This window comes from Tachysurus vachellii, chromosome 1 (genome assembly GCF_030014155.1).
Source record: "Tachysurus vachellii isolate PV-2020 chromosome 1, HZAU_Pvac_v1, whole genome shotgun sequence".
NCBI classification, from domain to species: Eukaryota; Metazoa; Chordata; class Actinopteri; order Siluriformes; family Bagridae; genus Tachysurus; species Tachysurus vachellii.
Window position 1 is genome coordinate 2,638,880 of NC_083460.1, and position 72,089 is coordinate 2,710,968.

At 38.7% G+C, this 72,089-nt stretch overlaps 3 protein-coding genes across 4 annotated transcripts in view; 1 reads left to right on the top strand and 2 right to left on the bottom strand.

Annotated features, from left to right (window-relative positions):
- gnb4a (guanine nucleotide binding protein (G protein), beta polypeptide 4a) overlaps positions 1 to 1,091 on the bottom strand; it is an 8,775-nt gene extending 7,684 nt beyond the window's left edge. The window contains exon 1 of one of the 2 annotated variants that reach the window (XM_060867752.1): positions 893 to 1,091. The gene's annotated coding sequence lies outside the window, so the exon portion shown is untranslated. Of the gene's footprint in view, positions 1 to 888 lie in introns of both variants that reach the window. The other variant, XM_060867762.1, reaches the window with a different exon arrangement.
- A 4,826-nt stretch (positions 1,092 to 5,917) lies between these two features.
- Positions 5,918 to 42,646, bottom strand: pex5lb (peroxisomal biogenesis factor 5-like b). The gene is made up of 14 exons (XM_060890784.1): positions 42,623 to 42,646; positions 28,494 to 28,586; positions 25,168 to 25,279; positions 23,985 to 24,182; positions 22,190 to 22,319; positions 21,757 to 21,844; positions 20,272 to 20,358; positions 11,804 to 11,923; positions 9,616 to 9,759; positions 8,371 to 8,441; positions 8,048 to 8,266; positions 7,464 to 7,629; positions 6,771 to 6,928; positions 5,918 to 6,107 (listed from the first exon to the last, which is right to left on the bottom strand). Exons 1-14 carry the CDS (start codon positions 42,641 to 42,643, stop codon positions 5,918 to 5,920), a joined length of 1,797 nt encoding a protein of 598 aa, XP_060746767.1. The 5' UTR covers positions 42,644 to 42,646.
- Positions 42,647 to 57,502: 14,856 nt separating this feature from the next.
- phb2a (prohibitin 2a) lies at positions 57,503 to 67,662 on the top strand. The gene is made up of 10 exons (XM_060867775.1): positions 57,503 to 57,618; positions 61,247 to 61,379; positions 61,575 to 61,659; positions 61,845 to 61,924; positions 63,990 to 64,174; positions 64,293 to 64,422; positions 65,339 to 65,442; positions 66,077 to 66,154; positions 66,266 to 66,342; positions 67,084 to 67,662. Exons 1-10 carry the CDS (start codon positions 57,598 to 57,600, stop codon positions 67,100 to 67,102), a joined length of 912 nt encoding a protein of 303 aa, XP_060723758.1. The 5' UTR covers positions 57,503 to 57,597; the 3' UTR covers positions 67,103 to 67,662.
- The last annotated feature ends 4,427 nt before the right edge of the window (positions 67,663 to 72,089 follow it).

Consider the following 72,089-nt stretch of genomic DNA (forward strand, 5'->3'; position numbering starts at 1 on the left):
ATCAGTACTGGTTTGATATGCAGGAATCATCTTCCTGTAGTTCTCATGAAATCGTGCTAAAGTTTTTTTTTATAGCGCCACCTGTAGTATCGGAGAGCCATTGTGTGTGACCCCCTTATGTAAAACTCCAACCATTGTGCATCTTACAAGCTCATGAAGGTGGTTTTGTTGTTCATCTACCCTCACAGTCTCTGACATCGACTCCATCTCTGTAGAAAGCACAATTTTTTGGCCTTGGTGCACTTTAGCCTGAGCTTCTAAGAACCACAGAGCTGAAGTGCTTCAAAAACAGGAAGGAAGGAAAGAAAGCTGCTCCTTCCTCAGCAAGCATTTCACAGGACGAATCATACAAGCAGATCAAAGCTCAATTAAATTCACTAAATCCTAATCTTAATGTTTTGAAAATCAGACCCCCTATTAAATCATGCACATAATCTAACTCCAAAAAAAGAAAACAAAACAAAACAAATAAGGAAGAAAGACGACATTTTTGATCGAGTCCAGCCAACGTTAATAAAACATCCACGATTTGATCAACAGATGGTTTATAATGATGAAATGATAACAAGACTGATAACAAAGCTTCGCTAATATAAACACTGTATGTGTTTCTTTTTTCTCTCACTTATTAAAACTAGCTCACTATCCGAGTCATAAAGATACAGCTACAATTTCAAACCACATGTTGCTTTACAAAACAAAACGTCGACCTGACGAACCACAAAAGATTTTTTTTTTATTTTCCTCTTCTAAAAAAAAAAAAACACTCGACAATTTATTTAATCACTTTAAATTCTGAGCTCGTGCTTTTATTAGCAACATTGCTAGCAGGTTGCAGCTTGCTAACGTTATCTTAGCTGCTAACGGTTTAGCCTCTGAAGGGTTTACCTACTGTTGATAGCTCTAAGGATCCCGCAGACCTTCCGTCAGTTCCTAGTCATGCTTTTGTAGGTCGATTTAAAAAAGTAACTCGGTCATTGTTCGTGTCTGCGTGTCGTTTGTTATGTCCGGAAAAAACAACAAGGCCTCAGGCGCCAAATTTTCACGCGAATCTGACCAATTCATACCGGGATTACCACCACACCCATACTGATATTGGAGCATGGCAACAATCAGACGGAGGGGGAGTCGACAAAACCAAACAAAACATTTTTATCATGAAAGCGTTAAAATTGCAAATGGATCGAAAACTGTAAAAAAGAATAATGTATTTAATACACATCAGTGCATTTTTTTGCTAAAAAATCGAGTTCCACAACCAGTTATGCACTATGATTTAGTTATTAACCCCCTTTTTTGACAATGGTATAGTCCATCAGCTTCCTCAATTATCAAAATGACTGAACATTCGACTCCGATTCGGAATTAAAATTTTAGGTACTGGAAAATGAATGAGTCGATTCTATGAGTCGATTCGACCAAATAAATGGGTGTATAGAGAGATAATGTTTTCTGAATGTTTAAGTACTGATATCATTGCTTTATTGTAACAGAATAATTTTCCTGTCATATGTTTTACTGCAAAGCTTTGGAATGGACCAGCACCTCCCAAAGCCTTGGCAGAAAGAATCGATTCTTTCTATAATTGGCTCACAGCCCTTGTGTTCTGTGTTTGGATTTTAGCATCAGACTAAGTTTGACGTATACATAAATAGGATTACTTCTACATGATATGATAAACTATAATCAGGAAAGTTGCATGGTGCATAGAAAAAGTCCTGAACTTTATACTTACATGGGGCCATTTTTTCTCAGTGTTCATTATAACTGAATCCAAATCAAGACATTTACAACACCTAACAGTTTACTAGGGAGGTGCCTGTGCAGAACTGTATGACAGCAGCGTGTGACAGGGTTCTGTGGGTTTTTGCTGGATCTCTGAGCTACAGTTATGGTTATAATTGTATTTTCAAAGCCACATCCTTTTGGGTGGGAGCTTTATTACCACACTCATGTTTAAAAAAGACATTTATTTACACCTCACCATGATCAGACTCCAGATTAAGAAGAAAATATTAATCATAAAATCAGTCTTTAACAAAGTATTAAAGAGTATTACAGAAATCCTAGAAAAATCTGACTCTTAAGGAGTAGAGCATGTTTCAGTCACCTGTTCAGACACAGGACACTTCATCAAGACTAGTTTCACCCTCTGCACCCCATACATAAGATATACCCAACTCTGTGTTCATTAATCATATGAAAACGGTTTATTAGTCTTACCTAAAGATGCTCGTCTATGTGCTGGTCCCTAGTGGAGTGTGTCCTTCTCGGCGAAGTGTGTGTTTCCTGTATGGATCAGAGTGCTGGCACCGTGGAGGACTAACGGGTCCACAGCGGGTTTAACTCCAGCCTAGGTGGAGGGGTGTGAGCTCCTGGAGAGCCTTAAAGAGACAAAACCCCCAGTAACAGGACACAAGAGTAAAAATGTGGATATAAGACATAAGACTTTAAAGTTTATCGTTTAATCCTGATCTTACCTGTCGGATGAAAGGAAGAAGATTAAAGAAGGTTATAATTGTGTATTATCATATTATCAGTATATGATCAAATACACACTGTTAGTTACACACATAAATTAAGGAACAAATTTAGTCATGACTAATAATAATAATGACTTGTGTCTTTCTGCGGTGCATATCAGGGCGTGTTAAGATGTAATATCACAGTGACTAAACTGAACAACACACACACACACACACAAACACAAACACACACACACACACACAGACTATAGACGAGAGATAAAAAATACCTGTAATTATTTGGAATAGTAAATACTTTTTGAGTAAATAAATAAATACAATTCACAACATCTATGTAAGAATTATATTGTCTGAATATCTGAACATAAATGAAAGAGAATGTTTTATTTAACTAAACTTGCTGATTGCAACATTATGAAAAAAAAAAACAGATATTTTCTACATAGATTTCTAAAAGGAATTATTTACTTATTCATGGAAGGAGTCTCCAGTGCAAACGCTTCAGGATAGAGCAGTTTCTATTCTGGAAAAGACAAGACAAGCTGCATCTTTTTTTATTTATATATTTTTTTTATCAACTCAGAGAAAAAGACTCTGAGATTGTGAAGGACAGACTGCGATATAGTTGATGCAGTATAAATGAGAACAGGAACTAGGCTATTAAACGTGACTGTAAATGGTTAAAAAAATGAGTAAAACTATTTCATTAATAATGTAAATGGTGCCAATTGTTGATGAATTGCTGTGGTTGTAAAAACAGGAAGTAACACATCAAGATGTGGCTTTTGTTGGTAAATAAACAACTTTTGGAGAAGCAGCATTGAGCATCTGAGGTATTATATGTGCAGTATATTATATATAAGTAATGCAGATTACTTTTAATTTTAAATTTGATTTCATAGACATTTTCTATAAGTTTTTTTAAGAATTCATCTAATAATAGATTTCCCTAATAATAATAATAATAATAATAATAATAATAATAATAAACACACACGAGTCATTATGAAACCTTCTAAAATATCATTTTAATATCTTTTATAAATACATGATCATATCTCACCTCTTTAAAGTACATGACTTATTTACAAAATAGTCCCAGAGGTTATAGGAAGTCTTCTAACATGCTGAATGCTCATTTTATACATCCTTTAATATTCCAAATCTACCGTAATCATCTGATTCTTCTAGTTGTTACAATCAGTGTGAGCTGTGGATGATGGCGTCATTAATGCAGAGGTGATATGACACGTAACATTCGGGTTATTACAGCGAGAAAGCAGACTGAGCAGTTAGACGTTAGATTTAAATCTGTAGGTTCAGGAGTCAGATGCGTTGCAGTCGATTATACATGCGCAGGCAGGTGATATCATTTCATATGGATTAAACATATAAGAAATGACACATTCAGCATTATAATGCAGTGTAGAATTTTTTTTTTTGGATTATGCTTCATACAAAGCTGTTATAAAGAGGTTTAATAATAAAAAAAATCATATACAAACAAACATGGCTTGCATAGTTGTATCTTAAATGAAAACTTTCACGCTAGTAACCCTTATCAAAATTTTATTTTTTAGACATTTCTGTTTAGTTTCACTTGGAAATGAATCAAAATTCAATTTGAGAAATATATTTCAACATGTGATTTTCTTTTTGCCATTTCTTTCCATTTAAAATTCACCAATTAACCTTTTTTTTTTTAAATAAATTTTTTATTTTTCCACATGATTATTTTTATTGGTCACATTTTAAGGTAGATTTAAATTTTTCAGCATGAACACTATTTTATCGAATCATGTTTAGATTTTATGACCTTTTATGATTAGAATTTTATTTTTACACTTTTAGATATTTACATTTTATCATGAATCGTTTATTTTCGAATGTATTTTTTTTTAATACAAATGTAGTTTTTTTTTTTGTTTTCAATGTGAAAATGTGGAAAATCTCAGGCTACTCAGAAGCATATAACTGTTCACATGTCCCTGCTTGATCACTTTTGCTTTATATAAAAATGATTATTATAGGATCTTATTAAATATTTGCCCCTAAAATAGTCTGCAAATGACCTTTGAACTTTTAAAGCCCAACCGCTGCAGGTGATGCAGCTCGTTTTTGTCGCCTGCATGTATCTGGGAACAGGTTTAGTATCAGCTTGGCCTTTTGTGCTATTGCTCTTTCATACATTTCCCCACTTTCAACATGATGCTGTAGTTTTTTTTAGTTTTTTTTGCTGTGACCTTTCATGCGAGGCGTTTGAAGTCGGGGCCCTGTGGAGTCCCCGAGCTCTGCACAGTCAAAGGGGAGTGCTGGAACACAGATGGCTCGGGGCAGCACATCCTGCTGGCACACCTGGGCACATGACATGCCTCAGAGGGACTGCTGTTTCCCGAGGAGAGAAGCACTTAATGTCATTCATCACCCTGGGGTCATTATGGCGACTTGGTGTATCAACAGTGCTATCGTGTGGCGGACAAACGGAACTGCGGCACTAATGAGCATGCTTTATTTAACGTTTCTGGGCTAATGTAGCTAACAAGTAGTGGAAGCTTATAGTTTAGTTTCAGCACAAAATATTTCACACAATTGAGTGCAAAAATTTGTATTCTGCTTAGTTTCCACTTTCAATATAAATAATAAATAGAATATTCTATGTATATAAACCTGTACATACATTCTGAATATTTAATCATGCTTTAACTGTGCCTAGCATAAGTATTTGCACCTTGATGAGACCAAATTTACTGAATTTGTACTTATATATTTTGTGTTTATATATATATATAAACACAAAAGTTGTCCACTACAAAATGCTAAGTTCAAGGGGTAAATACTTATGCAAGGCACTGTATATTTGCTACTAACATCTGAAATGGAAACCTGGATTAATCATATTAACTCTCTTTGGGAAATACAGCTTGGTGTATCGAACATAGTTGAAGAAACATACGTCTAAAAGCTGCTGGACTTCATAAAAAATAAAAATAAAAATGATGTTGTATGTTTTGAATGGATGTGAGGTTATTAAAGGTCATGTGCTAACTGTTACTGCGTTTTCGCCGTGCGATAATTTGGTTCATATTCAAAGATATAAACAGCTTGTACATTTTACAATGCAATAGGAATATAAGACTATATAAGGAATTAGTGTTCTCTAAAATGTGCTTGTCTCTCTCTCTCTCTCTCTCTCTCTCTCTCTCGCTCTCTCTCGCTTTCTTTCGCTCTCAGACACACACTTCAGTATCTCTTAAACCCTCTTCTGTGAAATTGCAAATCCATAGCAACACCAGCAGAAATACAAATAAATAAATCACACCAAAAGCTCTTGGTGTGTGTCGAACATCTTTTCTCAGAATTTTCTTTCGTGGCCCAACGTTGTTGCTGTGCTCATTACTTTAGTGGACATCTGTGGATTTATACATCCAGGATTACATGTCTATATTGAAAGCCTGCATGAGGAGATCGAGATCACCGATGCTGGCGGCATGGAAAAGCTCAGGGAGGTCCATGAGTGACAGAGCGATGCGGAGAGCCCCCCAGATGCTGCTGGACATCACCTGATGACTTCTGCTTTTCCTCTGCTGGTTTAGAGCTGTCAGGAAATTACTCACCGCTTCCCTGTAACATGAGACAGTGACATTAGATTTATGTTTAGATGACAAATACAGCCCTGTGAATTCATTTATTCAAAAAAATCCTTATGATAATCCAAGGCACATCCTATATTGTGAGATTTAAAGGAGCAGATACTTATACTGCCATCTGCTGGCTGTGAAGTGAATTGTTTTTATACACAACAAAAAAAATGATATTTCTCAGCTAGTGAAAATATCTTCGATAAAGGAATAAATATACAGCATTAATAAAGCCTATTAAATGTCTACAGATATTTACATATATGATTGTTTATCTTTTATCTATTAATAAAACAAGACATTTTCAATAAAAACAAGACATTTTCAAGCATGCTAGAAGGCCTATAAAAATATTAGATGACTAAATGCCTATATTCAAGATATTTTCACCTCTAAGGATTGCTATCCTCTGTGCACATTTGACCTATCTGAGTCGTCATTTAACGAAATTGCAGCTTTCTTCCTGTGGGTGGGGTTAATTTCTATGCCAGAAAAACATCAACAGAAATGCATTATTATGACCTGAAAATGAAACCAGAAATTCATCCTGCGAAACAGTGTGCATCCTGTATCAGTGTACGTCCGGTGTAACACACTGCTGTTCTGTATAAGATGAAGGGAGATGGTTCTCTCAGCTCTGTGTTACCTGTGTGCTCCCAGGTTGATGCAGCTGATCCCAAGGTTGTATCTGGAACGGATAAAGCCAGGCTGCAGCTCCAGAGCTCGGGTGTAAGCCTCAACAGCCTCCTCGCTGCGGTCTCCGTTAGCCAGAGTTGCCCCCAGCCGGTTCCACAGCAGATAGTCCTGAGAGACACGGAGCCCTGATATTAGTAAAATCTAAAGAGAATAAGTTCTACATTTGCATTGGAGCAATGTCATAATCTCCTGGTATAATAATCATCTGAACCATACATTTACAGTTGCTGTGGCTTACAGCCATAGAGTGAAGCATAGTGGTGAAGATGATAGCATGATGATAACGAGCTACCCTTGAACTCTTGGTTGCTATCTATCTATCTATCTATCTATCTATCTATCTATCTATCTATCTATCTATCTATCTATCTATCTATCTATCTATCAAAAAATACATTTACTGTGACAGTGTCTTGTATCCACAGAGTGAAGCATGGTGGTGGTAGCATGATGATAAAGAGCTATCCTGGATCTTTTGGTTGCTATCTATCTATAGTTCTTTCTATCTGTCTTTAATATACATATACACACATATATATTAACCATTTGGTCTCTTAACTGAGATATGAGTGAGACCCAATAGCTTGTCCATATTAGAGGGACGGTGTAGACTTCACAGAAACACATACTTCTGTTTTCTCACCTCAGGTCGTACAGACAGAGCTGCATTAAAGGAATCCACAGCCTTATCAAATTCAGAGCTGAGGTTAAACAGCACACCGAGGCCCGTCTGCAGGTCAGGGTCCACACATCCAGGGTTTTGATGCACAGCTTCCTGATAAAGCTCCAACACCTCCACCAGCTGAGAGCTACAGTACACACACACAATGTGGAATACTCAACCAAGCCGGTTAGCCTCTGGCCATTATATTACACCATCACCTGCTTACAGAACATGTCTGAGACCACAAAAATGAGCAGGAGGATCTGTTGGTGCTATGCAGACCGTGGTTGTGTCTCTGAGTTAAACAAATGTCCTTGTCTTTAAACTCAGATCTATCAATTCATAGACAAAGCTCCATAGTGTCCATATCTGAACATGATACACGACATGCCCACATTTCCATATATGGACTCACCTTCTGTGGTTTGTGATCTTCAGGTAAACCATATAACCACACTTCCATTATCACAGCATATTTTATGCATGTGTATGTATTTAGCTACCATCATTGCTCCTTCACAATGTTTTTAAGACATGTTGTTTAGTGTGAAACTGGACCGTACCATCCGAGAGCGGGGGTGGGGGAGACGTTGGAGCCCCTACGTTGGGGCAGTGGTGAGCCGTCCAGAGCACTGCGGTCCTGTAGGAGGTGTGTGTAGGTAGGGTTGTGTGTGATCCAGCGGTGCAGAGCCTCACATGCCTCTTGCTGCCGTCCCGCGTTAGTCAAACTCACCGCCAGCGCCATGAGAGCGCTCAGGTTATTCGGCTGCAGCTCCAGACACCTGAAGACGAGAGAGAGAGAGAGAGAGTGAGAGAGAGAGATTAAAATGGTGAATATGTGTGAGGATGTGTTCTATGGGTCTGGCTTTTTCTGGTCTTCACTCACCTCTGAAGGCAGACGATGGCGGCCTGCTCGTTCTCGTTCTCCGCCTGCGTGGTGCCCAGCACTTGCCAAGCCTTCACAGAGAATAAATAGACAGACAGACAGTCAGACAGAGAGAAGGACAGATTTAGTATTTAATTCATGATGTTAACCGTTAAAGATCCAGATTTGTTAAAATCCTGAACTTGAAACAATGGATTATGCAAAAGTTTGTGCAATCCTTCAAAACCCTGTCCTATAAATGAACACAATCTTTCCACAGAAGAAGTCCCTTTTCTACAGAACATACCTCTGCAATTTTTAAATTTATTTATTACTGACTGGATCCTATAAACAATTAAAATGACCTTTGAATGATTTACAGCATTATGATGATATAATATCAAAACTGTAAACAATCAGACATAATTTGAAAAACATGAAAATTTTTCATTCATTTTCTACCTGGAGCCTGTGCTTATCTCAGGCGGAGTGCCAACCCATCACAGGGCACACACACACTCATTCACTCACGCAATCACACACTAGGGACAATTTTCCAGAGATGCCAATCAACCTACCATGCATGTCTTTGGACCGGGGGAGGAAACCGGAGTACCCGGAGGAAACCCCCGAGGCACGGGGAGAACATGCAAACTCCACACACACAAAGGTGGAGGCGGGAATCGAACACCAACCCTGGAGGTGTGAGGCGAACGTGCTAACCACTAAGCTACCGTGCCCCCTACATGAACATTTTTAAATTGCAAAATGTTTAATGCATTTTCAAATACATGATTAAAGCTAATCACGCATAGAAGAAAAGTCTAATGTATTTCGCTCTATTCATCTAATTATTATCTAATTAAAGAACATGTGTATATTAGTTACAAACAATATGAGACAGACTATTATTACCTTATTATTACAAACACCAGAAATTTGCCTTTCAATAACAGAGTCCAGTCTTTTAATACGAGTCCTGTCGAAAAAATATTCCACTTTAAATAGAATCTAAAATGAGTCATTTTTCATTTTTTTTCGACCCTACTGGAAAAGCACTGCAGTGTTAAAACACAGAAGCAGGATCGAATCCAGCAGATAGAACCTATCTCATGGAAGGAGTTGAGAAAAAGATTACGAGCTCGATATTTAATTAAACGGCATATTTGAGGATTTGTATTCACAGCCGGAAGCGAATGCAGAAAGATCAGAATGAGTAATACAGTAGTTTCAGGGCCTCTGAAAGAACAGATTAGATGAGCGTACCTCGGAGTCCTGAGGGTCCTGTAAGATGGCTGCCTCCAGCAGCTGGACGGCACTGTTTAGGTCGCCCTCTCTGGATTTCTGCAGTCCTTCTTCAAATGCATTTGGCCAGTCTTTAAACGGGTTGTTCGTGTGGAAAAAGTAACCCTGAAATCCAACACAGATGAATTAGGCACCTTTCAATCGAGGGTCCAGAACATTCGGTGTGACTAAAACATATAACAATAATAATATATTGTCGCTGTCGGGCGGAAACCTCGTATGTCCAAATTTGGTCAATTTCATATTTTTTCACATATCGATGCTATTGGTCAGTCCCCACGTGGGTCTGTTATTTTTACAAGTTATTAACCAATCTAAAGTCTTGAAAATAGCTTGAGCGCAAATCTCATAACTCCATTGGACACTTCAACTGTCCACCTCTTCCTCACTCCGGAGAGCTTCACGGCATATTTCTCCTCAAGAAGAGTCGCAACGAATCAACACGTCTTCTGAGGTAAATGTCTTCAAAACACTGGGCTCAAAGAAAAAAACTAGTTCTCCCCCGCTAGTTCTGGTGCTCGTCTGAGGACAGGAATTTAGCGCAAGACAATCCACTGCAACGCGGACTAAACCCTGTGCACTGCAGATAAGGTACGGCGTTTTTTTAATTTCCTGAAAAGGAACGGTTTTGGAGATATGAGGATTCCGCCTGACAGCGGAATATTCAATTCAATTCAAGGACATACTTTACAGAACATAAGAAATATAATACAAAAAGTTTCATATTATACAAAGTTTAAAGATTAATATTTAAATGTGTTTGTATTTATCCCCAATGAACAAGCCTGAGGTGACTGAGGTGAGGAAAAACCTCAGTTAGATGGAAGAGGAAGAAACCTTGAGAGGAACCAGACTCAAAAGTGACCTCATTCTCATTTGGGTGACACTCTAGGGTGTGATTATAAACTGTTATAAACACCAGAGAGTGTTATTATGAATAATGTCCTTTCTACAGTGCGACAATTGTGTATCTCCTGATTGAACTCTTGCTATAGAAACAATGGATGTGTTCCTCAGACTGCCTTAATATAAACCTCTGATTTGTCATGAAATAAAGAAATAAAGAGCTGGAAAACGAATAAACACTTTCTGAACAAATCATAGCTCAACAGCACTGTGGTGTCTGACCTCATGGTTTTTTTTTTTAATATTTGGTAGGTAATATTAGTTCATCATGGTCTGTGACGTCTGCCATGTTGAATTTACGCTCCGAAATAAATCCACAGAGCCGACAAAGATTCGTTTGACAGAGCTATCATGTTGTAAACGTTTACGCCGGAGCGCTAATTTGTATCGGTGAGGCTTTACATTTGTAGTAAAACAGAGTTTGCGACTGATATTCCACACCCATGACTGAAGAGCCGGGTCTGTTTTTACTCTTTTAATAGAGGCGCTGTGGCAGTGGGCTGATAATTGGATCACGCTGGGCTCTTTAATATTGCAGGGAAACTGGAATCATGCTCAGACAGAGCATGCGGTGAAGAAAAGGGCATCGAGCTCATAGAACTGAAGAAGGACAATCTATGCATTTGGTAAATGCTTACTCATTACAAGTCTATTATCAACACTGTAAAAAGACAAATGATTTAAATCCTTTAAGAAAAGTAAAGCAAATGTTTTTGGGATGGATTTAAAACTCAACAGAGAAGGATAAAATTTTTTGTTTGATAAAACCGTAACCGCAGCTGTCTTAGTTTAAGCTTGCGATTGCTTTGTGTTTCACATTTGCTGCCATCTGCTCTCTTTCACACACTCACACGATGATGAGAGAGAATATTAGATAAGCGGAAGCATTAGCTGACATCTGCAGTCTATATCTTTTGAAGTGATAATGGAGTATCAGTTGTTTTGTTTTATCTGACTTTGTGTTATTCTGCTTACACATAAAGCATTGTGCACACAAGATATATATATATATATATATATATATATATATATATATATATATATATATATATATATATATACAGTATATAACGATATACTGTATGGTGATATACTGTATAAAGACGATTATCCTGCGTCCCAGCTGGACGTATGCGTCTGTACATATCATGTTACTGTATATGAGAAGATCGATCTTGCTGGTCTACAGCTCCCTCTGATGGAGCTACATGGCATGCCGCAGCTGCTGATTGGCTGATCGTACCGTTTCGTTGGCTGTAAGGTTGGGTGGAATGTTGCCTTTGCTCTCCAAATCCTCCAGCCAGTTTCGTCGAGCAAGTTCTTCCAGTTCGGCCTGCATCTTGTCCCAGAACTCGGTGTCTGACTGGAAAATCAAATAAAGAAAAGAAGGTTGTTGTTTTTTGTTTTTTTTCTGCTATACAGAGTTGACTTTCCTCAACTGAACCACAAGTGGATTCTGGCTCATTTATTATTTCTCAAAATCTCCAGTTTAATCCGGTTTATTTGTTATTTCTCCAATGTTTGATTTAATGTTCATTAAGTTTCTATGTAATAAAAAAATTCATTAATGGGGGGGGGCACGGTGGCTTAGTGGTTAGCACGTTCGCCTCACACCTCCAGGGTTGGGGGTTTGATTCCCGCCTCCGCCTTGTGTGTGTGGAGTTTGCATGTTCTCCCCGTGCCTCGGGTGTTTCCTCCGGGTACTCCGGTTTCCTCCCCCGGTCCAAAGACATGCATGGTAGGTTGATTGGCATCTCTGGAAAATTGTCCGTAGTGTGTGATTGCGTGAGTGAATGAGAGTGTGTGTGTGTGTGCCCTGTGATGGGTTGGCACTCCGTCCAGGGTGTATCCTGCCTTGATGCCCGATGACGCCTGAGATAGGCACAGGCTCCCCGTGACCCGAGGTAGTTCGGATAAGCGGTAGAAAATGAGAGTGAGAGAGAGTAAATATAAACCTCACTGTGGCTTTTCCATGACCACCACCCAAACAAAGAAATGTCTATTTTGTAAGTTTATCTTAATTTGATGCAGATTGTAACCCTACTGTAATTGACTTATCGACTGAGACGAATACTTGTGCGTCTGCTCCATTAATGTTGTCTTTTAACGGCACACAAAATTGAAAACATTTCAGGAGTTTCTAAGTCATCTAATTGGTTAATTGGATTTCTGCGAGACGTGTGTCTTTTGTTTTTTGATGGTCCAACTGGAAACAAAGCCGCCGTGATGCTCTACTTCCCTGATGGAAGAAAGAAGCCATTGTGTTTCCAACGTTTTATTTTCCAAATGACGTCAACCTCACATTCATTCATTTGCCTGACTTTGTTAAATGAACAATCAATGGTTGTTCGCATATCTGTTGTAGTAGTGACTTCACATTTCCACCCCTAAACATGACGCTGAACAAAAAACGAACTGTGGTTGCCTTACGTGTCATTCAGACGCTCTCTCGAGCGGTCCTTTGAGGAAAAAAGCTGCTATGGAGTCCAGACCTTCTGCCGTCAGTCTGAAGCTCTGGCTAGGCGAGACTACAGCTGTGGTAATGCAGGAACATCAGATATTAGCACCGTGTTTAAGCTGCAAAGTCAAAAGGTCTTTCTTTCTTTTCATGTTACACAGCCGACAGAATCCTATATCAAGTTTATGGATGGATTGCAAAACTAATACTCAGATTTCATACTGTCTTTGTGTTGGTGTGTGTGTGTGTGTGTGTATAATGGCTCAGTCTAGATTCATTATAGTTCATAACCTGAGCTATTTACAGTCATTTACTGACTATAGATAGTCTTCAAGCTGAGCAAAGGGGATTATCATTACCACTGACCCTGCATGACAAGTGTGTGTGTGTGTGTGTGTGTGTGTGTGTGTGTGTGTGTGTGTGTGTGTACATATTTAGCACTTTCTGAGGACCAAAACGGCCCAAATGTCCTCATAATAATACAACACTATGCAAACACTAAAATTCTGATACAGCTTAAATATTTCTCTCCACACCTTCCGCAAAAGAGATTGTTAGAGCACTCAAAATGCTGCCGCATAGAATGTCAAGCCCTTTTTATAAAAAAAATGTATCACGGACAGAAGAAGACAGATGACCTATGAGGAAAAGGATGTCAAAATGCGACAGAGAAATGAGCACAACCTGGCCTCCAAACTCCGGTTGTTACACCAGCATCTTAAAGCAGACGTGACGTTCGTCTCAAAAGCTATGATTTCACAAAAAGTGTGTAAAACCGTACAAAAAAATGTGTGGACTTTGCATTATGTCTGGGTTCTCACAGTTCCTAGAGGGTTCATAATGGGTGCCAATGATTCTGACATTCACGCTAAGGATTTTGTGGGCTGCAGATCTGCAAATGTCTTCATGTGGCTTTGGCTCGAACTAAATTAACATCAGCTTCCCACTTTCACGTCATGCTGAGTGCCAAAGGATGAGAGAAGATGAAAGGAAATAGGAGATGGAGAAGAAGGAAGATAACCTGGACGTGAATATAGCAACCATCAAAGAGACTTTGTGTGTGTCTTTGTGTGTGTGTTAAGATCAAATTTTAGAGAGCAGAGAGCAGAAATGGGTTTGATATCAGCATTTACTTTGAAGATAGAAACATTTGTGTTGAAAAACACAAACGTTTTGGGACTTTTTTATAAATATATTTTCCCTAGTAAGCTAAAGAAAAAATATTGAACACTACAAATGAATTCAAATAAAGTCCTGAGTGTCTATTTTTATACGAGCTTCATATTAAGCACCACTGTGGACTGAGTCATGACAAAGATATTCAATGCTGAACATGGACACAACACAAACAGGAGTAAACTCCATTTTCTGTCCTCTGGGGAAAAACTTCATTTGTCTTTTTGACCCGATGAACAGAGTCAGCTGTTGCTCTATTAAGTGAAAGTAAAGCTCAGTCCTCAGGCACATCTGTCATCACTTTATCAGACCGGTGCCACGGCTCTGCTACCTAAACCACCCACTTCTGCCATCTCTGACTGGTCAATTTAATCCAGTGGGTTTATTTCAAAAGCTCCAAAAAACGTACATAAGCTTCAACAAGATCATGAGCGTTATGAAAACAATAACACTGGTGTTTTGACTCCTTCAACCAGCAGCTGTGGTGCTAACGTCTGCTCAAAAAGTCGCTAAAGTTGTCACTAGGCTCTTTGTTATTCACTAAAAGGGCTTAAACTGTCTTTAAATCTGGCTTTAGGACTTTTTCTGCAGACCAGTTGTTTTATCATATCAACACGGATATCTGTTAAGATATAATAAAGAAAAAACACAAAATATTTTGCTAATTGATTAAATACAAAATTTATTTCTGTCTGAATTGTAGCTTAGATGGACACTGAAGGCTTTGATTCAAGCTAAAAAATCTCACTCACTCACTCACTCACTCACTCACTCACTCACTCACTCACTCACTCACTCACTCACTCACTCACTCACTCACTCACTCACTCACTCACTCACTCACTCACTCACTCACTCACACCCTCTTATCCGAACTACCTCGGGTCACGGGGAGCCTGTGCCTATCTCAGGCGTCATTGGGCATCAAGGCAGGATACACCCTGGACGGAGTGCCAACCCATCCCAGGGCACACACACACTCTCATTCACTCACACAATCACACACTACGGGCAATTTTCCAGAGATGCCAATCAACCTACCATGCATGTCTTTGGACCGGGGGAGGAAACCGGAGTACCCGGAGGAAACCCCCGAGGCACGGGGAGAATATGCAAACGCCACACACACAAGGTGGAGGTGGGAATCGACCCCCCAACCCTGGAGGTGTGAGGCGAACGTGCTAACCACTAAGCCGCGTGCCCCCCCGCTAAAAAATCTTAAAACTCTAAATCTAAACAAAGCCCGCAGGAGTCGAAGCCCAATAGGTTTAGTTGTTGGCAGATCTGCTTTAAGAATTTTAACGTTTTAACAGAAAGTATAAATGAGCGCAGAACCTTAGAGATACAGTATGTACAAAATAAAAACAAACAGACTTGCACGTCCAAAGCCTGTTTTAAGGTAACATGTTTTAACGCGATCTGCGATGAGAAATCTTATTTAATCACATTAAAACATCCAGAATTTTGTCTTCTGTCTCTCTGAGAGTTTCTCTGTCTTCTTCACGCACCACTAGCATTTTTTAAACCAGTGATAAGCGAGACTTTACTGAAGCTAAATGGTTTCCGTCCTACAGCGAACGGATGATTGGGCTTCTGTCTTTTTTGATGAAAAGGCCGTTTGAAGCAGCACCGGCACAACCGTCCTCCGTCAGAGTCATTCGTCTACACTCGAGTGCTCTCAGGCTGCCGTCATGGACGTTTAACCTTCACTACATGTTCAGTTCAGCGCTCAGAGCAGGATTTCCAATCAATCCAAATCCTCTCAGTGATGATCGATAAAACCTGCAGCGTGTTCGGGAATCCTCCTGATGTCAGACGTGTGTGTGTGTGTGTGTGTGTGTTTGATCAGACATGTAGCAGGTACTAGAAGCTGCATCAAATAACCGAAACATGCAATGATCTCTGTTGATATTTTGACTTTCATCTCAAAGCGATTGTCCGTATTCGTCATGCTAATTATGTCGCTTTGTAGAAGCCAACATTCTGTTTTCCTATTTAAGCTTAGACAAAAATTTATCAAGAGTAACTTCCTCCTAGGGCTTTCGAGCCACATGCACCAAATTTGGATATGTTGTAGACGCTGGTCTAAAGTTTGTTGCTACGACTTACTATACTAAGCGATCCGAGTACCGGTACTTCCGGTACCGAGTCTCAAAATGGCCTTTTTTTCCCATAGACTCCCATTATAAACTTTGGAGGTTTATAACTCGGCAAGCTTTCAAACTATCTACACCAAACTCGGCCAGCTCCTTTAGGGTGATACTCTGAACAAAGTTTTAGATTGGTGTACCGACTGACCTTCCGGTTGTCCCACAGCGCCGCCCCCAAAATATGCAAAATCAAAAAACCTTTTACAACATTGACATGTGTCAAATCAAAACACTCAGAACAATGAGGGGAACTTCCTCACGGGTATTCTGATGACATCATGTGACGACACATGATGTCACGTGAAAATACAAAATTGCACAACATGGCCATGTGGCATATCAAAACACTCAGCCCAAGGAGAGGAATTTTGTCACAGGTTTTCGGATGACGTCACATGCTCGTCTCCACTTGCCACTAGAATGTTTTGGCATCCTAGCGCTCCACTAGATTCCACAAGTTTTATGTCCACTTGCCTCCAAAAGTAACACTGACCCTTATGTCCACTCGCCTCCAAAAAGCACCGGCCTTTGCGAATACTCACTCTCACTCACTCATTTTCTACCGCTTATCCAAACTACCTCGGGTCACGGGGCGCCTGTGCCTATCTCAGGCGTCATCGGGCATCAAGGCAGGATACACCCTGGACGGAGTGCCAACCCATCGCCTTTGCGAATACTTGCCTCGTCAAAGCCAACATCAGAGTTTGTCGCGACTAACTTTACAAATCTAGATTCTTCCTGAAGTGACTTTTACTGGATATTTTATTAATCCTGTCGGTTATATGCAAAATAAACTGATTTGCATTAACTCCGCCCTATACCTAAAAACACAAAAAACTACATGAGCATGCAAAACAGAACAACTTGCTATTAACAAGCTCTTCGGTCCATCCTGTTAAAAAAACAACAACGTGTACATTTCAGTGTCAGATTTTTGCTGTGGGCTTATATATTTTTATTAGAAGAATTACGAATGATAAATGCTAATGACCTGAACAACGAGCCCCATCACAGAGAGATCAATCTTCTCCCTCGAACCGTCTAGGCCTACTACTATTATTAATTATTATTACCATTATAATTACAATATTATTTTCTCTCAGGTTTACTATAATATGACTCAATAAGCAGCATAACTTGGACTTAAAAAAGCAAAAAATGGGACTGGATATTATTATGTTGTTCCAAGGTTCGAATGAATCAGCTGGAAAAACAATAGCCAGAGGAAAAGAAAGCTGAGTCTGAGGAAAACGTGTACAGGATATCGACTGTTCCTTTTGTGCTTCAGTTAAATATAGCTACAGAGTCGCGTCCAACAGCTCGGCTCAGCTACATATAGCTCTGGACATCTTAAAGACAGATGTAATACAAGACTCCGGTGCAGTAAGCAGCGAGAATAATGCTAGTGAGGACGAGGAGCTGACGTCGCCTCAAACTAACATCCTGCAGACACGCTGCGGATAAAAATACTGTAATTATGCAGGTGTCACTTCCTCTATGGGTGGCGACCGTATGGATATCAGCACACGACGAGTGGCCGGTTATCACATACACATACTTCGTAGGTGGCTAGTCTGTAATGTGCATTGGAGAAAGTTTTTTGCACCCCTCTGTCGAGGTAAAGCACAACAACAAGACATTATTGTAGATAATATACAGAAAACATTCAGTTGTGCTCAGAAGTTTGCATACCTTGGGAGAACCTGCAAGATGTGCACCACTTTTAAAGAAAACATGAGGGAGAAGGCAAAACAAATTTATTTGATTTCTTCTAGGAGACAAGTTAACCTGTAAGGCACAACAGAATGTCACAATTAAACAAATCAACAACAAAAAAAAAGGAAATAAGGAAATAAAATAATCCCTGTTCAAAAGTTTGCATACCTTTAGTTTTGAATATGGTGTAGTTCCCCCTTTAGCATCAATGATGACGTATTTTGTAATAATTGTGCTTGAGGTCCTTAATTCTCTCAGGTGGTAGAGCTGCTTATTCTTCGTTGCAAAATGCTTCTGTAAATTATTTGGTCGTCTTGCACAAACTGCACGTTTGAGATCTCACCAAAGTGGCTGAACAATATTGAGGTCAGGAGACTGCGATGACCTCCAGAACCTTCACCTTTTTCTGCTGTATCCACTGAAGGGACAACCTCGCCTTGTGCTTTGGATCATTGTCATGTTGGGACATCTGAGATCATCCCATGTGCAGCTTTCCTGCTGTAGAATGCAAATTGTCTGCTAGAATTTCCTGATAACATGCTGCATTTATCTAGCCATTAAACTTCCCTGGGCCACTGGAGCTCACACAGCCTCAAAACATCAGAGATCCACCACCATGCTTTACAGCGGAGATGGTGTATTTTTCACCGTAGGTCTTGTTGACTCCTCTCCAAACATAGTGTTTATGGTTGTGACTATAAAGTTCAGTTCTGGTCTCATCACACCACATGACTCAGCTCCAGAAGCTGTGAGTCTTGTCTAGGTTCTGTCTGGTGGTTCCTTTTTGTGGCATGGGTGCAGTAACAGCTTTAGCCTGGCAACTCCAACACCATTCAGGTCATTTGTGTTCAAATCCCTCCTTATTGTGCTCCTTCAATCAACAACACCACTTTTTTTCTCTCTTAGTTGTTTGTAGGTTTTTCTTTGTGTCCTGAACAATTCTTCTGACAGTAGTAGGTGAAATCTTTCTTTGTCTACCTGACCGTGGCTTAGTATCAACAGAACCTCTTATTTTTCACCTCTATCAGAGTTTGAACAGCAGTGACTGGCATTTTCAAGTGTTGAGATCTTTTTATATCCTTTTCCTGCTTTATAAAGTTCCGCCACTGCCAGTTCTTTTGTCTTCCCCATGGTGCAGTATCCAGCCAAGTCAGTGCATCACCTCATGAGCTGAGAAACTAACTATCTATTTATACACAGACATTAATTACAATTACAATGAGTCACAGGTGTGGAAACTTCCCTTTAATAGACATTTAAAGCTCTGTCTGTCAACCTTTGTGTTTATAATGTGGCCAAACATTCAAGGATGTGTAAACTTTTGATCAGGATTGTTTAGGTGAGTTAGTTATCATAAGACTTTAAAAAGGAGTCAAACAACTATGTGATAACTAATGACTTCACGTGACCACGATCATTCATTCATTTTCTACCGCTTATCTGAACTACCTCGGGTCACGGGGAGCCTGTGCCTATCTCAGGCGTCATCAGGCATCAAGGCAGGATACACCCTGGACGGAGTGCCAACCCATCACAGGGCACACACACACTCACTCATTCACTCACGCAATCACACACTACGGACAATTTTCCAGAGATGCCAATCAACCTACCATGCATGTCTTTGGACCGGGGGAGGAAACCAGAGTACCCGGAGGAAACCCCCGAGGCACGGGGAGAACATGCAAACTCCACACACACAAGGCGGAGGCGGGAATCGAACCCCAACCCTGGAGGTGTGAGGCGAACGTGCTAACCCCTTGACCACGATCCTTAAATATAATTTTTTTTGCATTAGTAATATTTTTACCAAATAAATGGAAATGTTTAACAATTTCATTCAGGGTATGCAAACTTTTGAGCACAACTGTAAATATATACATTTTAAGGGCTTAAGAGGATTATTCCTAGCTTGCTTGATAAATCGTGTTAACCTTGGTGAGTGCTTCTACACGTATTAAACATATCCAGGTCTGACAGCACAGAAGCGAATATCCACGCTTATTTGCATTACACAGGATACACACAAAATACCCATAATGCACCTGTAGGGAGTGAAGAGATATTCCATGGTCACGATATGTTTGGGTGTGTAAGGTTTCCATTCATTAGCGGGTTTGTGAGGGAAATGTGGCTGGACGCCATAAAGAAAGTCATTTTTTTAAGTTTGTGTGTGTGTGTGTGTGTGTGTGTGTGTGCCCTGCCTCTCACCTCCACAGCAGCTTTGGCTCGTACAAACTCCTCCTCCAGAGAGTGCTGCCTGCCGAACAGAGAGCTTCCCAGTCTCAGCTTGGGCCGCTGTGCACACAGATGGTCCCACACACACACACACACACACACACACACGCACACAAACACACACATAGCACAAGGTCAGTCAGCATCCTCGACCTGTAACACTATCTGTGTCCTCAGGTACCTTTTGATGCATCTGCGATATAAAAGTTCGAGGACAAGTCAAGAGTTTGTAGCTTGAATATTCTTACGAAAAAAGCAAGGATTTTTTAAAAAAAGTACACGCTTTTGCTGACACCGAGAAAGACGGAAAAAGACAGGAATATTTCGACATATTGAAAGGTCTTTAATATTTAAATCCGTTATCGTGTCCGCGTGACTTTGTTCTGTTCATAAAGAATAAGGAGAAATCCAGCAGGTGAAAAGCTTCTCCATAGAAAAGGGCTAAATGGAGAGTTATTCGAGTGAGTCAAGACGTCTGTAGGACGCTGTAGAACGCTCAGAAGTGCGCTTTTATTATGTTAGGTGAGAAAAATCCTGTCGTCGAATGATGAAAAGATAATTTCAATTCAATTTATTTGCAGCTTTACAGAAGGACAGAAACAGAATAAAACATTTTTATGGTTCAAAATTTAATTACAACTAGATTTGTAAAGTTTGATGTTGGCTTTGACGATGAAAGTATTCACAACGGATGGTGCTTTTTGGAGGACATAAGTGGACATAAGCGTTAGTGTTGCTTTTGGAGGTAAGTGGACAGAAAGCTAGGTTGCCAATACATTTGGAGGTAAGCGGAGACAAGCATGTGACATCATCCAAATACTCCTGAGGAAGTTCCCCACATTGGGCTGATTGTTTACTTATCCATGTTGTGCTAATTTTTGATTTTCACGTGACATCACGTGTTCAGAGTATCACCCTAAAGGAGCTGGCCGAGTTTGGTGTAGATAGTTCGAAAGCTTGCTGAGTTTATGGGGAAAAAAGGCCACTTTGAGACCCGGTACCGGAAGTAACGGTACTCGGATCGCTTAGAAAAGTAACAGCAACAAACTTCAGACCAGGGTCTACAACATATCCAAATTTGGTGCATGTGGCTCGAAAGCCCTAGTAGGAAAGCCCTATTAAATTTTTATAAATTTTTGTCTAAGCTTAAATAGGAAAACAGAATGTTGGCTTCTACAAAGCTACATAATTAACATCTCTCCTTAATGGCAAGAAAGAATTCCCTGAGCTGATATGAGGAAGAAACCTTGAGAGGAACCAGACTCATCGTCATTGATGATAATGTACTAGAACGAACATGTTAATGTAAACCTGTCGTTTATGATATGACTGGAACTACTGTCAGGTTTAGAAAATGAATCATGCGCTGTGGCGTAAGTATTGGAACAGATGACAGCCAGCCACCGTCTAGTGAAAGCGTTTTGAGGGCTTTTTAGTTGCCAACGGAGGATCCTGTACCTGTGACGTTGGCCCGGGGTCAGACTCCATGCTCCTGCTTAGCTCTAGCGTGTGTTTGTTCGAGAGGTTGCTTTTGAAGTCAGCAGACCTGCAACGAGAAAGGAAAAAATGTTCAGTATCAAATAGTGCAATTAAAAGAGATGTCAAACAAAACATATGTTAATGAGCATTTTTGATTGACAGCTCTCTCTAGGACATGCTACACGTGTATGCAGGTTTAGCCACGCCCACTTTGAATAAAAATAATCTGAAAACTGTGTTGAAATGAGAAAGGATGTTGATCTAATATCTATAATAATAGCGTGATTAGAAAACATGTGACTTTTATTTTTGAAATGCATGATTATAGATGTATAGGTGTAGAGATAAATGTTAAGTAATTCTGTGAAGTTCTAGAAGAACGACGTGATGTTCCACATCCGCAGAGTCGTACCAGAGCAGCTCACTGGAGGAGTGATGTGAGGTGCACCTCTTCCTCTCATACCTCCACTTCCTCCCTCTGTTCCAGGCGCTGTCGGGGTGAAGGCTCACTTCATCCCATCTGTCCCGGGGTGAGCTGCTCACTACACAGAGGGTTATACAGAGAAAAAAACATGGTGTTAAAACCAGAGATTTGCCTTCTGTCTAATTTGGATTGTTAATTAAATAGTAACAGGATTTTATTTTAAATGTCAGTATTTGTTTTAACGTTTAAGGAAGGAGTCTCCAGTTCCAGTCAGAAATGAAGTCTTCCAGCCAAGGACCAGATTCCAGCTTCAAGACAGAGCAGCTCTGTGTTTCTTTGTCTTATTCATTTCAAGAAAGTAAAAATAGAGAAGCTGGTGAGGAAACGATTGGTAAGAGGCACAAGCATCTCACAGATGTTACACAAAAATAAACGGAACTCGATATGGATAAAAAGTCTTCGCCCTTAAGTGTTTTATTCTGTGCGTAATATCAATTCCCACAGCGAGATGTAGATGATTCACGCTGGATGTTCATGCAAAAGGGTATCTTGCTTTTCTCACAAACTTTATATCAAAACAACCTACATGGAGATAAAAACCTCCCCGAAGAGTTTTTTTTTAATTATTATTATTTTTTTTTTTATGCTTTTTTCCCCCCATCAAAATATTGCCCGTTGAGACCTTTATTTTCCATGGTTCCTCAGATCCTGGAATCCTCAGCGTAAATACAGGCTGGAGCTATTCAGCGGAAATTACAAAGCGGCACAATGCTTAGCTTGAGGCTGTCTGCTTGATAAGAGGATGAGAATACAGCTTAAAGCTTGTCTCTGCATAAAAAACAGCTTAGCAACACACGTTTTTCAGCTCTGGTTAAAGACCTGGAAGGGGTTTACGAGCACAGCGCAGCGCAGCGGCTCTGAGTTTACTGTATGCTTGGAAATTAATATAAGAAGGTATGTTAATTTTGTAGTAAACAAATGTGGAATTTCTACAGTAGGTAAATAATCTTCAGGTAGAATAAACGCATTAATCTTGATACAGTTTTTTTAACACATAGCAACTGGGTTAAGTTTAAAGTACATCATCTGCAAAAGGTGGGAAATATTTTACCAGGAAAGGATAAAAACTAATTACAGGAAAAGCAGGGATTAAATTAAGCCCCTAAGGGACCTCTTTAAAAGAGTCAAAGAAGCGTAAAAGCCGACAGCACTAATATTCAATTCAGCAAATGTGGCACTTGATGCAGATTAGAGGAAATACCTTGAATAAATGAATGACTGCTTATTACATCACGGCTTCTGTGAGAGGAATACGGCTTTAATAAAACAAACTACTGGCGCTGATGGCAGCTGATGGCAGCTGTGTTGAGAATTTTAAGGTTGTTAAAATTGTGTTTTTTTAACCGCCAGAAATGATTTCATAAAAAACAAGACAGACATGAGTTAAACACCTGATCAGAGCAATCACAGAGGAAGCGATTATTTAATTCCTATTATGTTAATGAACATGTTTGATTGATAGCTCTCTCTAGGACGTGCTACAAGTGTATGCAAACTTTAAATAAAAAATAATCTTATGAAATATTTTTTTCTGGCCCTGAAATGAGCAACATACCCCCCCCCCTTTTTTCCCCTCATGTCTGTATTCTTTCTATAATAAATAAATAAGCTTGTTAATATTTTGTTGCACTTTCAACTGACCTCACAGACAGAAAAAAAAGACGCACCGCTCCTTTAAGTTTAAAAATCAACAACCCTGAAATGTAATATATTCCACATTTACTTGAGTCTAGCGAGTCTCCCTCAGGGTTCAGGTGTCCAGGTGAGAGCTGCTCGGCCTCCACCTGGATCAGCTCCGTCTCATCCGTCTTCTTCCTGCGGAGGCTGTTCTTGAAAGAGCCTCGAGGGCTGCGACGGTCCCAACTCCACCTCCTCTCACACGGCTCGCTCAGGTCCACCAGGTCCAGCGCTGTCGAGATGACTGCGGGAACGAAATGTCGCTCTAACACCAAACCTAATCAGTCAGCCTCCAGTTAAACAGCATGCGAGATGCATATCTGATTCCTCGTGCGCTCTCATCACCTTAAACAGGTTTTTTTGGAGCTGTTTGTTGAGTTGCTGATGTGGATTCTGACACTGTATGATACTGTTATCTATAAAAATAGACAAAAGCAATTCACAGAGCTATAAACAGATGTGAAGCTGAAACAATTGATTTCGCAAGAACGCAGTTTGGGGTCTCTCCACACCAGCGTCACACTCAGGTAGGAGGCGTGGTCTAATGTCTGAATGCTAAACTGGTAGCCCCTTAGCTTCCTTACAGTATTAGCTACATTAGCTTTAACATCTGTAACTCATAATCTGAAACTACACATATACACTATTATATACTATAACCTGAAGTGGCTGAGGCCTAAACCAAGAGAGATTTTGCTCCTTTTATTTTATTTTTTTTCATTTAACTGGCTTTCTAAAATTTCCATCTAAATTTTCTGATCGCTTGCTCACATGAACGTAAAAACCTCCTGCTCGTCCACTTTCTACACAAGAACACAACAATAAATCGGAAATAAATAAATAAATAAATAAATAAATAAATAAATATTTTATTATGGCTAAAGACAAAAAAATTTTAAAGTAGCAAAAAAAAAAGTGGTATTTATATTAATGACATGAATTTGTCTTCATATTCTGACTGAAATGGTCTTTTTTTGTAATTGTAATTTTTGTAATCTTGTAAATAAGTTTTCTTTTTGTTTTTCAAAATGCACAGGCGAGATAAGTAATTCAACACTTTCTATAACGTGAAAAGGTGAAATAAAATTTTTGCTGTGAACACAATGTTATTAGAATGTTTAAAAAAAAAGTCGGGTTAAGTGACTAGAAGAATAGGATGAGTTGACAAAAAGAGAAAGGAGAACCAGATGATGGATAGAGAGATGGAGAACAGATGAGCGAGGAGGAACCTGCTGTGTTAGAGGTGACCGGTCGTGTGGCTCCATCACTCTTGCTCTCGCTCTGGAAGTCGTCGATGGAGGGACTCAGCAACGGCCGGCTCTCTTGGTGCTCGCTACCCAGCTGTAACACACACACACACACAACAAGCTGATGCTGTCTTCCTGCTACGTTATGCATCAAATCCTCAATCACAGCTACCAGCTCCAGTTGGACTCTGTGATACTAAGAGGAGATCTGATCTCCATGTGATCCCTACACCAATACAACATTTGTCTGGCTGTATATTTGGAATCACACCATCTAGTGTCACCCATATGAGGATGGGTTCCCCTTTGAGTCTGGTTCCTCTCAAGGTTTCTTCCTTTACCGTCTAAGTGAGTTTTTCCTTGCTACTGCTGCCTGAGTCACCTCAGACTTGCTCATTGGGGATAAACACATATACATACATACATACACACTGTGAACTATATATATTTTGCATTTTTATTATATTAATTCTCTATATTACTCCTTATGTTTATCTTCTGCTCTGTGTTTATGTTCTGTAAAGCTGCTTTGAGACAATGTCCATTGTAAAAAGCGCTATACAAATAAACTTGAATTGAATTGACAATCATCTGTTAATATTCTTTCAGGACACAACAGAGCACATGCCAGTTTCTAACATCGAAGCTTCCATGGAGTTTCCTTTGGCTGTCTGACAAAATCAATATTGTTAATGACATTTTGAAATTTATGCAAACTGCAGCTGTGAAATCTGGATAAACAAGCTGTTATTTAGAAACACTGACCCGATATTAGCTCCGGTACGTGGAAATCTCTGTCAACACCATCGTTACTGATGGAAGTGAATCAGACAGAATTTAAGATGCACATCTGTTGTGTTTTCATCCAGCAACACACACGTTATGTGAGACACGAGCACTGAAATCATGCGTGGGACGTGATAAGTTGGAGAATATCGCAATGGTGTAGTAAAAGTTACAGCATGTTCTTAATCATTTTCTTTTATTAAGGCACAAAAAAAAACCCTTTCTTTTCTTCCGCCTTTAGTTACATTTCATGTTGTTGAACATCCACGAAACAAGTTATCAAATGCTACGTTTGGGGGGGGGGGGTGTCAAGGGATTGTGACGGTAAATGTGTTGAAATCGAATATTTACTCGTTCTCAGAAGATTTGAGTTAATTAAAAAGTGATGTGATGATGTAAATACAAACTTTGCGGGAGGATATGAACAACAAGAAATACCTCAGAGCAGCTTATTACCTCTAGCTGTTTTAAAACACTGACACTGGAGACTTACTAACATAAGCGTCTGCGAATGGAAAACTTCCGTATTTCATCCATGCATCCATATATTTTTAAATCCACTCATATAAACTGTCCACAATACAAATCTCTGTGAAGTGCTTCTGTATGTTTTTATCTATTTAAAGACGTAATTTCATTCATTTTTCTCCATTTATTGTTACGTTTAATGTTGGGAGATTCACGTTGTTGTTTCATGCTCACCAGCTTCTGAATCCATCAGGAGGAGGACGTTTAGAAGTGTCATGTAAGTGTATCATGTATTAATCATAGAGAAATGAAGTGTCTAGAAACGTGTGTTTAATAATTTAACACACTAAAAATAGCAAGCTTTTCCAACACAAAGAAAAAAAACGACTTTCCGAAAGAAAATATTTACGCAATATGACACAACCCTTACATTCCATCCAGGCTTGGGACCAGCACTGAGAGTTGGCTCTTCAGTTCCTTGGTTTGAATCGAACCCAGTTCTGTTGCTGGACCACCAGAAGGCTATGTAAAATAATTCATAATATTGTGCATGTTGCTTTAAATAAGGAGCTGCTTCAGCTCTATAAGGTGTATTGATCCACTCCATGCTTCATCCTCAGCAAAATTTATGTGCACTATCCAGAGCGATAAAAATGGCAGGATAAAGATGGCCTTCACACGAGCTGCCACCGTCGCCTCACTCTATAACTCACATAAATAGATAATTAACTCGCAAAACCGACAGGACCCTCCATCATGCCAGATCTCGAGTGATTTTTTAGCTCCAACATCACACTCAGGGAGAAGGCGTGGTCTAAAGCGATTTGGATGAGAACATTTTGGCTATTATTATCATTTGTGCTAATGAGCAATCTGCTAAACTGGTGGCCCCTAAGCTTCCATAAAGTTTTTTTGAATTTATTTATTTATTTATTTTTTACATATTTTTGGTATATATTTGTCTAACTAACAAATTTACATCTAAATATATGTAATTGTTCACTTGCATAAAAGTGAAAACCTCCAGCTCACATGACTGTATAAAAAAAAAATAATAAAAGTTTTAAAAAAATAAATACAGAAATAAATATATAAATAGATGCATAAATAATTCAAAATAAATACACAATTCAAAGCAAACAAACAAACAAACAAATAAATAAATTTGTAAATAATAATAATAAAAAATGAAAAATAAAGTTCATTTCTGCTGACAACATCTTTATATAATCAGCAAAAAATATTTTTTTATTTATTATAGATATTCATTTGTCTATATTATGACTTAAATTATATTTTAATTAATTATAACAAGTAATTCAAGTATGCATGAAAGAAAAATAAAACATCTGTATTTGTATCTGTCCAGAACACATTTTTATAGGTTTTTTTTTTTTTTTTTGCAGATCCCACTGCCAGTGTTTTCCCCCAGGACTGCAGTGACTTTCTAAGAGCTTCTCGCCTATCCATAGACACTATACTTTCTTTCCGTGACCGTTGGCCGTATTATCCGTGGTTACTGTACGTCGTGTGGCCTGTAACGTTCACACCGTTCAAGCTCATAATTCATGTGGTGAAAACTGACCCTTTGACACAAAGCAGATGGGACAAAAACCCCACACCATCCATATCGGCTCGGCCGACACTTACTTTTCCAAAGTCACTTAAGATGAAGGTGAAGAGTTTATGCTGTGACGCTGAAAAGATGAACTACTACGATATATCAAAATATTCACTGTGATACAGTGAGAAAAGAACGAAGTGGCATTTATTTTCTAATTCCACACTTACACAATTCATAGACTTCATAGACAGAGCTTTGTGGATGTGAGGTACGTTTTTTTTGTAGAGCCCAAATTCTACATACTGCACCATTAAAGAACTACATATGGCAGACACGTGTATCCAGTTCACTGCTTACACATGAATAATACTCATTCAACAAATGCTAATGAAAGCCACAGTTCTAACCAAGTGAACTGAGCTAGCAAAGCAAAGGCTTTGGCGCTGTTAGCGCTGTATGTCCTGTTGGTGGGTGTGTGTGTTCAGCCCACCTTGGTTGTGACGGTGAGGAGGGGGTTTCCATCTGAGGAGGCCTTACGTGGAAACTCCTTCAGCATCATGCCAACCACCCTTGAGTCTTTCCCCTACAACAGTGAGATCAACAGTGAACCGGGTCAGTGTGCTGCCGAGTTAGCATGGGCTCCATTAGGCAGATGACGAGACCATCATCGATTATACAACGTGTCACTATATTCAGCATGCAGGATCTTAACAGCGTGAACGCTCTGTAGCGTCCCAGATGGTCCGAGTTCTTGTAACGGACACTTTTTCTACATATTGTTTCTTTAGTAGCAGCTATCGCTTAGAAGAGGCTAGCAAATGTCACACATAGTAAAGACAGATGTACTGTATATGACGTGCTAGTTAGTAATACCTTGCCAGCTGGATATGTGGATTTTACCTCTGCTACAGAGCTAATTATATATTTTTTTTAATTCCTGAATTTTTAGGAAAAGAAGACTAATACATCAGTGAATAGACTCAAATTCACACCAGCATGCAACTGTAAATAAAAGACATTTATTTAAAAGACATAACCTGAGTGTTTGTGCTTTGGTGTTTAGCTTGTTAATGTTTTTAACCACATGATTCTCAGAGTGAGCAGGATTAGATATCGCATAAAATATGTCAAATATTGATAGACGGAATAAAACTGACTAAATTAAACTAATATAGTCCGTATTCGATGTGTTCGTCCCGACATTTTGATTGTGATAAAAATTATTTTTTTTCCCACAACACAAGATTTCCTAGATTTTTTTATACACCTGTCAATCAAAAAAGATTCGTACATCACTGCCTCCTACATCCTCACTAACCGCTGCACCATGACGAAACATGACGGTCTTCTGACTCAGCGCATTAACCAAATCCGTGGAAGCCGTGCACGGCAGAAACATCAATTACGGCATTAAGCGATTTGAGCCTGGCTCTGTTCCATTCAGTGTCACGTCGAATAGACACTGTCCATCACCACAGTGCCTTTAACGGGGCTTTTAACAGTCCCTGATCCCCTCAGACACGGCTAAGCACATCAGCGGGGACTAGCGGAACATTGCAGCACGGGGCCAGAAGCTATTTGGTGGATTTGTTTAATATTTTTGTGCCTCACAGACTTCAGTCCCATGCAACATTCCACTTTAATCTCTTTTTGGCATTGAATGAATTGTATTATTTTTATTTTTTATTTATTTCATTTTATCTATTTATCTATTATCTATTTTATTTTTTTATTATGTATTATTAGAAACGAGCAGCTTAAATGAATACAAGAAGAAAGAGTAGAATCCATGTAATCTGGAAATCTCTCTGAGATAAGGAAAAAAAGAATACAAATATTATTTATGTCTTAGCATAAATTAAAATAACTAATAACTAATGGTTGCTTTTTTAATGGTTAATTATGGTGCTTGTCACCTGGTGAGAGCTCAGTATTTAGCTTTATGTTTAACAAGCTCACTTTCACAGCAATCTAAAAAAAAAGGATTAAACCATCAAATAATTAAAAACGACTGGTCTTATGCAATTAATGCACCTTGAATTGTCATCGCTAAGCATCTAATGGCTTCCATTAAATTGTCACCTTCCATATTGTACGTTATTACTGTCTTTTGTGATAACATGTCATCTGACCCCCTTTTTTTCTGCTCTTACGTCCGTCCTGCTCTCAGCCTCGTGACAAACAGACTCCTCTGACTTTCTTTTGCCCCGTGGTCCCATTTATAATCGCAGACACATCCATATTTAACGAAGTCTCTCTTGGCAGCAGCACGTTGCAGCATTCGGTCTTTATATTCTCACCCTTGCTTTACTTCACCTGGATACCTGCAAACAACCTGCTGCTGCTGCTGCAATCACAAAGTCTGTTCTGTTCATATCAAACATCTTTTTAACCTTTTCCCAGAAACCAAAACCTACATTTTCTCCTGTTTTGGTTGTGTCCATGTTGAACATTTAATGTTTCTGTCATGTCACATAGCACGCAGTGTAGATTAATATGAAGCTCATATGAAAGTAAACACTTAGGAGTTTATTGTATTTAATTTGTACAGCAGTGTTTCTTAATTAGGTTGGCACTCCGTCCCGGGTGTATCCTGCCTCGATGCCCGATGACGCCTGAGATAGGCACAGGCTCCCCGTGACCCGAGGTAGTTCGGATAAGCGGTAGAAGATGAATGAATGAATGTTTCTTAATTATTCCAGTTTTTCCTTACACCACTAGGGGCAGTATATTCATAAAAAAGTAAAGAAAAAAAACAAACACAAAAAGAGGAACAAAAAGTGTTTGTTACGGTGGCCGGGAAGTGCAAACCAAATTAACAAAACCGAAAACACATTAACAAAACCCAAACCAAATTAACAAAACCCAAACCAAATTAACAAAACCCAAACCAAATTAACAAAACCCAAACCAAATTAACAAAACTGAAAACACATTAACAAAACCCAAACCAAATTAACAAAACTGAAAACACATTAACAAAACCCAAACCAAATTAACAAAACCCAAACCAAATTAACAAATCAGAAAACACATTAACAAATTCGAAAACACAACGACAAGTCAGACAACCCAGAAACGGTAGTGTATCGTTTTTTGAATGGAAACTTACCGATCATTGGACAAGACACCTGTCACTCAAGATATACAGGTATGGAATCTTATGTGTAATGTGTAAAGTTCTCCGTTTAAATAAAGTTCTCCGTTCAAGAAAATAACAGAATTAATCCACAATAATCCATTCCATCCATCCATTCCAACTTTTCCCTGTGGCAGACTGTTGAACTTCATGTATACTTTGAGTGACAGGTGTCTTGTCCAATCACAAACTATACCAACCGCTTCCGGGTTGTCTGAAATGTCGTTGTGTTTTCTGATTTGTTAATTTGTTTTCTGATTTGTTAATGTGTTCCGTGCACCGATTCAGACAACCCGGAAGCGGTAGGTATAGTTTGTGAATGGAAACTTACCGATCATTGGACAAGACGACTGTCATTAAAGATATAAAGGTGAATGAAAGGTGTCTCGTCCGATGATGGTAAGTTTCCATTAACAAATTATACCAACCGCTTCTGGGTTGTCTGATTTGTTAATGTGTTTTGGGTTTTGTTAATTTGGTTTGGGTTTTGTTAATGTGTTTTGGGTTTTGTTAATTTGGTTTGGGTTTTGTTAATTTGTTTTGCACTTCCCGGCCACCGTAGTTTGTTCATCTAAAAAGCAGCTCAGATTTATATTCAACACTAAAATTCAGCTTATCAACAGAGGGAAAAAAGCATGTCTAAAACACACGGAAAGACAGCAGAGTCTTGACTCATTTTAGATCAGATTTGTGGAGATAAAATAATTCATTTGTTTAAACTGACATTTCGAACTCAAGTGTTACTGCTATAAAGGGTTTACGCTGGTAAAGTACTGTGCTGTTTTTTTATGATTCTCATCTGTTTCACCTTGTTATTATTTATCGTTTTTGACTACAACCCCTTTCATTTTTTCCTCTGACATTCTCATCTGAGAGCTCAGACTGTCTGGATGCTTTTAAAGTGAACCAGACATCAAAGCCGTTGCAGCTGGGACACGTGGAAATGCCCAGAACTTCAAATAAACGAAGGTTATTCCTGTTCATGTGCTTTTTGTTTGAATTCGCACCCCGTGCTCCTGTCCTGGTTGTCCGTGTGCTGCAAACCAACACAGCCATTTCGAACTGTCGAGCATCCTTCACATCTTGACCTTTTCTTCACACACAGAACGCTGTGCACCGAAGTGTCTCAGCATCTCCACGCTCTCATCATCGGAACTATAAATAAAGCTGATGGACGCGGAGAAGACTCCAGCCAGTACGCTACGGTGCCTGCTGAAACATGTAACGAGGCTCTGGACATGCTGGAGAAGATCAAACTGGAATAACAATGCAGATCTGAAGCTAAAGATGTAGGTTAAGCCAGTAAAAAATAATCAGTTGAGATTAGATTACTTTGTAGATTAGGGTTGAGTTAGACAATACGGATAATGTAGGATGGATACATTTTTACTTGTTAGGCCAAGATTTACAGCTAAAATTATTTGTATGTGCGTTTTAGGATGATGTAAGTATTAAATTCAACTGATAGCTCAAGTAGATCTGATCAAATGCACATTATCATCTAGTGCCCCTTAATATTATCACTTGCTTATGTTTTTCTACCCATCCCGAAGCATCCAGAGATTGCTCCTGTTCTACTCCTGTTGTGTTGAAGATTTCAGACTTTCAGAGAGAAGAGATCAACCCTGTGAGTATCCTGAGGCATCTAGAGATGTACCAACTCCAGTTGTGTTCCGCTTCATGAAGATTTCAGACATTCTTAAAGAAGATGCCAACTCCATGTGGCCTTTGAGGACAACAACCTCCTATTCAATGCACGATTAATGGATGGTATCTGACTGTAGAAAGGACATTATAACAGTTTATAATCACACCCTCCAGTGTCACCCAAATGAGGATGAGGTTCCCTTTGGAGTCTGGTTCCTCACAAGGTTTCTTCCTCTTCCATCTAAGGGGGTTTTTCCCTCACCACAGTCACCTCAGTCACATCAGGCTTGATCATTAGGGACAAATAGAAACACATTTAAATATAAGTCTAATATTAATCTTGAACTTTTATATAATATTAAACTTTTTGTACTATATTTATGTTCTGTAAAGCTGCTTTGAGACTATGTCAATTGAATTGAATTGAATTGAATTGAATTGAATACACATCGGGGGGCACGGTGGCTTAGTGGTTAGCACGTTCGCCTCACACCTCCAGGGTCGGGGTTCGATTCCCGCCTCCACCTTGTGTGTGTGGAGTTTACATGTTCTCCCCGTGCCTCGGGGGTTTCCTCCGGGTACTCCGGTTTCCTCCCCCGGTCCAAAGACATGCATGGTAGGTTCATTGGCATCTCTGGAAAATTGTCCCTAGTGTGTGTGTGTGTGTGTGTGTGTGTGTGTGTGTGTGTGTGTGTGTGTGTGTGTGTGTGTGTGTGTGTGTGTGTGTGTGTGTGTGTGTGTGTGTGTGTGCCCTGCGATGGGTTGGCACTTCATCCAGGCCTTAATGCCCGATGATGCCTGAGATAGGCACAGGCTCCCCGTGACCCGAGGTAGTTCGGATAAGCGGTAGAAAATGAATGAATGAATGAATACACATCTATTCATGACTGGATTGCTAGCGTATATGTTTAGCTAATGGCTAACACGAATCGCAGGCTAACAAATATGTGTCTGATAAAGTTTTAATTAAAATCATCAATTATAAAAAAAGTATAGTTTAACATAAAGCAACAATAAGCTGAATATGATGATGATGATGATGATGATGATGACGTGTGTAGATGGATGATTCTATGTATACAGGCACACTCTGTCCAATGAGAGGAGAGTTTACTCACACGTGATTTACATAAATGCATCTCGGTATGCTTTCAAATATCGATTTTTAAATATAATATAATTCATTTGGGGGGGCACGGTGGCTTAGTGGTTAGCACGTTCGCCTCACACCTCCAGGGTCGGGGTTCGATTCCCGGTTCCACCTTGTGTGTGTGGAGTTTGCATGTTCTCCCCGTGCCTCGGGGGTTTCCTCCGGGTACTCCGGTTTCCTCCCCGGTCCAAAGACATGCATGGTAGGTTGATTGGCATCTCTGGAAAATTGTCCCTAGTTTGTGATTGCGTGAGTGAATGAGTGTGTGTGTGCCCTGTGATGGGTTGGCACTCCGTCCAGGGTGTATCCTGCCTTGATGCCCGATGACGCCTGAGATAGGCACAGGCTCCCCGTGACCCGAGGTAGTTCGGATAAGCGGTAGAAGATGAATGAATGAATGATAATTCATTTGTTTTGAGAACAAAGTGCAGATCTACAGGTCTGAAAATGGCCAGTCTTCATAGTTTTAGAAATTTTTTGGCCAGCAACTGCTATGCTAACCGTAAGCTATGCTAACCGTAAGCTATGCTAACGCAACTGCTAGGCGCCATTCTGTTTATTTGTGTGAAAGTAGGCCGCTGAGAGGAAGTGCTAGCGCAAGCAGCGCATGGACTGCTAGCATCAGCAATGAATCCTCATCACCTGAAGCTGAACACCTGCACTTACTCAGCTCTGAGGGGACTGTGGACGCCTGAAGCGCTCAGCAGCAGGAGAATAATAAAAGCACATCACATTATTGCCTGGTTTCACCACAAGCTAAACTGAAACGTTAGATGCTAACGTTTTTCCCATATGCCACTTTCTTTACACTTTAGTTTTTGTAATTATCTCAGTATTAAATTGATAAATCTAGCTGACAGGAATTTTCTTCCTCCTAAAGACATATTCACACTAAAGATATATCCACGCTAAATCCGATTCAGCTAAACATCACAAAAGCGTTAGAAAGGGTTAAAATGATGAAAAAATGTGGGACATTTTCATTCAGTATAAATAAACGAATGACGTTCTGTCTGTAAGTCTGATCTAAAAGAAATCAGGACTCTGTCAGTGTTAGATGTCTGTTCGTCCCTCTGTTGATAATCTTACACTGAATTTAAATCTGAAGATAAATCTGAGCTGCTTTTTAGATGAACAAACACTCGGAGCGTCTCAGAGAAGAAATGGGTTTGATATCAACATTTACCCTGAAGATGCAAACATCTCTGTGGAAAAAAAGAACAGTATTTGAACCCTTTCAGTATTCCGTAGCCCACGAGCAAGAACTGTAGCAGTCACAAGAGACGACCCAGCCATGACATTAGCGATGTGGTGCTTGCTGGTGTTCACACGAGTCCAGAAGCTGCATTAATCTTGCGCCCTTAAGGTCAGCAGTTGCCTCCTCTGAGTCATATTCGTGGCTAATTAGCATAAATCGTGCGTTCAGGAATGTCAATTTATTCTCACTGTATAGCATGGTTTTGTTCCTTAGGGACTGTTATTGGTACAGGAGTTTTAACGGTTTTAGGAATGACAGGCGTTTATGTGAAAGCCTAAAAAAAAGACAGTATGATGAAAAGGCAATACAAACAAACTACTGTGATAATCTGCATCTGTGCCGTTCGCTCGTAATCCTCGCTGTTCACCGCTCAGATCACAGGCTTTATATCCCAGCCCGACATCTGCTCTGACTGTCAGTGCTACCTGATCTGGTTTGGGAGGAAATGTGGCATGACATCTGTAACCGCATCTATAAATCTGGTTGATTTCAGAGATTAGCTGTTAACCTGAACGCTGGCCTGCCGTAGCCTTCCTTCAAGGCCTTCATTCGAGCGGGTGTATGTGTGTGCCTCGTATTCCGCATGACTGACAGAAAAAGACCCGGCGGCCCTCTGCACGGATAAGAGCCGTCTCGTGATTCCTGTAAGGTCAAAACAATCCAAATTCATTTTCAGCAGCACTGTGAGTTCAGGCACGGATCAATATTTTGTGCCACACTGTTCTATTCATAAAGTGCAAGTATGAGAACGACTTAGAAATGCTATAACATGATAAGTGCAACTTATTAAATGTGTGTGTGTGTGTGTGTGTGTGTGTGTGTGTGTGTGTGTGTGTGTGTGTGAAATCAGAATTGACTCTACATCACACTGGCCTCTGCACGCGCACACGTGTCTTCTCAGTGGCTCAGGTGCTGCTGTCCAGCTAATCAATCCAAAAGCATAAGATTACATCTAGACCAGCAAAGTGCTATTCATTTCCTCGTTTATCTTCATATATCATAATGATTTTGAGATTTGTCTGATTTAGCAGGTGGCCATGTGTCAATATTACACTCTAAGATCACTATAAAAATCCTCACCCTTTATCATGGTGTGTGCTACTGCCACAACATTGTATTAAAAAGTAATGATGGTTTGTTTAACTCGCTAGTTTCCCTAGCAGTGTCCTGATAAACAATAAACAGAACAGAGCTGGATGATAATAGACGCTCTCTCCACATAACATAATATTAATAAGCGGATTGTTAAATGGAGTGTCATGATTTGGACGACGTGCGATGTCGCATGGTGTATGTCTGCATTCTGTTAATGATGTCTTTAACACAATCATACTGTTTGACTGGTCGAATGACACCGATTACATGTTATATAATATTAGTATATAATATAATATAACAGAACCACACTATAACTGTTAGCCTGCTTTGGAGTTCTACATGCATTGAAATGATGCAACAGACGCTGACGTGAAGCTCAGAAAGTTTCAATTGCTTATTTTCTTATTTATTGTTATTGCTTTTAAACATTTTTTTCCTCTCAAGCCTCTTCTTTTTTCAAGCATGACTAAAAAAACTAAAAAAATAAAATAAAAAAAGCCAACATGCAAACATGCTTTATCAATAAACCTGATTTCCACATAAAATCTAAATCTAAATACACAAAGTTATCAAGAGCCAAACAGAGTAATCACAGGAAAGGGGGGACAAAACAAACGAAATCGCAAAGTAGACAAAAAGCAAATGAGGTTTAAATGGAAAAAAATCCACGAGATCAGCACTTGAGACACGGTGAGAACGGGAATCAGAGCATGATACTGTTGTTGATGACGGAAAATGGGAATTATGGGAATGTCCTCTCTAAAAAAGGACACTTGGAATGGATTTATTTCAATGATAATAAAATAGGGTCGTGACTTCTGCCAGCACACACAAAACAAACATTTGATCGTTCTGCTTTTAATATGCACAGGCCATTAAATGGTCAATACAGTAGGTTTTAGGTTACGTAACCTCATCCACTTAGTGCTCAGGAATAGTGTTATTCCTGTGTAAAGGCTATGTGATGTGAATAGAGTCGACCAAAACCACAAATGGATGTTAAACAAAAAAAATATCCAGTGCTTGCTGTGGCGCACGGACTTCCTGTATTGTGTTAATAAAATTAGCTTGTCACAATCTCATCTGGTCCATTTCCACTGAATCAGTCATCGTATCTTTCACTACGCTACGGAGAAAATCGTTGGCTGTCATCTTCCGCTTCGTGTGCGGACTACAAACCTATGACGAGGAAGAAAACATGGAAAACTGAGAAGTAACTCTTAGCTGAACCTCTCGGGCTGTATAGCTCGTCAACTAGCACAAAGATCAGTCACAGCCTGACATTTTACTGTACACACGGCCGATATAGAATATTAAACATTCTATAAGCACATACAGTAATATTTATTTATATTGATACCTGAACCAAGATGAATTAAAGATTCTCATTCTGGTGATCCAGATTAAATCAAATCCATCAGCTTTAATGGAAGGGATAAGACTCAAGGAAATCTGGCCTTTTTTTGTTTATATTTTTACAGTGACCTAAAAACAGTCGGTCTTGAATTCAAGTATCGAATGTTGTGTTTTTACTCTTTCATTTATAGTTTTATTCCCAGCTCTGATGAGCATGCTGTAAAAATCAGACCGAATGGCGTCTTTCGCACCAATCGACTGCCCTCATAAACGTCTTGGAAATGTCATTCACTGCCTGGGTAGATATTTGCATGCTGACATGGCTGTACAGAAACAATTACTGGGCTAGTGAGAAACCCGTTTCAGTCCTGCTCAATGGCTGGGCAGAAAAATTCTATCCCCCAGGCAGTGACACTAGTGCAATATGGACAGAAATAGAATATCCTGATTTTACTAGCTACTATATGTCCTGCAGTGTATTAACACAACCTGGAGAACCTGTAATGTGTATCACTGGTTTACAAAAACAAACTAGTATGAATTAAAAAGACCTGAATGAATATTTGTTATTTGGATCATGGCAATGGTTTGAAAATGATGGTCATTTTAGTGTTTTTTTTTTTTATATACAATCAAAGATGCCTACATAAAAAATAAAAAATATTTATATGATTTGTTTCTTTGAATTAAGACACCTGACACGTCCCAGTTTAGTGTTAATATCCAGTCCAATGTATTGCAACGACTCGCCATACACTCAAGATTCAAGATTCTTTTATTGCAACTTTACTGTACAGTGTACAGCAAAATTAACGCAGTCCTTACATTGCGATTCACTTATAATTTGGTGCAAGCTACAATTTTTTAGAACTGAAAAAGCACAATTGCAGTCGATAGTTATTGTCAGTTATCGTAAATATTGTAAACGACGTATAAGGTATAATTAAGTATGTAAATATTTCTATAGTTAGAATTATATCAATTTTTCATGCATTCATCAATAAGGGAAACTTAAAAATTAAAAAAGAATTAATCCTTCTCTGGTCAAATATACGGCTTATTATAGTACTATAAACATGAAAAGTTGACAGCAAAAACGTTTATTGCACTCGTTTCCACTTCATGGCCAAACTAGATGTCTAGTCTGTTCTGAGCCTGGGCTGCTAGTCAAAAGTGATAAAAAGGATTTTGTCAAGGATTTTTCAAGGCTTAAATTAACACTAAATTAAGCAAACAAGCAACACGGATTTTCCGCAGATTCCGACCGAGACCAACCAACCCATAGTCACGTGTGTGGAACATGAGCAGAGCTATTATAGAAAGTTAAATATTACATATGCATCTTCACTTATTCAAGTAGTTTTCCATAAAATAATTACAAAAAACTATTCAAGGTTCATCACAAATTTTGAAACAAGCCAAATGAAGCATTTTTGGTTCCAACAAACTCCAAAAAAAAAACAAAAACAAGTCTGAAATCCTGACAGGGACTGACGGGTCCGTATTTGTGACGGACTGACGGGATTTGTGTGTAGCTTTAACGTGAAAGAAAACATTACTGCTTTTGGTTATGTGTGTGTTTAAATTTAAATCTGAAAAGCAGTCAGTGATGTTTAAGCATTTAAGGTGGACGTTTTCATGGAGACAGGAGATATTTTCTGGAATTTTACGTAGCTGGACCTTCATCAATGTTGGTTGAGCAGCTGTGGATGTATCTACAGGAGAGAGTGACCCATCTGTGCATTTGACGAAGTGGAAAAAAACGCTCCCAAAGGACTTGCAGGATGTTTAATAAGTAGGTTCAGTGTCTCAACCTATATCACTACATGATATTTGTTTAATTTGGATATAAATCAGTCTAGAAAATCAGTCGGTAAAAATTCTAACCCTATTGTATCATATATGACATAAGATTAGTGTGGTATTTGTAATACAATGAAATCATACACTGTAAACTTAAATAATCCTGGTGTCAGAATGTGATACATGAAAAATTCCCTTTTCCTTAAAAAGAGAAAAAAAACAGTAGATCAAAGATTCTTTCTTTCTTTCTTTCTTTCTTTCTTTCTTTCTTTCTTTCTCATACTGCTTTACTCTTAAGTCTCAGTAAAGACAGAGCAGGACATGGCACATCCCCCATCTCCCCACAGGCCCAAGCCTCATATATTACTGCGGATGTTTTGTTCAGAATGTGTGTGTGTGTGTAGTGTCCCTTTATGTTATTCAGGATCAAGACTATAGCCATGTTGACACGACACTGTAATATAACATACTCTACGTCAAAATTTGCTTCCTTAGCTGAGCAATTTGTTGTAAACATATCGCAAAGGCATTTTTTCATCAACCTCAAATTTGCAGGAAAAAAGGAAGGAAAATTAAATGATTGCGACAATAAATAGAAGGTCTAACCTGTTTCGGCTAATTAACAGTAATTAAACAACTGGGTAAACATGGCACTATGACTGTACCCAGAACTGTGTTGCATAATTATCATATATTGCAAAGCAACATTCATATCATGTGGTCTGGCCCTAATCCTAATCCTAGTCCGGCCCTAATCTGTATATTTATACTGATAGTCTTATGTAGAGTCATCGTGTATTTTTAACATTTTGTTTATAGACTAACAGCAAAATACTACAATTAATCTGACACAGATTTATAAAAATAGGGAATGTGTTTTACACTCCAACCAAAATTTTGAATGTTTTTAAAATAATATTTTCTTGGACACAAACAACATTATTTCAGAACTTTCCACTTGAGTTCAGTTTGGTGCTTGGACCCCTAAATATGAAAGCCTTAATAATATGACTGCAACAAAATAAAGAAATAAAAATTAAAGAAATCGCTTGTATGCTTCTTCAACTATTGGTGTAGAAAATACTATAACTATACTATACTATACTATCTATTGTGTAGCTGTTATGTGGTAGATATCTGTATATGTTTTACCTCTTCATCCTGGATCGATTTCTCTATAGATGTTGTCTTTTCTTATTTTCTTTAGACCTTTGTCACAATATATCTGAGGACAAGAATTTATAGCTTCTATCGTGAGAGTTGCATTTCATTTGTCATAAAAAGCAGATACAGCGTAAACTGAGCAAAAACCAGAGTCTAACACACTCACACACACACTGTGTGAATCCAGCATGCAGGGAATAAAGTACCGCTCTCAGCTCGAAGCATCTGTCGAGGTCTTTCAGTGTGGACTCTCTGGTTTAATAAGAGCCTCTTTAACAGTGTCGTCTTTGCCTGGTGTGTCATGCAGTAAAAAAAAAAAAAACATAATAAATCCATCTGGGCGTAAATCTTTGCTTGCACAGCAAAATTACTGGGAAATAAAGACAGCATCACATTCCCTAAACCATCAGTCATGATCAATACACTCTGTCCATGGAGAACAAGGCGGGGCTTTCTACACATGATCTGATTTATACAGTGCTGGAAAGGGAAGCGCATTAGCGTCAAGCGTCAGAGCCTCTGGAGCAAATCACACCTGATGGCAGTTACCGTGAAGTGCAAGCGCAGCATCATCAGTCATGTGAACGCTAGCAGGCGACATCGGAGTTCATCAGACTCTATGAAGGTCACAGCAAGCTGACGTGGACCACATGCATGTTGAGTGTGCATTCAGCCGCTATCTATGTTTGTGCCACGTTGACACACGGAAGTTGAATTTGTCATCTCATTTATATGACACTTCATTTGCATACATATACCTGATTTGCATACACAGGAATCAGTGTAAATACTGGCATGTGAGCTGGCATGTTTAGCATGCAGATTTGTTTATATTAACACAGAACGTTTTCACAAGTATGGCGTAATTTCACAAGTACATTTTAATAGTACGGCACTATTTAGAGTTTTTTCAATTAACACCAAAAGTAGCTGATCAGCCAATCAGGATACGGCATTTGCTTTTTAGATTTGCAGTTAATTTTGGTGCACAATGTTTACAGTTTTGATACAATTGTGTTGGGTTTGCTTTCAAGTGAGAGTTCTCTGTCAAGCCACCAAAGGACGCTAAGAAACTTTAACCCTGTAATGGTGGCCTCGGGATGAGATGGCACTGTTTTTCTTGTAAGACTGTAATAATAAACCAGGTCTGCTGCCTAAAATAAATGCATTACCCTCATTTCCATAACCCTCTGTTTTCGGGTTCTGCCTTTAAAAACATTTAAAAGGGACAAACAAACCAGATTGCTAAAGTTTGAAAAAAAAAAAACAACTTAAAATTATATATATTATAAATGAATAAATGAATAAATAAATAAATAAGGTTTATTTAAGATATTCTGGTATCAGGAAGAATAGTCTGGGCAGATCGGATGTTCCTTAGCTCTAAATCACGATCATCACATTCGGTTCCTTAGAAGTGTCAGAAAGAACAAGGGGTCATCACGGGTTCTCTGAGTGTTTAATCTTTTTTCAACGAGATCTACTTGGAATATCTTTTGAAAGGAAAATGTTTCTACATGAAAGCTCAAACCTTGTAAGGTGCTAAAGGAAGTCTTCTTGTATTTTGTATAAAAAATACTTGTATAAAAAAAATACTAAAATAATTTTACAAGGAGAACCACAAACTGAGCAGATGTTTGGAAGCTAATTCATGATCACCGCTTCAGGTTCCTCTGAAGTACAGTATACAATAAACTTTCCTCAAAGGTTTTTTGAGTGTTTTCACCTACTACTATTACTTAGTAATCTTTAATACTTGTGATATTTACAGACAGAAATATCTTCATTTACTAAGCAAAATATTCTGGTATCAGGAACTGGTACCACAAACTGAGCAGATGTTTGGGAGTGATCATTTAAAGTGCCTTAACATTTCCACAAGCAGCCCAAATTAAAAAATATATCTACACGTGTGCTAAATAAAAAATAATCGAGATGATGTTTAATGAAAATGAAAATTTTTCCCCACAAAAACCTTCTGGAAAGGCGTGAAATACATCTAACCTGAGAGTGGCCCTGATACATCTTCACTTCTGCAGAACAGCTGGAAAGTCCGCAGCTCCTACACTTTCATCTCCCAGACTCGGTGTACGGATGGAGGTGGAGAAGAAGAAGAAGGAACTGATGGAGATGCGGCTGTTGAAGTGTCAGGTGCCGCGTCCCGACTGCGCGTAAGGATGTCGGATCACTGAAACTCACGACTCGCGTCTGGTTATCATGGTTTAGAAAACACAAGCGCTGACAGCGCTGCAGGACATGTCCCAACTCACACCGCCCTCCCACTTCGGACTCTTCCTCCTCCCTTTGCTCGTTATTTTCAATTGGTCCTCCTCAGGAACCGCCTCATGCCTCAAAACGATGCCGGCGCACTTTCACGCACGGGACTGCGCTGTTCCAGAATTCCCGAGGTGCTGTAGAATCACACTAACGCTCACGTATGGATGTGATGGACTCATAATACACAACTCCTGCACAATAGGCTTACACAGGAATAGCTCTGAACCTTAATTGGCTGTCTGGCTGACTCTACGTTGATTAAACGCGCATGCGCAAGTGTTTTAAACGACATCAACGTTTACGACGTGTAAACTGTAAACATAGGCATTACCCACAGTGGAATAATAAAGACACGGACTAATACCAGCTCAGTCATTCATCTTCAGTATCCTGGCTAGGGTTGCCAGGTCTGCAACGCAAAACCCGCACAAAAGGGTTTGTGCTCTATTTTTGTTCTTTTTTTGTTCTTTTTTCACATTTTGGTTGGGAAACACGTTCACCATGGTGCACACGCATTCCTGATTAGAAGTCCTTCATTTTGTGTATCACAAAATAAATACCAGTGGTATAATATGGATACACGGTCTGCACTTACACTTAACACCTTCACAGTGTTTTCAATGGCATTTTTACATTGAATTCTTTATACTGTATTTTTCAATCTATCCCCAAAACCATCACCCGCTAGATTGATTTTTCACAACCTGAAACTAGTCCGACATGGTGGAAAAAATTAAACCCTGGCAACCCGGGTCATGCTGGATCTATAGCCTATCCTTGGAATACTGGGAATGCACCCTGAATGGGACCGGCAGTCCATGCGAGCGCGCGCGCACACACACACGCTAGCACGCACGCACGCACACACACACACACACACACACACACACACACACACACACACACACACACACATTGGGATTTAGGGGAAACATTGACAACTGGAACATTATACAAATCTGCATTGTGGCAAAATGTAAATTCTGTTTGTTAGTGCTGTGTTTTAGATAAATAAAAGAATCTTAATCATCTCGTTTATTTTAGCTAACAATAAAGTGTTTCCCTCCAATAAATACTAGATTATTTTAATAGAGAGTTAACAAAAACAAAACTTTCTGTGTCTTTTTTTTCCTTTGTATGCCATGGTCTCATTTATCATAATCTTTTGTATGTGATGATTGTTTTATGATGCATTCCTGTTAACTGGTCTCTTTATTGATTCTTTATGGTATTGATTCAGAAAGCTAGCATTCCTTCAGAAATGCCATAAATGACCCGTGTAACATCATACACAAACTGCACATTCATTCACTCCTATAACAAGTCTCAGGTTGAAGAGCTCAGGACTAATGGTGGCTTGGAGAGAAGAAAGAGAAGCCTCCACGTTCTGGGAGGCTTTTATGATGATTGATTGTGTGTTTCTCAGTGTGGCACTCCAGGTTTTATCAGCGAGGCATCCCATTCGCCAGCTATTCATTTCCAGTCATCCATTCTGTTGGTTTTCAAATTAATGAGCTGAACTGTGCAAGTGTAATCTAATATCCCTCTCCTCTCTCAAACCATAACTCAGAAATGAGGTCAGGACTCTAAACTCTGCAGCTGTAAATCCTCACTTTCTTTCCTGCTACAGAGTTCTCTTTCATAATTATCTGCAGAAGAGAAATCAGTGTGCATGCTGAGAATGTCACATGGAAAAAAAATATGTGCATAACAAGAAAAAGTTTTTAGCCTATAAACGGTCTCGGATATGATTAGCCAATACATTACATTCAGGGTGAGTCTTGCTTATAAATTCTGTTCAAAGAAAAATTACATTTTTACTTAAAAAAATGACTAAACTTTTGATTTCCCATTACAGCACAAAGAATCTGAAAGTAAACAGTAATGCAAGATAAAAAGCAACCTGGAAAACAAAGTCCAGAAAGAATAATGGCCAAGTGACACGTAAATCAATGTGGCTTTTTCGGAGTGGAGAGATTAAAAAAAGTGAAGTTTAAAAACTGCAGTTTCATGAAGCTAAAATCATGTTGGCACTTAATGTAGGGTGTGTTCTTGCCGTAAGCTATCGCATTGTTCCTCCGAGCCACCAGGGGGCCTTGTAATATGACTGAAACCTCCATGAAGTCTGCAGTTTAAGAAGTATGTTTCGGTTGCATATGGGTATGTAATATAAAGCTTATAAGCAAAGAGTTCAGAAACATTTTTTACCCCTCTGCCCCTCAGTAAGACCAAAACCTAGGTGATATAATCAGTTATGTGCATTATCAGGACTGTCAGTCATCAAATCATCGGTATGTTATTTTAAGCATGCAATTGATATGGGTTGATCAGAAATTGTTATATTTATTGCTGATTAGAAAAATATTTACAGGACAGCATCAGGATTGAGCTTCAGATCAATGGTTTTGATCACGATAGCAAACGAACTATATTACAGAACAAGTTTTGCAACAATGAAAACAAAACAATGCAGTGCAATTATGAAGTAAAATGTAATGAACAACATAACTTTCTTTTTTAACTTTTATTTTTTTTTATGATCAGTATGATTTTTTATTTTTTTTTGGTTCTTTTTTATTTTTTTATTTCCACACCAGGTGTGTGTGTGTGTGTGTGTGTGTGTGTGTGTGTAGCTTAATAATTAATTTGTAATATTTATAACACTAGCTTACTACCTTTATGTTTTTATGAAAAACAGCAAAAACGTGTCAGACACTCAGTGTCTGGTTACTGGTTAGAGACAGCTGAAGGTTTAAAAAAGAAAAAAAATCTCCGACAGGCAGAGACGCAATGCGAGTCGCATTCTACCGAGCAAGCACCACGTCTGAACGAACCCACGTTTACCAGAACTCTACTGGTTAGTAAATACGTATTATTAACGTTACAACCCGAAGTAAAAAGCTGAAGCTGTATGTGTGTAGGGGAGGGGCGCTGTGACTAGCCTATCACAGAATGCTGACACAATCAGATACCCAATGATGATTTTCATTCAATCCGAGCACAGATATTGACTCGTATTACTCGTATAATACTCGTAATCGGCAGAAGTGCTTTATCCGTACCGGATACTCATTTCAGCCGGCACATCTCTAGTATTGTGTTATTTATGTCTGTACGTTTGAGAGTCACAAACTGCTGGAACCAAATTCCTTGTCTGTGTCAACACACTTGACCAATAAATCTGATTCTGATTCTGATTCTGAAGACAGGGTTCCACTGAGGTTGAATTTGAGTCTGAGGTTTATACCTGTGTATCTGGGTTTCGTCACATGAAATCATTCAATACAACATTAAAGAAATAAAGCACAAGCACAGAGAGTGCCGTTATAGGAAATTAGTCAACAACAGCAAGGCCTGAAGTGTGTAATTCGATTTAAAATACAGAAATTTGCCAAAGATTACATATTTCATTCAATAAAAAAGTTCCTGTTCATGTACAGTATGTTATAGCTACGGTTACATCAAAACGAGTAATAAAACAAAAAACATGTGGCCTGTAAACTTGCAGCTTTCACACTCTGACTATTACAAAGCAATGATTCTGGAGACTCCTTCCAAAAGATGTTAAATAAACAGCTCCTGAATAAAAAAGCTCATTTAATCAATGATTACGCATGTGTTTAATACACTGATGTAGATTGTCAGATATAGAAAGCCTTGTAATCCAAATTGTTACCATAGAAACAATGACATAGCATAAACCTATATTTTGAGTTCCATCAATTTCAACAGGAAGTCCTGAAGAATTAGGATCAGACATTTTACAGTGTTGTAGTGTAAAATACAATACTGTGACTACTGTCTGCTAGATGGCATCTTTGATATGATGGAAGAGACTAAACTGACAGGTTCCTCCAAGAAGCCTCCATATTAATTACATTTTGTGTGACTGTGAGGTTACTCAGTTATCTTAGCAGCTTCAAATAACCTGCCTTGGTTTTATCTTTCATGTTGGTGACACGGAGACAGAATTCCTAATGGGTTTGCTTGGAAGACAATGAACCTAAAGTTCAAGATCAGAGTGAGTAATGTGGCTTTTTATACTGCCGTCTCAGACATTTGCCGTCTCAGCTGGGATTTAATTGAGTTCTTTGTGAGTGTAGACCACAACCTCAAGAGTGATTGTGGAAGTGTGGAAAGTGTGGAAACTTCTGAAACTTCATCACTAGTAAAGACACAGAGAGGGGAAATGTTTTTGGTTTACTCACTCACTCACTCACTCACTCACTCATTTTCTACCGCTTATCCGAACTACCTCGGGTCACGGGGAGCCTGTGCCTATCTCAGGCGTCATTGGGCATCAAGGCAGGATACACCCTGGACGGAGTGCCAACCCATCACAGGGCACACACACTCTCTTTCACTCACGCACTCACACACTACGGACAATTTTCCAGAGATGCCAATCAACCTACCATGCATGTCTTTGGACCGGGGGAGGAAACCGGCGTACCCGGAGGAAACCCCCGAGGCACGGGGAGAACATGCAAACTCCACACACACAAGGCGGAGGCGGGAATCAAACCCCAACCCTGGAGGTGTGAGGCGAACGTGCTAAGCACTAAGCCACCGTGCCCCCCTGTTTTTGGTTTAGTTTTAGATAACTGAGAAGAAGGTATCTCTTCAGGCATGTTACTTCTTATGTCATAACTTTTTATTGTTGTGTGTCTTCCATGTTTAGAATTGCGGTTTATTTCCAGCTATGGTGTTTTGTAATAAAAAAAAAAAAACTTCATACTCCATCTGGGAGCATCACTTTATCTTCAGCAAACAATCACCTTGCGAAAGCAGGAGAAGATAAGCCTTAAGATAAGATAAATTCTTGGCACCAAAATTGGGGAAACATTAGAAAGAGCCTCACAAAATAGTTCATCATCACGTTCTAGAAATACTTCTATATTTTAATCTGAATCCCTATTAACGCTTTCATGTTTAAATTAGATAGAGCAACACCATTAATAATAGGTAATAACATCATGTTGTGTAATAGCACATTTATGACTAGATAATAGCACCATGTTGCGTAATAGCACATTTATAACAAGGTAATAACATCATGTTGTGTAATAGCACATTTATTACATGGTAATAGTATTACATTGTATAATAGCACATGTATAACAAGGTTATATCACCATGTTGTGTAATAGCACATTTATAAAATGGTAATAGCATCGTGTTGTGCACATTTCTGGGAAGGTAATATCAAAGTTTTTCTTCTTAATATTGTTTTATTATTTATTTATTTATTTTTGAGTTTGTATGGTGACCTTGAGTAACTTGAAAGGCACCAATAAATGAAATATGTTATTATCTATCTATCTATCTATCTATCTATCTATCTATCTATCTATCTATCTATCTATCTATCTATGGATTCATTCAATATTAAGTGGAATTACAAATTTACTGCACTATACACGTCACTTATCCAAACATACATAAATAAGTGTAAACATGTTCATAACGCTCAGCACAATGAGGAGAACTGCGTGACATGTATTCCGATGAAAATTGTGTGATGTCACATGCAGGTGAACCCGCAAAACATGTAGAATCACAAAATTACTGCAACATACACATGTGACATATCAAAACATCAGGCACAATGAGAAGAACTTCTTTATAAGTGTTCTGATGACATCACGTGACATGACATACACGTCAGTTCCAAAAATTATGGAATCTTGGAAATGGAAAATGTGATGTCACATGCATGTATCCACTCGCCTCCAAAAATAGTCCCACCCTATTTTTCCACTCGCCTCCAAAAGTATTGGCAACCTGTCTGTACACTCACTCACTCATTTTCTACTGCTTATCCAAACTACCTCGGGTCACAGGGAGCCTGTGCCTATCTCAGGCGTCATTGGGCATCAAGGCAGGAAACACCCTGGACGGAGTGCCAACCCATCACAGGGCACACACACACTCTCATTCACTCACACACTACGGACAATTTTCCAGAGATGCCAATCAACCTACCATGCATGTCTTTGGACCGGGGGAGGAAACCGGAGTACCCGGAGGAAACCCCCGAGGCACGGGGAGAACATGCAAACTCCACACACATAAGGCGGAGGCGGGAATCGAACCCCCAACCCTGGTGGTGTGAGGCGAATGTGCTAACCACTAAGCCACCATGCCCCCCCGTCTGTACACTTGCCTCCAAAAATCAGCAAACATTACAACTATTTGTTTCATCAAGCCAAACATGTACCAATCTAGTTATTATAAATATTTTTTATTTCTCAAACCAGCTTTCATCTTAAAATGTGCTTGGATCTCAGAGGACGCTAAGCAGCAAAAATAGTTGCGGTAAAGTAAAAAATGAAGCCATTTGTTTAGAGATAACCTTAAGACAATGAATATGGCTGATTCAAAGGCAGGACAGATAATTGTAGATGATTACGTTGCAGTAAATGGCAGAAGCACCAGAGAGCAGCACATGCTCTGATTGTAATAAACAATGTACAACACATCAAATGTCGAATATTATCTTCTGCGCTCTTATTTAAATGATCAGTTAGGAGGCCTAGCAAGGTGAATATCTCCTTTCTCACTGTACTACACAATCTGAATGACAATATAAAATGTATCTACAAGAAATAATTTATCATAATTATCATTATCATTTTATAAATTATTTTCCAATAATATTGTGTCCTAATGTGTTTTATTCCTCTAACCTCGGCGCAATTTACCAATGATGAACAAATTCTCTTCTTTTGTGTACATTATGAGGTACCATGTAAGCCATAGATTTCGTCAATTCAGGTCTAAATCCAGCAGCGATTTAATTGTAATTAGATAGTTAGATAGTGGATAGTTTGGCGAATTTAAAGTTTCTGATTATTTAGTGTGCTTTTCTTAATGTGGTTTAACAAAACAATATATACATTTTATTAATGAAAAACTTTTAATGTACTTTTTTAATATTGAAATTATTGATGATAAAGACAAACAACTAGAATTTCATCTTCTGTGGCTGAATTATTTTGCTATATCTAGTCTCATTGTGTTGGGTCCACTGGGCTTTATTCTCCACTCCTGCAAGACCATTATTATTATTATTATTATTATTATTATTATTATTACTATTATTATTATTATATTCACATTCACCTAGACACTTCACACAATTCTTACACGTTCGGTATTTTTCACAAACTGCTTTGCTGTTATTTACCCATTATTGGAAAGGTTTGATTCTGACTCATCTTTCCTCCAGTTTCCAAAATATCTATTGTTTGCTTAAGTTTCCTATTGAAAAACAATATCCCAGATACATTTCCTTTATCCCTTTAAAGAAAGCACAGCGCAGAATCTGATCTACCCCAAATTATAAATGATACCTGAAAGCTAGCGGATACTGGTGTTTAATTCTAGGCAGGCTCAGGTGTATCATATAGGATCATTGTGTACTTATGCACTGCTATGATTTCTACCATTAAGAGAGGAGAGTTTGGGTTAGTCATGCTGAAAGTGCATCATAATCCACAGGAGTACCTCAAGGCTCAATTTTAGGGCCTGTTCTTTTTTTGATATCTATTTTTTGGGGGTTAATTAATCCGTAGTTTTATGAGTATTTATAAGATTGTAGTTATACAGTGCAGATCACAAAATGTATTTGTTTATTTATTTGTTATTTATAGAACAGAATATGTTGTTTTCCTCCAAAAATTCCTCAGAAACTAAATCGGTTACTTTTTATTTACACATTATTTTATCGATGCTGCATCATCATTAAATTACAATACTATACCCATTTAACTGATTGTTTATTCTAAGTTTTTTCCACTTTATTTTTTCTTTCTGTTAAGAAGAAAGCTTTGGGTTTGATGTCTGATCTCTGTGTTTGTTGTCTATAGTGTATGCCAGTTTTTTCTCAACCAGCAGCTCTTGCATTTATTAAATTGCATAAGATGTTTTTATTTTTATATCAGCATGTCCTGTCTAAAACCCCGACTCCCCCAAAACATAAAAACATCAAATTTGATGTCACTTGCATTGCTTTATCCCTTCATGACTCTTGCTATGTTGTAATCTAGATAATACAAAAATTACAAACCCTCAGTGTTCATTGAGACAGAATTATTATCACATAATAGCACCAAAAATCTGAACCTTAGCAGGAAGTACTTAATAATATTGTAATGAGTCTGTCTGTGTTTTGCCCTGTTTCTGTCTGCTGGTCTGCCTTGCTGTTAATTGTTTGCTCCGCCCACTCATTTGTTACCATGGACACTAATTGCATTCCATCTCTCCCTCAGGTGTGTTGTCTTAGTCACTGATTGTCTCTGCTTGGTGATTGGTTCCTGTTTGTTATATCTACTCTTTTTGTTCACTTCCCTGGTGTTGCTTGTTGTTGGATGTTTGTGTCTATGGTCCTGTTTCCCGTTTGCTCAGTGTTCTGCCCTGTTTTGTCTGTTTGCCTGTTTCTTGCTTTTGCTTAATAAAAAGATTGAACTGCATTTGGATCCTCACTCGCCTTTGTCTCACCATGACAAATATAAACATGTCAAAAGGATTTTGTTCATCAGTTAGATCAATACTTGTTACTGTAATTCATTCATAAACCCATTTTATAGCCGATGTTTTGTAGCGAATTTAACACTGACGTTTTATATCAACACTCGTGTTTAAATGTGGATATAAAGCATTTGTCATCAGCCCCCTCTGTTCCCCCATAACACCTCCCCCCTTCTTTCTGAGGGTTTTTACAAGTCAAATCAAAATCATCGATGTTCTCGGCTGCCACTTGGCACAGATGCACTGCTGTTTATCCTCTGCATGAGTTCTGAATCAAGGCTGAGTCGTGAAATGAAGGGATCAGAGAGGGAATAATTACACTTCAATAGAGAACTAATGAGAATCTCTTTAAATAAAACTCTGTAATGAAGTGAAATGTAATTGGTACATTGCATATTTTACTTTGTTGACTCGTTTCACATATGATGGGTACGTTCGACTCAGTTGGAAGAATTGGACAGCTGAGGAAATGGTTTGTATTTGGGGGCAGATAAATAGAAATAAAGATTTGATTTTAGTAAAGACAAAAAATATATTTCTATTGACCGAGGCTGTATGTGATATATTTTTAAATCCAACGAGACAAGATATTTAAAGCCTGTGTAAAGCCCACAAATTTACAAAAACCTGTAATATTGGATTATTTAAGGTGCAGTTCAAAGTGTTTCAAAAACATTAATAATGCATACGTTTAAAGCCACTTTAGCAAAAACAGTAGTTAAGATGTTGGAGAACTGATCAGAAGGTCATGAGTTTAAATCCTTACGCAGAGCCTTTAACCCTCACAAGCTCAGGTGTATAAATGAGATAAATGAAAGTCTATCTGCATAAGAGCATATGCTAAATGCTATAAATGTAAAACTGGCTAGCTTTGCTTTCTTTCAAACCTCCATTACCTTTGAGGTTTAATTAAATTCACGGCATTTGGCAGACACCTTTATCCAGAGTTGGGGGATCTGAACGGATATGAAGCTAGTCATGGGCAGCAGATTATGTTCTTTAAAGCAACTCCAAATTACAGTGCGCAGTGATTAGAAACATTACATGGAACAAAAACGAGTAAAATTTTTCAGTGAATATAACCACTCTCACTCACTCATTTTCTACCGCTTATCCAAACTACCTCGCGTCACGGGGAGCCTGTGCCTATCTCAGGCGTCATCGGGCATCAAGGCAGGATACACCCTGGACGGAGTGCCAACCCATCACAGGGCACACACACACACACACTCTCATTCACTCACACACTACAGACAATTTTCCAGAGATGCCAATCAACCTACCATGCATGTCTGTGGCCCGGGGGAGGAAACCGGAGTACCCGGAGGAAACCCCCGAGGCATGGGGAGAACATGCAAACTCCACACACACAAGGCAGAGGCGGGAATCGAACCCCCAACCCTGGAGGTGTGAGGCAAACGTGCTAACCACTAAGCCACCGTGCCCCGCCTCATGAAAGTATAAACTAAACTAAAACAGCTTCTCTGTAGGCTTAAATTCCTGTCTGATTCCTGCATGCATGGACGATATGATGTAAGATCGCTGCGTATTCAAAGATGACAGAAAAACCTGTGTAGAATTTTTTACCTATAATTCTACAAGCAAAAAAAAGGGACTCCAAAGTAGAAGGATGCTCTAAAAAAATGTATGTGGTTAATTACAGTGGTTGGTTTTATTTATTTACACCATAGAAATCCTTCAAGCAGAGCAGGCTATTATATGTAAAAATAAATAAGTAAATAAAAAGTAAATAACAATAAAAAAAGAAAGAAAGAAAGAAAGAAAGAAAGAAAGAAAGAAAGAAAGAAAGAAAGAAAGCATGAAAAAGGCTACTATTAACTGTTCTTTTATTTTTCTTAATGAAAGAGTATAAAAAACTCTCAAGTTACTAGAGATAATCTGATCATACAGAATAGAATGACTGATCTGGAGCATTTTACAGATTTAAGAAAAAGTAGCTATATGACATTGTTTGTTGTAAGTTACATCTATTCTGACTGAGGTCAAAAAAAGCCTTGGACAAAAAGCTGCATGGAAATGAATGCCAATTTCCCTTCTCAGTCTGGGAGGCTCCAGATGGGTTGATATCAAACCGCTCTGAGGTCGTGCAATGACAACGCAGTGAGCAGCGTATAGACATTCACACCATCGTTTCGGCTTAGTGCAGCATTCACAAGTCTGCCACCTGCTACTGAGACACGGGAAAATGTGAGTAAGCCTGACTGGTAGGGTGCAGAATGAAAGAGAGAGAGAGAGAGAGAGAGAGAGAGAGAGAGAGAGAGAGAGAGAGAGAGAGAGAGAGAGAGAAACAAAAAAGGAGAAGGTTTTTATATCTTTGTGAGGACCAAATATAAAAATATCTGACAACTTATGGACACATTTAACTGACACTTGGGAAACTTGGAAAACTAAAATCCCAATAAAGGTAAAATGTGCTACGTGTTCTTTTTTTTTTTTTTTTTTTTTGCTCTTTCTGCTGGAAGCTTTGTTATTTAACACCCCCACATCTTGCCAGTGTTGGATTTGGGTCCCAGCTGTGCCTCTTGCTTTCCCCAAGGATACTTAAGCAGTATAGATGAAGGGGAAGGTGAGGGCAAGCACCACTTACAATCGCTGGTGTTTCATTTACACAATTGATCCATGTGCTCTGAAAAAAAATCCCTTAATACTTCACGTTTTATTCATTTGGCTAATGTTTATATGTGAAGAGACTGACAAGTGAGGCAGAATCTCATTTGAACACCAAATGAACTGACTTTTATGCTTGATTAAATCAAAATAATTTGCTTTGTTCTAAAACAAATATAAACATAAAAAAATCATTTTCTTCTTTTAAATAATAAATGATATTTCTGTTTACATGCACTTTTATTAAAAAAAAACTGTAAAATGATCTGACAGCAATATAAATACCTAAGACTGGTATTTTTACGTGTGTGTGTGTGTGTGTGTGTGTGTGTGTGTGTGTGTGTGTGTGTGTGTGTGATAGGTTAGGTTAGGTTCTACGTGACATAAATCAACAATATTGCTATATCCAGACAACAATTAAGCAACTCCACTGACCAGCATTAAATGTTAAAAATGCCAAAATGCCATTTCTTGATTTGTGGGTCATTTTTCGTCCATTCAATTACAAGATGCTGACACTGGAGACTCCTTCCCTATATGTTAAATAAACGAGAAATTTTAACCATATCAACCATCGTATGTATTTATTAGATAAATAAATAACATTTTTAAATTGTTTATTCCTAGGTTTCGGTTACGTGGCATGTAAGTCCATGTGAATAGGCTGTTACTATAGAAACGGTAACACGTTAGAACCAGCTTATTAATATAAAACTGTGATTTTCAGCTGCACAACGCTCAGAGCTGCTGTTATAGAAATTTAATCAACACCTTTCAGACCAGCAGAGTGTTTTTTTCTATCCTTCTGCCGCTTTGATGACTACATTAGCAAAACGTTTAAACATTTCCTCTCTTATGAGTCATCCTCAGCTAAATTTTCAGTGAACAGTTTTTATCTCATGCATTGAGACGAAATTCAGGTCAGAAATATATACTGTTATTACTTGTTCCTGTACTGTTATTTTGTTACACCTCTTAGTGACAAAAATTGTGCAGTCTACATGAGTGTACATACTTGTTCTCTGGGTATTTTGTTTATTTTGAGGCTATAAATCTCATCAATGTGAGAAAGTAAAACAAAATGTTAATAGTGTTGTCAATAGGCTTTATTTTTACAAGCTGGTGAATTTCCCAGAAATCAAATAAGACTTTAATCGCCTGAGCTGGCAGACACCACAGTGAGTTGTGTGTTTGTGTGGAAGAACTTGTGTCTGATAACCTCACAAAGCTTGGACTATCTACAATGGGTTGCCAGTTGCAGACAGTGATGGATAGGCATGGCTGGCAGATGCAGTGGTCAAAATGTCAGACATGGTGTCAGACACAGCGCTACAGGCAAATATATATTTATCAGTCCCAAGGCCATCTGTCCAACGGGGGCTGATACAGTGCGAACAGGGAAGTGATGAGGTCATTAAAATGTTGCTAAAGGTTATTAAAAGGTTAGGGTTTGTTGTAGCAGCATAAATATGCTAATAACAGTCAATATAGTTGCTTGACTTATAGTTAGAAGAATCCAAGAGCCATTTTTAACAACATTTACAGCATTTAGCAGACACCCTTATCCAGATCGACTTACATTTTTATCTCATTTTATACAACTGAGCAATTAAGGGTTAAGGGCTTTGCTCAGGGGCCCAGCAGTGTCAGCCTGGTGGACTTGGGAATCGAACTCACAACCTTTCCGATTGGTAGTCAGGTCCTTACCACATCCTCTAACTAAAATGTCATTTCTCATAACCATCTAAAAATCTGGATAGAGTTCGTACTGTCTCAGGAACGATTTGATCGGAGTTTTCAGGATAAAGCACTCAAAATAATTGAAGATTTGATAAACATACACAGCTCACTTGCCCATAGCAGCTGCATTATACTGTCCTCTGTTGGGCGCATGCAGAATTAAAAAATAAATAAATAAATACAATCATGCAGTTTGATATCTAAGCTAATTCATAAAACTTGACCACTACAAAATTATTATAAGAAAAAAGTGAAATTGTGTTCATATTAAAATATATTGCAAAACAAATTATTAACATGTGGCATATATAATTATAATATTCATATGATTACATGGATCAACACTAATCCCCCTCACAATATCCAACAGCCCGGGGTCATCTGTGGAGTCCTTAAAGTTTCTGAGCACTACCATTTCCCAAGACCTGAAATGGGAGTGCAACATAAACTACATTGTCAAAAAGGCTCAGCAGAGGATGTACTTTCTACGTCAATTAAGGAAGTATGTATGTTCTGCCACAGGAGCTGTTGATGCAGTTCTACACTGCAGTCATTGAATCTGTCCTGTGCACATACATCCATCACCATCTGGTTTGGTGCAGCAACAAAACAGGACTGGAACACACTACAACAGTAAAAACAGCAGAAAATATCATTGGTGCTCATCTGCCCACTCCACGGGACTTCACTAGTGACCCTTCTCTCAGGCGCTACAGAGTTTTGTTTACCAAAACTGCCAGACACAGGAACAGTTTCTTTCCCCAATCACCCTGATGAACAACTCACCATAATTATATTCCCTGCTTCATATCTATAAGTACTGCATTATCAGAACTGTCGGTCATCACATCATCCGTATACGTTACACACACTACCGCTGCTGTATATTGTACAAAAAGCATAATACTGTACAATATTGTTATTTACACTACCATGCACTTCTCACACTTTATGTACATAACTGATCAGTCATATATTCTGTATTAATATTTAATACTCTATATTGAATTTAATACTCTATATTAAATCTATATATTTAATAATAATATGTCTATATAGAGGTTAGCACGTTCGCCTCACACCTCCAGGGTCGGGGTTTGATTCCCGCCTCCACCTTGTGTGTGTGTGGAGTTTACATGTTCTCCCCGTGCCTCGGGGGGTTCCTCTGGGTACTCCGGTTTCCTCCCCCAGTCCAAAGACATGCATGGTAGGTTGATTGGCATCTCTGGAATATTGTCTCTAGTGTGTGATTGCGTGAGTGAATGAGTGTGTGTGTGCCCTGCGATGGGTTGGCACTCCGTCCAGGGTGTATCCTGCCTTGATGCCCAATGACGCCTGAGATAGGCACAGGCTCCCCGTGACCCGAGGTAGTTCGGATAAGCGGTAGAAGATGAATGAATGAATGTCTATATCGTCTCACATCGTCTGTATTGTCTCATATAGTCTGTATTATCTTGTTATTTATGCCTGTACTATTGAGAGTCACAAACAGCTGGAACCGAATTCCTTGTGTGTGTGAACGCACTTGGCCAATAAACCTGATTCTGATTCTGTTTCTTGTTCAGTTATATGATCCTATGTATCATTTAGCTGTATTTCAGGGTTTGACTTTTTCTTAATTAATGACCTACTGGTTTGCTGAATAAATCTTTTATTCGTGTATTATTCGTGTATTGTTGGACTGATTTATACACACAGTACACAGTCGTTCATACTACAATTCCCGTCGTGCATCTTGATTAGACCGGAAGTGTTTTCTCGTGACCTTGGAGTGTCAGGTTGAGAGCAGCAGAAGAAGCAGCATGTCTGGGAAAGAACCTGGAGTAAGTTTTTTTTTTACGTTAAAACATAATTTTAAGAACTTTTATAACACGTATATTCTGTTTAGGTGCCTTTGTGATCAGTGTGTTTTGATTTATTTGATCGTTTCTAGTTGAACGTGTCCTGTGATCTTGGCTAGCTGGAATCTTAGCCGACATTTCGCGTGAATGTAAAGTCGTATAAAACGCGACCGTTTCGAAAACGTGTATGTACACTTGTGTAATTCAGTTCCGAACGAAACGGGGCGTCTTGACGTGAATAAAAACGTGAGTACACACGTGAGTGTATGTGCGCGTGCAGGCACGTTAGCTCGTTATGCTAACAGGGTGATAGGCGCGTGAACCTCCTGAGGAAAGAAATAATAAAACGCGTCATGTCGGGTTTGTGCTTCACAAGTTCTGGAATTTGGTTTTAAACTAATTTTGTTTGGAAACTGAACACTTGGAATCCAGAAGCACACAAAAAATCTATAATAATAAAATGCGCACGAGCTCGACAGAGGACATGTGAGGCATATTAAAGAGTCAAGAAGCTTTTATTGTCATTACAACCATATAGAGCTGTTACAGTACACAGTGACATGAGACAACGTTTCTCCAGGATCAGGGAGCTACATAGAGCAAAGACAGAGCTGTGGACTTAGTAAGTAGTCCTAGATACATAGTGTGTCTGTGTGACCTGGTGCAGACAGTGTGAAAAAAGACAGTGCAGAACAAAAATCAGAAAGACAGTGCTGGACAACAGACAAAAAAGACAGAAAGACAGTGCTGGACAACAGACAAAAAAGACAGAAAGACAGTGCTGGACAACAGACAAAAAAGACAGAAAGACAGTGCTGGACAACAGACAAAAAAGACAGAAAGACAGTGCTGGACAACAGACAAAAAAGACAGAAAGACGGTGCTGGACAACAGACAAAAAAGACAGAAAGACGGTGCTGGACAACAGACAAAAAAGACAGAAAGACGGTGCTGGACAACAGACAAAAAAGACAGAAAGACGGTGCTGGACAACAGACAAAAAAGACAGAAAGACAGTGCTGGACAACAGACAAAAAAGACAGAAAGACAGTGCTGGACAACAGACAAAAAAGACAGAAAGACGGTACTGGACAACAGACAAAGACAGAAAGACAGTGCTGGACAACAGACAAAAAAAAGACAAAGATGGTGCTGGGCAAAAGACAGAAAGATGGTGCTGGGCAAAAGACAGAAAGACGGTGCTGGACAAAAGACAAAAAATACAGTGTTGGACAAAAGACAGTGTTGGACAACAGACAAAAAAGATAAAGACAGTGCTGGGAAAAAAAGACAGAAAGATGGTGCTGGACAACAGAAAAAAAGACAGACAGTGCTGGACAAAAGACAAAAAATAGTGTTGGACAAAAGACAGTGCTGCACAACAGAAAAAAAAAAAGACAGAAAGACAGTGCTGGACAACAGACCAAAAAGACAGAAAGACAGTGCTGGACAACAGACCAAAAAGACAGTGCTGCACGAATCAGAAAAGCAGTGCTGGACGAAAGACTGTGCTGCACGACAGAAAGACAGACAGACAGTGCTGAAAAAAGACAGAAAGACGGTGCTGGACAACAGACAAAAAAGACAGAAAGACAGTGCTGGACAACAGACAAGAAAGACAGTGCTGGACAACAGACAAAAAAGACAGTGCTGGACAACAGACAAAAAAGACAGAAAGACAGTGCTGGACAACAGACAAAAAAGACAGAAAGACAGTGCTGGACAACAGACAAAAAAGACAGAAAGACAGTGCTGGACAACAGACAAAAAAGACAGAAAGACAGTGCTGGACAACAGACAAAAAAGACAGTGCTGGACAACAGACAAAAAAGACAGAAAGACGGTGCTGGACAACAGACAAAGACAGAAAGACAGTGCTGGACAACAGACAAAAAAGACAGAAAGACAGTGCTGGACAACAGACAAAAAAGACAGAAAGACAGTGCTGGACAACAGACAAAAAAGACAGAAAGACAGTGCTGGACAACAGACAAAAAAGACAGAAAGACAGTGCTGGACAACAGACAAAAAAGACAGAAAGACAGTGCTGGACAACAGACAAAAAAGACAGAAAGACAGTGCTGGACAACAGACTGTGCTGCACGACAGAAAGACAGACAGACAGTGTTGAAAAAAGACAGTGCTGGACAACAGACAAGAAAGACAGTGCTGGACAACAGACAAGAAAGACAGTGCTGGACAACAGACAAAAAAGACAGAAAGACAGTGCTGGACAACAGACAAAAAAGACAGAAAGACAGTGCTGGACAACAGACAAAAAAGACAGAAAGACAGTGCTGGACAACAGACAAAAAAGACAGTGCTGGACAACAGACAAAAAAGACAGAAAGACGGTGCTGGACAACAGACAAAAAAGACAGAAAGACGGTGCTGGACAACAGACAAAAAAGACAGAAAGACGGTGCTGGACAACAGACAAAGACAGAAAGACAGTGCTGGACAACAGACAAAAAAAGACAAAGATGGTGCTGGGCAAAAGACAGAAAGACGGTGCTAGACAAAAAATACAGTGTTGGACAAAAGACAGTGCTGCACAACAGCAGAAAGACAGTGTTGGACAACAGACAAAAAGACAGTGCTAGACAAAAGACAGAAAGACAGTGTTGGACAACAGACAAAAAAGATAAAGACAGTGCTGGGAAAAAAAAGACAGAAAGATGGTGCTGGACAACAGAAAAAAAGACTGAGACAGTGCTGGACAAAAGACAAAAAATAGTGTTGGACAAAAGACAGTGCTGCACAACAGACAAAAAAGACAGAAAGACAGTGCTGGACAACAGACCAAAAAGACAGAAAGACAGTGCTGGACAACAGACCAAAAAGACAGTGCTGGACGAATCAGAAAAGCAGTGCTGGACGAAAGACTGTGCTGCACGACAGAAAGACAGACAGACAGTGCTGAAAAAAGACAGAAAGACGGTGTTGGACAACAGACAAATAGTGTATTTTCAAACAATATTATATGTGCAGAAATACTAGAATGAACACATTAGTATTATAGCAGCAGTTACATGAGGTATTGTAAAGTATTGTGCAAAACAGCAATCAACTGAAATATGAGACAGCATGTGCAAAGAGGATCTCAGCCACATAATAAACACCTTTTGTAGAAATTTCACTAAAGTTAATCTTCACTTAAGTGTTTAAATCTTCTTTTACAGACCAGGTGAAGCTGTGCATTATTTTGCCGTAGACCAAGGACAAGCTATGTCTCAAACAATGCACCATGCATTGTATTTTTAAGCCGCATCAAGTGGCATTCATTTATTCATCATCAGAGAGCGCTTTGTTGTGATCAGGTTCATGGTGAGCCAGAAACTATCCAGGGAATGCTGTTGGCTAGTCAGGATATACGCTTGTCTGTCACACATGCACATTACCACACTTATTCACACCTGGGGCAATTTAATGAAACCAATCCACTAATATAACTGGAGATCCAGAGGTGCACAATAACAAATGGAAAGCAGTATAAGATAAAAGCTAATTATTATTATCATTTTTATTATTATTAATAAATCATTATCTTGTCCATTTCACTGCCAAAGGGCTAAATCTTGTGTTCCCCCCATTGTTTTGTCTTTCTCAGGGTTTTCTGCAGCAGCTGAGGCAGATTGCAGGCCGGATGTCTGCCGGCGGTCCGAGAGGAGCCGGCCTCGGCCTCAAACTGCTTATCGGTGCTGGAGCCCTGGCTTACGGTGTTAAAGAAGCTACTTATACAGGTAACACAGCTAAATGTAGACTACTCTCTTATTTGATATGATGTTTGTCTTTGGTGATGTGGCAGAATGGTGTATAGATGTATACCAAATACATACAATTTTATTAATGCAGGTGTTCAGATATCAGTATGCATAAAGATTTTGGTTGCACGGCATTTGCTTTTCTCTCTACTGATGGTCTGATTGTTCTTACAGTGGAAGGTGGACAGAGGGCTATCGTCTTCAACAGAATTGGAGGCATGCAGATGGACACCGTGCTTGCAGAGGGGCTGCATTTCAGGTTTCATATTTATGCTCAATTCACTGGGTCGCGGGTTCATTATTGTCATTTTATGTCGTTTTCATTTTTGGCATTTTATGATTGCATCTTATGAAGAATCCATTTTTGGCTTAAAAAAAAAATACAAGAAATCGAAATGAATTCTGTAATTTGGTGATCATTCTTTATTTTATTTCCATTACCAGGATACCATGGTTCCAGTATCCGATAATTTACGACATCCGAGCCAGACCTCGCAAGGTTTCATCTCTCACAGGAAGCAAAGGTAAATTAGTGGTAGGCCAAATAATTATTGGCACTCTTCATGTAAGTGAGAGTGACCAGATTATTCATTGTCTGAGGTTTTGTGGCCATAGATAGAACTTGCTGTATATCTAGAACTTGCTGAATTATCTAGATACAGTTGAAACCAGATATTTACATACACTTCAGAAAAAAACACAAAGACTTTTATTTCTTTACTGTCATACATTAAATCAGAGTAAACTTTTTCTGTTTTAAATCAATAAATATTAACATATTTTTTGCATTTGTTAAATGTCAGAATCGAGCAAGGGAGAATTTTTATGTATTTTTATTATCACTTTCATCAAAGTCAGAAGTATACATACACTTCCTTAGTATTTGGTGGAATTGCCCCGAAACTGTTTCACTTGGGCCAAACGTTTTGGGTATCCTTCCACAAGCTTTCTACAATAGTTTGCTGGAATTTTGGCCCACTCCTCTTGACAGAACTGGTGTAACTGGGTCAGGTTTGTAGGCCTTCTTGCTCGCACTCGCCTTTTCAGTGCCGCCCACAAATTTTCTATGGGATTGAGATCAGGGCTTTGTGATGGCTGCCCCAATACCTTGACTTTGTTGACCTTAAGCCACTTTGTAACTAATTAGGAGGTATGCTTGGGGTCATTGTCCATTTGGAAGACCCATTTGTGCCCAAGCTTTAACTTCCTGGCTGATGTCTTCAGCTGTTGCTTTAATATATCCACATAATTTTCTTTTCTCATGATGCCATCTATTTTGTAAAGTACACCAGTCCCTTCTGCAGCAAAGCAGCCCCACAACATTATACTACCACCCCCATACTTCACAGTTGGGATAGTGTTTTGAGGCTTCAAAGCTTCGCCCTTTTTCCTCCAAATATACCGTTTATCGTTATGGCCGAACAGTTTTTGTTTCGTTAGACCACAGGACATGTCTCCAGAAATTAAGATTTTTTTCCCCCATTTGCAGTTGCAAACTGTAGTCTGGTTATTTTATGGTGGTTTTGAAGTAATGGCTTTCTCCTCCCAGAGTAACCTTTCAGCTCATGGCGGTACAGTATTCGTTTTACTGTGGATAATGACACTGTCTTACCAGTTTCAGCCAGCATCTTCACAAGATCTTTTGCTGTTGTCCTGGGGTTGATTTGCACATTTTGCACCAAAATACGTTCCTCTCTGGGACTCAGAATCCGTCTCCTTCCTGAGCGGTATGATGGTTGTACATTCTCATGTTTTTTATACTTGCGTATTATTGTCTGAACGGATGAACGTGGGACCTTCAGGCATCTGGAAATTGCACCTAAGGATGAGCCACAATTGTGGAGGTCAACAATTCTTTTTCTGATGTCTTGGTGGATTTCGCTTGATTTTCCCATGATGTCAAAGAAAGACATCATGTGTTTGAGGTGTGCCTTTATATGCATCCACAGGTGTGCCACCAATTAACTCAAATGGAATCAATTAACCTATCAGAAGCTTCTTAAACTCAGAATGGAATCATCTGGAGTTTTTGTTTTTTTTTAAAGGCACGATAAACTTAGTGTATGTATACTTCTGACTTTGATGAAAGTGATAATAAAAATACATAATTTTCCCTCGCTCAATTCTGACATTTAACAAATGCAAAAAATATGTTAATATTTATTGATTTAAAACAGAAAAAGTTTACTCTGATTTAATGTATGACAGTAAAGAAATAAAAGTTTTTGTTTTTTTCTGAAGTGTATGTAAATATCTGGTTTCAACTGTATATGTGTGCGCGCGTAAGAGCTATAGGTGAAAGATGTCCAAGTTATATACAAGGCACAATAAGTGTAAAGATATAAATAAATGTGTGTACAATATGTGCGTTTACTGTATATAATATTGTACATTGTATATAGAACAGTTTGTTCTGTGTACATTTACAATACTAATTATATAGAGTTAATACAGAATGTACATTTTAGAGCAGAACTGCATGAAGATTACAGGCAGCGAAGACAGCAAAGCATCAGTGAGACATCAGTGTCCTAACTTTACATAGTAACGTTAGTAACGCTAATTAGTAATGTTCCTGTTCGCTCACAGATCTTCAGATGGTGAACCTCTCTCTGCGTGTGCTGTCTCGCCCCATGGCCTCTAACCTGCCCTACCTGTACCAACACCTCGGCCAGGACTATGACGAGCGGGTGCTGCCCTCCATCGTCAACGAGGTCCTGAAGAGCGTCGTAGCCAAGTTCAATGCCTCACAGCTCATCACACAGAGAGCTCAGGTAGTCTGCCACCTCATACTTACAGTACCAACATACATGCATGTGCTATGTGCATTGGAGACACACAGTAATTTGCTTTGACTGCACTCATCTTTGTCGCCTTTTATTTGTTGTTTAGGTGTCTCTGCTGATCCGGAGGGAGCTGATAGAGAGAGCTAAAGACTTCAACATCATTCTGGATGATGTGGCCATTACAGAGCTCAGCTTCAGCAAAGAGTATACAGCTGCTGTAGAAGCCAAGCAAGTCGGTAAGGAAGCTTAGTATAGCGGTTTTACTGGTTTTACTGGTGTAGCAAGTCATTTTTCCTGAGTAAGTCCTCAGTAGAAGTTTTGTTTTGAAGATGGACAGTGTGGTTATGTGATGCTATGGCTATAGAATGTCTAGAGCTTTTAAATCATTTGATGAACTCAAAAGCAAAGGGTTTTACTGCCATTTGACTGAATCTGTACAGATTCAACTTAATGACACAAACTATTAGACTATGTACAGAGTTGTGTTCAAAATATATAAATAAAGCACTCTGGCTTGCTAGGACACGTCTGAAACTCGATTAAAAGGTGAGAAATTTGTCTAGTCTGATCGTACAGACTGCGATAATGTCATATATGGAAAAACTTCCAAATGGAAAAACAGTTCATGTTTACCCGTGAGTGGGAATTGTTTCTGACCTAGATGTAACTAGATGTTTACTACATCAATCATGCTGTGTATCCAAAGAAAATTAAAGGTTTGAAATTGAAAATTTTCTTTACTTAATTTCCTGATAATTTATAGATGATATACTGCACCACCCGTTAAAACTGGAAAATAAGGAGGTTTTTCCATCCTGACACAAATGCAGTATAATCCTAGTGTGAAGTAATGTATTCCTTCAGATGATAACATGGTCTTGCTACCTTTGATTCGTTTAGAACTTGTTTATTATACACTTCAGTACATAAACGATTCTCTACTGCTTTTAGTCCTTTGCTTACACCAATTATCCACTAGGAGGCACCATTGTCACTTGTTTCCATGCAGCACGCTTAAGTTATTACCAAAGACTAATAATGCGAAGAGTGCACAATGTTAGAACACTTCCATACTGTCCAGTCTTTATATTGCTTATAAATTTCTTGAATAATCTTACACGTGATTTATTATTGTCCTTTGCTGATATTCAGCCCAGCAGGAAGCCCAGAGAGCTCAGTTCTACGTGGAGAAGGCCAAGCAGGACCAGAGGCAGAAGATCATCCAGGCTGAGGGAGAGGCTGAGGCTGCTAAAATGGTACAGTCCATGTTATATGTGGTTTGTTGATTCAGTAATGACAATTTGCACTGGCATGGTTATGAGGTTTGTATTATTAACCAATAACATTAATCCTGTAAAATAGGCAATAAAAAATTATTTAGATACTTAGTTCAGAAAGTACATAAAGAAAAAGGCAGATGTGCTTGGGGTTGAATCTGGGCAGATTTCCTTCATGTAACTGGCTTATAATTAGTAGCTACATATAAAGACTAAATAATATATACAGTATAAACCGCAGTCATTAGACCTATGGACGCATTGCTGTGTATCACTGAGGCACATTTAATATTATTTAGTTGTATAGAAGACACTTGTTTTGTTTTTTGTTTGTTTTGTTTTTTTGTCCTCCTGCAGGTGTAAATATAAACACTCAGCAATACTGTACAGTTTGTTCACAGGTTTAATGCAAAATAAGCATTTTTTTTTTCAAGGTTGTTATTTGCTGGAACTAAGCAGTTGTTCGTATTGCAGCGTCTGTCCTCCTCTTTTTTCCTGATGTGATGTAACCATAAAAGTGCCATAGGTCACTTTGTTCTCTGCTGATGGGAACAGAAATGGAGGATGAGCTCTTTGTGTGTGTGTGTGTGTTGTGTGCATTTGTGTTTTGCAGCTGGGTCAAGCCGTAACAAAGAATCCTGGCTACCTTAAACTGAGACGCATCCGAGCCGCCCAGAACATCGCCAAGACGGTATGAGGCGTACTCCTTACTTGATCTGTGTTTATCTTTATATATCACCGTGGTAACAGATAAATCTGGATGTATTCAAGTTAAACATTCTTTCGGTTGTGTGTTTTGCAGGTGGCGACCTCGCAGAATAGAGTATACCTGAATGCAGAAAATCTAGTGCTGAACCTGCAGGACAGCTCCTTCAACAAGTAAGGCTCTTTCCTGTTGTGTGGTGGTGTTTTTTTTTTTGTTTGTTTGTTTTTTTGTTTTTTTTTAATTGCTTAAACGCTTTTCAACACCGGACAGAAATCCCTGAGGCAACAAACTTGCTGCTGGTTAAGGAACATTTAGACATTTGGTTTTTAGTAGAACTGCTGCTTTATGGAAATAAACTTTCCATAGCCAAGGCTGAATCCTCTCTCTCTCCCTCTCTCACTGGGTTTAGTAGTTATGTAAGCATGAAGAGAGCTGCAGCGTTGATGTGTGCACGTCATGCTCTAATTGGTTCAGAAGAACAGCTTGACCTGATGGGTGAATTTGACACCCACAAGCCCTTTTATTTAATACACAGCTCGTAATCAACAGAAACAGTAGCAATACTCGATTACATTACAATAGCTTTTTTTTTTTTTACTTTGCCCTGAAACAAAACGTTACGTGCAATGTGTGATTTGCAACGGATAAAAAGTCTATTCCTGATATCTGCAACTTATTGCAGAAGCTCATCACCAATACATTTCTGCAAAAAATATCCAATGTATGTGATTTTAAGTTTGTTTTAGTAGATTTTACAGTTAAAAATGGATGTACAATATTAACCAGTTGTTTTTAATTTGATGTAGGACCATGAATATTTTAGATATCTGATTGATTGTGCAGCTCTAAATGTCTCTCATGATGATGATGATGATGATGGTGCTGATGGACGTTGTGTGTTTCCTGCTTTACAGTTTGTCCTTGGGGAAATGAGAAGCGTTGGCTCACGGGAGTGCGTGCATTCCATGTGTTGATCGTCTGTCCTGTATTTAACATCTACTACAAACTGACCTCTCTGAGCCTGTCTCAGAGGGCAGGTTTTCCAGCAAGGGGTTGAGTGTCCTTTAAAACACACAAATATATACACACATTTAAGGAGACTTCACACATGGTTTAGACACCACCAATCTATTAAAGGATTCGAAGGTCACATAAGAGTTTCATTGTAATTTGTGGCTTAACATAGTCTAATGAAGAATTGATATAATATCAGTGTGACAGATCAAAGCATTGAGATAAGTTGTGTTAACTGTTTATATGTCTGAGACCTGTTATAGTATTATAAATACATACCTAGGTTTTCGTTAGTCTGATCATATTTATAAGGGCCGCGCAGCTGTTAGTTACAGTTTACGCATTCGATTTATAGTTTGCTTTTGTCCCTGCTGTTTTTCCTGTGCTCGGGGACCAGTGGGCTCCTCTGCGATGTGTAATCTGACACAATTCAAACACTCAGAAGAGGTCTCAATAAATCTTTTGATTTTCCAGACTAACTGGCTCTTTGTGTTCCTTTGGTGTACTGACAATCATGGAACGTTATAGAAGCAAGGATAGATACTAATCTGGAGTTTGAGTCATCCAATGGTTATTAAATAATTCTTTTAATACTTAAGGGGAATATCCAGGTAGTTAAGTATATAGATGGGTTCAAGAGTGACCAGGGAAGAGGGAATGTATGACAGGCAGTTATTACATCATTATTTATAAAAGCCGATCATGTTCCACTATGGCAAATGCAGGTCATGTAACAGCACGGCCTTAGCACAAATAAAAAGCAGGCTCTTTATATGTGAACTTTTTACATAATCTAGTTTTTGCCATTTGTTACAAGATCCAATATTTGCAATAAGCCCATTGGGGATACTGGGTCTCAGATCAGTTCCCCTAACCCTCAGCTCCTCAGCTATAGGACTAATTCAGTAGAGTTTTTAGTTCATTACTTTGTCCAGGAGGTGGCGCCAAATACAGTCACTAATTCAGGGCCTTAAACGTCTTTAAAGAAAGAGAAAGGACTTTGAAAAATAAGAATATGCTAAATATGGACATTGTCCAATAAAATAATACCTCCGTGTAAAATGGCGGTTAAAAGTGTATATTATCGTATACATATATATTGTGTAGTCTATGGTGACGCTGTTTGCTACAGTGCTACGTGTTTTTAAAAAGAGAAGTGTATGTGTGTGTGTGAATGTGTGTGTATGCGTGTGTATATATATGTGTGTGTGCGTGTGTGTGTATATATATGTGTGTGTGTGTGTGTTCTGATTAAACGCGTGTCTCAGCACGATCCTGTGAGAAACGGGTTCTCTCGGTTATATAAAAAATATCTCCTCTATAAAAAGCTCTCCTCCGCACCGGGAGATCTGCAGAGGGGGTTGGGCGCTGCTATCAGCTCATTAATATTCATATAGAGGGAGGGGTTTGTTTAGGGGCGACATTGGCGTAGAAACCACGCCTCCTCCGGTAGATTTAGCCTATAGAATCCAGTGGCATTTTTTGAATGCAGGCCAAAAGTCCATATGGGAAAGAAAAAGGACTGGCTGGGATTTAGGGATTTCAAACTACTTAAAAAACTTCACCAAAAGAGCATTCATACTTTAGTACTGCGGTATAATTACTAAGTAGTAGTTATTAAAAATCTTTATTTTACAAGTTGTGTATAACAATGTATGTATATATATATATTTAAACACACACAAAACTCATTCGAATAAAACCTCTTATACCCCTTTTTATCAATTTATCATTTATATAAGAAAAGCCATTAGTCATTTGAATCTAATGGAATTTAATAATAGTATGGTACAAATACTACTAATTTTAGCATTTGTACATTATTACTTGAATAACATGGACAAAATTATGCTGTAACAATCATTAACCTCCAAAACAATCAGCATATTTTACTGTTATGATTATTAATAAGTCTGTAAGAAGTTCTTGTCTACAATTAATCTTTGTTTTCCATTTATAAATTTCATTGTGTGTATATATATTATTTTTTTTTTTTATGGCTATAAAATTGTGTTCTAAAAATAGATTTTTAGAAAACCATTCAAGAAATCTCACCATCCCATTGTTGTTTATTTTCCTATACAGCACGCCTTGTCATGTTTTGTTTCTTACTTTGTTAAAGCATGCCGTTTGAAATACAGCCGGCTGCAGGCCTGCGTTCTGTTCAGTGTTCCAGTTAGGGGGTACGTACGTATGTGTGTGTTTGTGTGTGTGTGTGTGTATATATATATATATATATATATGTATAGGAGCACAGTCCAAATTCTCTCTCAGCTGCAGTGTTGCTATGGATACGCTGACCTCACTGCAGGATGGGAGATCATGGAGATTTGCCTGGAGATTAGCAGGTTACAGTAGCACAAAGGTGTTATTTACAAAGGTGTCTATTTTTGGACAGCAGTACTTTCTGGTTATTTAGCATTTTCCAAGAATAAATAAATAATTTAAAGAGTGAAAAGCGTGTGACCTACTTCAAAGTCATGATGCTCTCTTTGCAGCGTGTGCGTGACTGCAGTCACCTGGCTTCAAAATGATAACTGATATTACAGTAACAAATATGTGTGTAAAGTAAAGGTTAAAAAAACAAAACATTTTAACCGCATTTCATGTTTCCTTGAATTTCCCTGAATGAATCAACTATACAAAATTGACAGCATTTTGTCCATGCATACTTACTATATAACTACACTCTACCTTCAAAAATAATCATTAAAATACCAAACATAATATTTTATTATTTGTATATCCATCACAGATTACATGATGCACACAACGTGTACGTTTTAATTCAGACTCACTTAATCCTTCTACCTGGACACATTCACCCCATAAATCATTTGGAATATTCCACAGGTCACATGTTCAAGAGGAAATTGCAAAATCTAAAATTGTGGATGATCATTAGGAAGAAGAAAATTCATTATCTGTGATATTGCGATAAATAAAATGTTGTTAATAAGATTATAGATTAGAGTTATTCTGTAAAATGAGAGAATATATAGGCAATCATTAGCATGTCGTTAATGTTATTGTAGCATTCACATGGGTGCTAACTAACATGTTGTGCATTTGCTTATTCTACTACAAAAATTAAAACCCTCAACCCATTTCATTTCACCTCATTCAAGAGCAAAGAATCTTTGTAGTCATGTACAAAAGAAAAAGTCATTAGCTTAAAACTGCCTCACATTTACCACCATTTTCAAGACAAATATGCTGGATTTTAATTTAAAATACTGCTTTTAATATAAAATACATTTTCCAGTTGATCTATATAGAATTTTGCAAAGATATGGATAATGTGTGCCATATATAATCTGTTTATGACATCAAATGACATGTTTTACATTTCTGTCATTAACCCTGTCTGTTTCTTCTTTTCTTTCCTTTGTTAAACTGTTTCCAAATGAAATGAATATGAAATATGTCAGTGTAGCATAACAGGTTTGTTTCAGGTGAACTGGCTTTGAGAATGCCAACCCATTCATTTCCACACTGGGCGTCTCCCAAATGTCTAAAGTAGAGGTTAATCCAATAAGTTACACAAGAGCCTGTGATTTGAGGGAGTGTAAATAAATGTGACACAAAAACATTATTCAGTTCAATTCAAAGTTATTTGTATAGCATTTTAAACAATGGACATTGTTTAAAAGCAGCTTTACAGAAAAATATTGCAAAAAGTACAAAAAAGGTTAACATTACACAAAGATTTATGCAAAGATTTATGTGTTTGTATTTATCCCCAATGAACAAGCCTGAGGTGACTGTGGTGAGGAAAAACTCCCTTATATGGAAGAGGAAGAAACCTTGAGAAGAACCAGACTCAAAAGGGAACCTCATCCTCATTTAGGTGACACTGGAGGGTCAAGCTCTAAATTACAAGTTGCTATTTGTGTCTTGCATTTCTCAAAGAGCAGAGAGGATCCAGCCATCTCAGCCCGAGAGATAATCAGCTAATTATCAGCCTAAGGAGTAACAATTATAATCTCTAGCTGTATGTTACAGATAACTGAGACAGCCAGGTTATGGCATTCACAAACCAATTTCTGGTGTTGTTCCTTATTTTGTAGTTTTATAAAGATGAGACTGCCTCATAAGGAATTGTTGTTTTTCTGATGTTTTTACATCTCTCACATTGTTAAATCCACCATTGTTGGCATTCATGGTACATGTGTGTGAAGCGTTATTAAGGCATATTTTTAGTTGCCAAAAGTGGCTTGGAGAGACGGGTGTGTTTAAACTAGAATTACTTCCTGAATTAGAACTAGATCTAAATCTGTACACTTTCATTTTTATTTTTCTAATCTAATAACAGATTCTGTGCAGTACTCAAGAGTCACAATATGGTCAGATTTTGTCAAATACAAATTTGAAAATCTGGCTAAATGATATTTGGATTTGATCTTGTTTACACTTGGTGGATTTGTGTCCCTTGAGTATTGGATGAGGCTTGAGATCTACTTTAATTAGGATTTCTGAAACAGGGTGGCCTGGCAAATGTTCACAAAAGTCTTGATCTCGGAAATTTTGTGACAAAACAAACCAGATTCGGTTTGTTTTGTGGACACTCATTTTACAAATCCAGTTTAAGAATCGGATCGAATTTGCGCTTCTGTGTAAAAAAAGCTCAGGCTGAGGTTTTAGTACAAGAACCAGCTTGTTATAGGATTACTCTGTGTAGCTCACCACATGTTGTTGTATCTGATTATGTTGTAGACCTTGATTATGTTTTATAATATATGGCATGGTTTGAGTGCCACTCCTTGATAAGTTAGAGGTTGCAACACATCCTGATAGCTTTTCCAGGTTGAGGTTCGTCCCCTGGAGAAGAATCGATAAACTGGTGCAACACGAAGTCAGAATGGATTTAATTAACCTGCTTCTTTTTTATGGCACTCTCATTATA

What these genes read in the sequence shown, in the direction of transcription:
- pex5lb (XM_060890784.1), bottom strand. Translation starts at nt 42,643, where the DNA reads ATGTATCAGGGCCACTCTCAG. An exon ending in TCCTCCAGTGAGCTGCTCTG is followed by an intron (nt 21,845 to 22,189) that starts GTACGACTCTGC and finishes TTCTCGTTGCAG; the next exon opens with GTCTGCTGACTTCAAAAGCA. An exon ending in ACCCCGGGCCAACGTCACAG is followed by an intron (nt 20,359 to 21,756) that starts GTACAGGATCCT and finishes CTGTGTGCACAG; the next exon opens with CGGCCCAAGCTGAGACTGGG.
- phb2a (XM_060867775.1), top strand. Translation starts at nt 57,598, where the DNA reads ATGTCTGGGAAAGAACCTGGA. An exon ending in TAAAGAAGCTACTTATACAG is followed by an intron (nt 61,380 to 61,574) that starts GTAACACAGCTA and finishes TTGTTCTTACAG; the next exon opens with TGGAAGGTGGACAGAGGGCT. An exon ending in GCAGAGGGGCTGCATTTCAG is followed by an intron (nt 61,660 to 61,844) that starts GTTTCATATTTA and finishes TTCCATTACCAG; the next exon opens with GATACCATGGTTCCAGTATC.